Source organism: Mirounga leonina, unplaced genomic scaffold (assembly GCF_011800145.1).
Source record: "Mirounga leonina isolate KUSES-001 unplaced genomic scaffold, KU_Mleo_1.0 Mir_166, whole genome shotgun sequence".
Taxonomy (NCBI): Eukaryota; Metazoa; Chordata; class Mammalia; order Carnivora; family Phocidae; genus Mirounga; species Mirounga leonina.
This window is the reverse complement of record NW_023270418.1, coordinates 25,299,093-25,371,181: the sequence shown is the minus strand read 5'-3', so window position 1 is coordinate 25,371,181 and position 72,089 is coordinate 25,299,093. Positions and strand designations below refer to the sequence as shown.

Genomic DNA, 72,089 nt, shown 5'->3' with positions numbered 1-72,089 from the left:
GGAATCAAACCTTTATTGTTTCTTAAAATAAAATAGTAATATAATAGTAGAAAAATAATGAACAAGGGTATACCATTACATTATAATTGGCAGTAAGAGCTTTACATGTATTCTAGGAGATTGATAACATATTTGATCATCTAATTCTCAAATCATACATATGCTAGTAGCTTTACATATATTAGTTCATTTACATATATTAGTTACATATATTAGTTTGAGGATTAAATAATCCTCAAAGCAAACCATGGTAATGGGAAATATCTTATTCTTGTCTTATCTCCATTTATAGGGTTACATCCAGTAAAAACTAATCCAGTCATTCATATTTTCATGCTTACTAGAAAATGCACAATATTATATATTCACAGGTACAAAATTTATTCCTTTAACTTTGTCAAGATAAAACAAAGGAAATGGAGACTGAAGGATCAAAATCAACTACAGAAAATGTCTGATAATTTAATCATCAAAAAGTGATCCCAGAGCCAGGAGTATTTATACTTCAGTTGGTTTGCATTGTCAATTTGCAGAATAAAATAATTAAAGCCATTGTTCACCTCTTCTTGAAGATAGGGACTCAAAGATTAATTCAGTAACATATGGTCAAATAATTAGTAATGAATACAGTTTATAATCTTGATGACCTTCACAAACTTGTTTGGTTTTCTCATGTACCCACTATGAATGGAACAGTAGAAGATCTCTTACACTAATCAATCTAGCCCAAAGAAAATCAGTGTGCTATAACTTCACTCTGTCCTAATATTAAAGAGACCATTGTTATGTGACTTCTATCTGATTTTCCAAGAACCAGTGAAACCACCATTGCTTATCATAAGTGATATTAAATGTCCCTGATGATAAATGTTCTGCAAGTGCAGAATCTAGACTCAGTTTCCCAAACAAAGAAAGCTACATTTAGTCACTCATCTTTCCATCCATTTATTCTACCTATTCATCCATTAAACACACATGTAATGAGAATATGCCATATGTCCAATACTATATAGGAGTTGGAACAATAAACCAAGACACATATTCCCTGCTGACAAGGAGTTTCTAATATGGGTGGGTTGACAGATAATTCAACATATATCTTTAATCTAACATGATAAAGAACATAATGAATCAATGCACAAAGTGTTTTGTGAACACTAATTGGAAAGCAATTATTATTACTTATTTTATTTTAAGTATATTTCACAGAGTAGAATAATTTTGGAGAGCACATTTCTGAATGAGAGGACAAAAGTATTTTAAGGTATTGAGGATGAAAAGTTATATTTATTTCTGAAAAACTGTAATAAATTTCAAAGAGTTGACATACAAGGTGTTTATGGCATGATGATATTGGAAGGGTAAGCTATATCTGGAATATTCTTAAATGTTTTAAATTCTTATTCATTTAAAAGTCCGGCTTTCTAATAGCTTTTTGAGGGCGTTCTTTACATGCTTATTTCTGAAGCTGTAGATTATTGGGTTAAACATGGGAAAGACAACAGTATAAAATACGGCAACTACCTTGTCAGTGTCTAGGGAATAGCTGGTGGTGGGACGTAAGTCCATAAACAGGAGCGTTCCGTAAAATAACGTGACCGCTATGAAATGGGAAGTACAGGTGGAGAATGTTTTGCTCCTGCCCCCTGAGGACTTAATGCTCAAAACAGTGATGAGGATACAGAAGTAAGAGATAAATATGACCACAAAAGTGCTGGTCTGAATGAAGCCACACAAGGCAAAGAGCAAAAGCTCATCTGCACATGATGAAGCCAGGAGAGGTGGGATATCACAGAAAAAATGATTAACAATACTGGAGCCACAAAATGGCAGCCTGAATGTGAGGCACACATGTACCAACGAAGTCATACTTCCACTGAAGTAGGCCAACACAATGGAGCAGATACAGACTCTCCTAGACATAAGTGTAGAATAGAGCAATGGGTTACAGATGGCTGCATAACGATCATATGCCATTACCGCTAGAATAAGGCCCTCAGCATCAGCAAAACAACCAAAGAAAAACATTTGTATTGCACAGCCATAGGAAGAGATGCTTTTCCAGGATGCTAAGAAATTCACCAACATTTTAGGGGCAATGGCTGAAGAATAGCAGATGTCTAAGAAAGACAAGTTGCTGAGAAAATAATACATGGGGGTTTGAAGGCTTAAACTGATATTAACTAGGATTATTAAACTCATATTTCCCACCAGAGTTAGTGTATAGACTATGAGAAATACCAAGAATAGTGTGACTCGGAGAGGAGATAATCTGTGAATCCAACAAGGAGAAACTCAGTTGGCATGGTATAATTGCTCCCCAACATCTTGGTTTTCTTGTTTTTCTTGTCCAAAATAGATGGTATCAGAATATGTGAGTTGACTTGAGTGATGTATGAAGCAAGAATATCTTTATTCTCCCTTTTAAGGAAGCAAATAGAAGGATAATAAAATCACAGCTATGACATTTTCTGTGATCTATTTGGTTTGTTTTCTTTTTTTGTCATTTTCTTTAAAAGAGGTAATTAAAAATCTTCACTGATACCAGAAGATGTATTCTGAGTTGGTGTTCTGAGATGCAGTAACTCTCCAAAAGCTGTGCATATTAAGAAATGAGATTAGTTCCTTTCAAGCTGAAAGGAAAGGAATGTGGTTTGGTCGATAAGATCTAGCAGAATTATGAAAGTTGGCAAAATCCTTAAAGCAAAGCTTTGTTTTTCCATCTTAAAATCACGTTCTTCCATGTAAAGGAAAGTTGAAAAAAATTCTAGGAAAAAATTGCCCACAGATAAACTAGATAATTCTACAGAAGAATATCTGTGATCTTGGGAAGTAATTTAACATAAAAGTTAAGACAGAGAAGTTACTGTAAGAGATGACTAGGTTCAAATCTTAGCTTTGCTACTTACTGGTTGTGTGAGCTTGATAAAGTTATTTAACCACTCTGTGATGGCTAGAGGAATAAATGAGTAGATATTTGTAAAACATTTATGTTACTGGCATATAATAAACACTAATATGAGCATTTATTAAATAAAATGAATTAAAACAAATAAATCGACCTTTTCGTTTCTTTTTAATTGCTTACTAAATACTGAATTTTATTATGTATGTATGTATGTATGTATTTATTTTTAAGTGGGCTCCCCACTGGGCATGGAGCCCAACGCAGGGCTTGAACTCACCACCTTGAGATCAAGACCTGAGTTGAAATCAAGAGTTGGATGTTTGGCTGACTGAGCCACCAAGGCACCCCTCAATTTTATTTTTAATAAAATATTCAAGTGTCTCAAAATTCATCGTATCTTTGGCATCCTGGATATATGATTTGTGCTCTCTTGTAGAGAAAAGGCATTGTGTGTGTGTGTGTGTGTGTGTTCTATGCAAATATATTGTTTGGCAGTAGTAAATCTTTTACATATGTCCTATAATTATTGCTTTTGTCTCCCTGGACTTATGTCTCTATCTCACCTCTGAGGTAAGACAATGTCTGATGTGAGGTCCCTGAAACATAAAACGTCTTGAAGAACAACTATATCTCTGCACTTACTAGTGGACTTCTAAACTGGTTATATGAGAAAATATATGTTATATAACTAGAAGGAAATTAATCAAGGGAAAAAAATAGGATGAGTGCAAAGAAAAAATAAATTATAGCATGATGGAAGATATTCAGCAAGCAGTTAAAGATTAGTAATATTAGAGTAGCACTACAGTGAGCAATAAGGCAAATGAATAATGGAGATCTATTCTGTCCACCATGCTTGCTAACTCAAAATTACCCCTCCCCCAACAAAATGACCTGCAATCTTCTAGAATCACTGAGAAGAGAGGTCAGTCTTCTTTGGGAACCAGATCCTACAGAGGAAGATGTAAGGTGAGTGTCTGAAACTATGGTGAAGCAATCCAAACTCTTAAAATAAAGGAGAAAAAAGTGTTTACTTGGTTATGCAGTGCAAATGTCATTTGTAAGCTTTATATAACATTCACATTCTCACTTAAATCTGTCTTTTATTTTTTCTCTGAAGTTGTGGTTAAAAAATCAACTCAGTGATTAAAGTGGTTAAAGAATCTGCAATTAATTACTTGCTGTATAAACTTTAAATAAGGAGTTTGCACAGATTTCGTGGTTAAAGAATCAATTCAAAAATCATAAAAAAGGTTTCCTCTAAGTCATCTTTGTGAAATTTCTAACTAAAGAACTCACATTAAAGAATCAATTAAATAACAAAAGTGTACCAAATTTAGGAGATTTTATGCCATTGGTTCTCAGCGATTGTATCAGATGAGATCTAACGATTAACATCAGCTCGATTATAAGAGTAACAACAGTCTACACCGAGACCTCCAGATCATCACATTTGCCTGCTTATTGGGACTTGATTTGCAATCACTAGTACAGAAGAGTCTGCAACAAGGAAGATTAGCAAATTGTCCTGGAAGGCAAATGAGTCAGCATATTCCAGAGCTTCATGATTACGTAGGAAATCTTCATCTTTGTTTGGAGATTAGTAATAGAAATTCTAAAATCAGGGAAGTTTATCCAAATATGTTTTATTTTCTCGCTGGCAACACCAAAACAAATGGCACTGTGCAGGACTGCTTAAACACACAGGATTCAGAGGGAGGCAAAATTGATGTTAACCTCAGATGCGGCATCTAAGTTTCTGTAAGTCATTCAAGTTCAGTATCCCTAAATTTCTTGATTTTGTTTATTAGCATAATAATATTCCATAAGGTTGAAACCAGGATGAAACTGGATAATTTATAGCACCATTTGCAGAGCTTATTATATTATAGATACATAAAATGGAACCATTATTGTCTATAATTACTATTAAGGGCAGTACGATTGTTCAATAATTCAATATCTGACTTCAAAGTCATAAGTTCCCTGAATTGATGATTAGAGGAACGAACACAGAGTAGTCATACTATAGATGAACATATGTATGTGCTCATAGCAAGTGAGATTTGGCTTACTGATGAGGGTTATTTAAGCTTACTCAGTTAATTAGACCATTGGATTTCCCCAAATTCCAAAATAGGCACAGTTAGCTTTTGCCTCCTGGCAGTAAGGGGCTCAATGAATCAGGCAAGGCTTTTGGAAAATGCCAGGGGTAAGGTAAGGTCAGATTTATGCCTTCACCATCCTCCATCCACTCCCCCAGTCCACACATACACACAAACTAAGAAAACACCATAGAGAATCAGTGAACAAACCTTTTATCTAAGACAACATTATCTTTGTTACATTGTTGCATTCACAGCAGACAGTCACCTACCTTAGCACCATCCAGAATTTTGAATCAGAGAATTTATTTTGTACAAGAGGTTGACAACCCTTCTCTCCAAATTTTACAAAAGGGTCTTATATTGGATGACTATTTAACTTCTAGGCGGTGACAAGTGGGACATGACCCGAAGATAATCCCCACCCCCAGGAGGACTTTGGATACACAGCTACTTCCTTTCCAGTGGTGTGGCTTGAATGGTTTATTTTAAATGAAAAAGATGAAAAATGGTAACAGAATGGACTATAATGTAGCCAGTCGCAACAAAACACATGTGTCCATCACTGGGAGATGTTTGATTAAAAAAAGAACAACAACAAAGACATTTTAGCAATACCAAACAATAAAAAAAATGCCTTCTCCTATAAATGCTATGATTTCTATCAGATACTGAAAGGTGCTTTAAAGCACAATCTCAATGTTATCGAGAAGAATCCCAAGCACCCTTTTTGTTTGGTTTTCAGTTATCTGAGTACAAGGAAATATGCCTTAAAAGATAAGCTGCAGGAGTGAGAGTTTATGTCTCGGGCAACCTCGATCTGAATGTTAGTTTTTCCATGTAACAACTGTGAGACACTAAGCTGCTTATTTAACCTGATTTTTGTTAATTTTTAAACTGTGCATAATAATTGCCCATCTCATCAGATTCTTGTTGGGATTGGGATAATGCACGTAAAACCTTGCCTCTTGTGCAGAAGGTTGTATTCATTTAATAACTGTTAGCTTTCTTTAACAATTATAGCAGCATTTACAGCAGCATTTCTTAGTACTTAAAATTCAGTTTCTGGGTTTTAACTTGTGAACATTGGTATAGAGTCTGTACCTTAAGGTAGACAGAAAGGAGAATGGGTAAGTCTGAGATGCCAGACATTGCAAACAACTGGCTTTCTTCTTATATCTAGTGGGAAAATTAAAATCATTTTTGTTGCTACTAGAGGGTTTCTTATTTAATAGGCAAAAGATCAATGTATTTAGAAAAAAGAAAAAGGTCATCTTTTGTTAACCAAAACAGCAATGTGTGTGAAGAATTAAGAGCCAGAAAAATACAGCTTAAAAATTTCTGAGAGGGGCAGCTGGGTGGCTCAGTCGTTAAGCGTCTGCCTTCTGCTCAGGTCATGATCCCAGGGTCTTGGGATCGAGCCCCGCATCAGGCTCCCTGATCCGCAGGAAGCCTGCTTCTCCCTCTCCCACTCCCCTGCTTGTGTTCCCTCTCTCGCTGTCTCTCTCTCTGTCAAATAAATAAATAAAATCTTTAAAAAAATTTCTGGGAGAGAAGATGCCAGAATCATTGTTCTTTCTTTTTACTCCCTATTTCATTTAATAAACTTATGCATCTCATGAGAAAAAATAGAAAAATAGTTTAAAAAATAGTAATCTCTTAGTTGTATTTTTAAAAGATGCGATTATAAAGACAAACTCCTTTTCTATAAGGAGTGTATGTTTGTTATTAAACACAAAGGTGGGGTGCCTGGGTGGCTCAGTTGGTTAAACGTCTGCCTTCGGCTCAGGTTATGATCTCCTGGTCCTGGAATCCAGCCTGCATCAGGCTCCCTGCTCAGTGGGAGTCTGTCTCTCTCTCTCCCTCCCTCTGCCCCTTCCCACCACTCATTCTCTCTCTCTTTCTCTCTCTCATAAATAAATAAAATCTTAAAAAACAAACAAAAAAACCCCTTCACTCTAAAGAGTACTCTCCCCTCTTACAGTGATATGGGAACCAACAACAGTAAAACAGCTCTGCTCATTGAAAGCAGAAAATAGATTGGCACATGTTGAGATGAGCCCTGGGTGTTATATGCAACTACTGAATCATGGAACACTACATCAAAAACTAATGATGGACTGTATGGTGGCTAACTGAATATAATAATAAAATAAATAAATAAAAGAAAATGGATTGTCTAACTCCTTCAAGGTATAAGGACGGTGGAGGACGAGTTGAGAAACTTGGCAGAAACCAAAGGAAATAGACGATGAGGACAGCAGCATAGAACAGTCTGCTTTGTATCCGACAGCTGCCAGATCCTTCCATTGTCAGCTGCTGTGAATAATCCCTCATCTTGCTTTACATTCAAAAGACTCAAAAGTTAGGAATGGAATTTTCGATTAGCCAAGAGTAGTGCACATACATACTCAAGCTTTAGTTTCTAGGGAGCTAGAGATGAAATCTCTCTCTCCTTAGCCTGTTATGGGGCTGAAAAGGCATTGTGGCAACCCTGCCTTCCCATTCGGTGCAACCACTACGCTATCCCTTAGAGGAAGGGTTGCTTTCCTGCACACAAGCAGTTGAACCAGAGTAAGGAAGAATCATTTTCAGGAGTGTGTTATTAATTGTACACAACCCATACCAAAAAGCGCATCCACATATAACTTCCCTGAGCTTCCCCTTCACTACCAATTGTATTCCTTCATGCTCCTGATTGACCAAACTGAAATAGATTTCTTCTACAAGCAATGTAGATAAAAATGTTTATTTCTGGAAGCTCTACTTAATGGATAAATTATCCAATATTTTCCAATATTCTTCAGGAATTCCTTAGCCTGGAGTAATAATACTGTGGTAATGCATTCTTTGCAGTAATCACTACAGTATGTAGAGCCTGCCAGCAACCAGGCTGAGGTTTTTTTTTTTTATTTTTGTTTTGTTTTGTTTTTGTTTTAACTCTTCCATTAATTAGCCACAGAGAAGTCCCTTGGTGCCATGCTGTGCTGTGAAAGTAAATGAGGGTCTCCTGAAAGTTACTTGGACCCTTAGGATTTGTTCAAGCCCACCTTCACATATGCAAATTCCATGAAATAATAATGTTCTTCATGGAGCAATAAGAGATCTTATAACTCCATGTTCATAATAGTAAATTTAGGACTCAGGATAACCTGGTGCTCCATGGTCAGGTATTCTATTTCAACAAGAATCCAGTAGCAAGATAATGCTTATTTTTCAAACTGAGAAAAGTAAATTTGCTGAAGCAAAAAAAAAAAAAAAAATTCATCTTCTTAAAATCTCTAAAGGCTTCTGTTATTGCATATAACATTTTGATATGCCAGGGTCAATTTGGGGAATGTTATAGAAAAAAGACTGAGGTATAGAACTGTTTGCATTGCAGTCCAAAGAGCCCTTTCAGCTATGCATCCTTCACAAAGTTGTCAACCCTTAAGAGAATCCACTGACGGGGGTCAAAAGTGGGCTCACCCATATAGAAAATGTAGCCTCCAGAATTGAAAGCGGGTTATCAATATGTTGCATCTTTTATGTGGTAGGAAACCCAAGGTTTAGAAAAGTGTGCTTCCATTTAGGAAAGATGTGATCTTGTGATTTATAATAAGAAATACATATTTGGTTTTTGTCCCAGTTTCTGGCACAAGGCTTCCAAAACCCTTGGAATTTTCCTAAGTGTTGAGAGAGATAAAAATGTCTTCTGCCATGGTACTGATGAGGTGACTCTTGGAATGTCCCTATATCACCTAAGGTTGGGAAGGGGGAAGGGGAACACTGGAGGCTGAATCCATTGCCAATGGCCAGTGATTTAATCAGCCGTGCCTATGTAATAAATCTTCCATAAAAACTGAAAGGTATAGGATTTGGGAAGCTTCCAGATTGGTGGGCACTTAGAGATTCAGTGACAGTGGTGCCCTCTGAGAAGGCATGGAGGCTCCATATCATTTCCCCATACCTCACCCTATGCATCACTTTCATCTGGGTGTTCCTGAGTTATGTCCTTTTATAGTAAACTGGTTATTGAGTAAGTGAAATGTGTCTCTGAGCTCCGTGAGCCACTGTAGCAGTTCAATCAAACCCAAGGAAAGGGTCCTGGGAACCTCTGATTTATAGTCATTTCAGTCAAATGTGTAGGTGAAAACCTGGACTTGCGATGAGCATCTGAAGGGGGTGGGAAATTTATAGGATAGAGATCTTAAATTATAACCCAAGGAGGGGGTCACTGGAAGCTCCAGTCAATAGCCAATTCTGTCAGAAACATGGGTAACAACCCAGGGTTGTGACTGGCATTTGAGGGGACAGTCTTGTGGGACTGATTCCTTAACCTGTGGAATCTGATGCTATCTCTAGGTGGATAGTGTCATAATTGAGTTAAATTGTAGGATACCTTCCTATACCCTGTTGGTGTCCATAGTAGTGCTTGCTTGGTGGTATGGGGGAACCCCCCTCCACATGTTGATAATTGAGGGCAGAACTCAAAATGGAAGATGTACCAACATTCCCTAAATGTCTGGACCCACAGAAACAAGGCTTCTAGATTGCTGATATGTGCAGATGCCATATAATATTCTGGTCTTCAATATTGTGGATACTTGTATATTTTCATGGGATAGTGATAGGCAAACTAATTTTTATTTTTCAAGAACCTGGGATTTACACATTTAGAGACAAAATGTTTAAAAGTTCTTTGTTTCCCCTGTCAAGAAAAACAAAACAATTCAGGATGTTTGTTTTTCCTGTGTGGGGTAGGGAAGTAGAGAAAGCATTGTATTATTGGAAAGCTACATATAGGGTATCATGGACTGTGTTGTAGGAGTACCATAGTAGGAATAGTAGTTATAAATGGAAGTCATCATCTGATTACATTCATACAGAATAAATAACTAATATTTTAAAAATTCATTCATTTTCTATACTGGCAAAACTAAAAAGCCAAGTTACAATTCTGTAAGAATCACTGTCTCTGTTTTTCATGGAACTGAGCAATAATGGGCTAACTCAGTCAGTCTGGATTGCCCGAACTCTGCATATTCGTAGGTATTCAAAGACTGACCTTCCACTAGCCCTGAGAGATAATTTCTGAAACCTTGGAATATCCTACCTGATAAGAGCACCTTTGTATCCTGGGGTCCCACACCAGTTTAAGCTAATGATGTGATTTAAGATAAATGCCTGTTTTTATACACCTGGGGTTTCTAGGAACAACTTGGGCTTGGCTGGATCAGTTTGAATTCTGGGGTGAGCTGCTGAAGACTAAGTAACTGAGGACAGTTATGTGGACTCTCCAAACCTATGTACTGCCCTCCAATAAAACACTCTACACTGGCGCGCCTGGGTGGCTCAGTCAGTTAAGCATCTGACTCTTGATCTCAGCTCAAGTCTTGCTTTGAGTGTTGTGAGTTCAATACCCACATTGGGTTCCACGCTGGGTGCGGAGCCTACTTAAAAAACAAAAACAAATTCCTGTACACTAAGATTTGGTTGAGCTTTTTTGGTTGGCAAGAATTCCTAAGGGCAATTGGGCAGTGTGCTTCCATTTAGGAAGGATGTGATCTTGTGATTTATAATAAGAAATACATATTTGGTTTTTGTCCCAGTTTCTGGCACAAGGCTTCCAAAACCCTTGGGCAACACTGCCAGGAGAACCAAGTGCTCTGTGTGACCTCACCAGAAGAGGACAAGTGGAAGCCTTGCCTGGTTTCCCCTGGACACTGACCTATATATACACCTTTCTCCTTTGCCAGTTTTAATCTAACTCTGTAGCTGTAATGAACCATAACCATAATAGTGATTCTGAGTTTTGTGAGTCCTTCCAGGAAATCACCGAGCGTGCTGGCAGTCTTGGGCACCTCTGACATAAGTACTAAATTCAAAAATTTTCCTCAAGTGCTTTTTTTTCTTTTAAGATTTCAAACTTCTTTATTCGTTAGTATATAAAATATGAAATTTAACCTATTTCAAAAATATAAAATAGATATTAGAAACCCAAATTAAATGAAGATATATAAACTCACCTCCCAAGTTAAATAAAAATGAAGAATTTTGAGTGTTGTCCAAATTGGATATTCTTTGTGATCACCCCTATTATCCTGCTTCCTTGACAGTGACAACCATTTTTCTGTATTTTTTGTTCCTTAGCTTTTACTTTTAAGAATCAATTCATCCATGCTTTTACATATATTCTTCATAAATCTACGGTTTTTTTGCTTTTTAATATTACAAATGTGATGGCATCCAGTTTGTCCTTTATATTCCTTGCGCTTTTCTTCAGTGTTATGTTTCTAACCTTATCTTATGTTCCTACTCATTCCTGCACTCCTTAATTTTACAGTTTTGTAGTACTATTTTTCCTTAACATGTCATAATTGCCTGCTACTTTTTTTTTCTTTTTTTTTTTTTAAAGATTTTATTTATTTGACAGAGAAAGACACAGCGAGAGAGGGAACACAAACGGGGAGTGGGAGAGGGAGAAGCAGGCTCCCTGCCAAGCAGGGAGCCCGATGCGGGACTCGATCCCGGGACTCCAGGATCATGACCTGAGCCGAAGGCAGTCGCTTAACCAACTGAGCCACCCAGGCGCCCTACCTGCTACTTTCTATCATGACTAATGCTTCTATGAATGCTACTCTACAGATCACTTGGTGCACAAGTACAAGTCTGTCTGGGGACATCCCTGGATGTAGCATTGATTGGATACAGAGTATGCCTATGTTCAGCTTTAAAATATAACAAAATGTTTTCTAAATTTCTTGCTCATATTTATGCTCTCAACAATAGCTCATAATAGCTCAGGTTCCATACACTTACTAGCACTTATTATGGTCAGACATTTAACATTTTTTTTTTACCAACATAGTGGGGGTGTCAGATATTTAAATCTTTAACACATCTGGAATTATTATTATTATTTTTTGCCTATTGTATTAAGTAGGGATCTTTTCTTTTTTGAATGCAGACAGTATATTTTCTTCACTTTTTTTTTTTTTTTTTTTTTAAATACGTGCTCTCGAGGCACCTTGGTGGCTCAATCGGTTAAGCTTTGGACTCTTGGTTTCAGCTCAGGTCATGATCTCAGGGTCCTGAGATCAAGCCTTGCACTGGGCTCTGTGCTCTGTAGGGAGTCTGCTTAAGATTCTTTCCCCCTCTCCCTGCCCCTCCTCTCTCTCTTTCCCTCTCTCTCTCTCTCTCTTTCTCAAATAAATAAATAAATAAATCTTTAAATATATATATATATTCTCCATTCACCCTTGGTGACATCCTGTAATGTATTAAATTTTCATTTACATGTGTATTTGTTTCTGGATTCTGTTCTGATTATCAGCCTATGTTAAACTTTCTTCATTGCTAAGTTTTCCTTCATATAATGACATTAATATCTGTTAGATCCCTCTTTAGGATTGGCTTAACCTTTTAGTTTTGGGTTATTCAATAAATATTTAAATTAGTTGTTACTTTCAGAACAGTTCTAAAAATTTTTTTGGAACTGTGCTGTATTTAAAATCAATTTTTAAAAACATATCTTTAAAATACTGAGCCATTTTTGTAAACATGGTGTCACTATTCTTATTTATTTAAAATCTTTTAATGATGTTTTATAATTTTCTTTACAAATGTTTTGAGTACCTATTTTGGGTTATTTTTTCTAAGGTCCTTTAATATTACAGATGTTAGACTTTAAAAAATTACATTGAAATCTTTTCTGCAGTGATAAGGATATAAACTCATTTTCAGATCAGATATGGATCCTAAATTTAGCAACTCAGACAAACGTTTTCATCAATCCTCATAATTTGCTTTTTCACTCCTTTCCATGAACCTATTCCATATACCCTTTAAAGTTGCTTTTTTTTTTCTGTAGCCGTACCTTCCATTGAATTGTTACCTAGAACTGACAACATTGAACATCATTGTTTTTCATATAATTTTAAAGTAATATCACTAACCTTGTTTATTGGTTTTGATCATAGGATGCCAATTTAATCGTTTAACCTTTGGTCTTAATTGAAATTATGTCTGAACCTCCAAATGCAATTTACCAGGTTTGTCCTGCACCATTATTAACATAAAGGAAGATGTAAAAACAAAACAAAACAAAACCATTGCAATGACAAATCTTTTGGAACAAAACTTCAAGCAACTAAATCCTAAACTTTTAACCATTAAATTGCAAAAGAAGACATGCCATTAAAGGTGATTCTCCACTATTTTGGAAAGCATCATTATTTCACCTTTCTAAGCCACAAATTTGCAATGCTGATGCTACTACATTTTGAGATAGATCAACCATTCAAAGTGAATGCCTCGTGGGTCTTATCAACAATAATCTTTGGTGCATTTTTTTAGCTTAAATTCAAAGAATGTACAGTGCAATTATTACTGAAGGGATAAGTACCATGGTGATGATTATCCTTAGAGAAAAATAATCACTATATGATAAGGAAATGAAGACTCCTTGCTGTTTTTACTTTAATGTAATAAGTCCCTTTGAAAATTGTGAATTATTGCTTTTTGCATTGGAGAAAATATAGGGCTCAGCATCAGAATGCTTCCTAATTATGTTATTTCTTATTGAATCTCAAGAGAAATCAATAGACATTACAGCTATGTAATGAATCAACATATTTTTCATTTTTCTAAGTATAAAGAAATCCACACATCCATTTCAGTGATAAAAATGAATAAATTAAAAACCTATTTTTCCTACAATATCAATTTACAATTTATTACACATATTTGCTTTATTAATTTGAATAAAATTCTTAGAATAAAATATTAGAATTTTGAGACTGATCCTTAAATAAATTACATAGATAAAAATTTTACAATTTAAGACGTGATGAATTATGAATCTAATTATTTATAAAAATAACCTAAAAATTTTAAATTTACCATTTAAAATATAATCAAGTCTATTCACTCTTTTATTTATTTATCCCCAAGTATTTGTTGATTATCTACTATATGACAAACACTGTCCTATTAACCTGGTTAATAATTATAAAGCTTTGTGCTCCAAAAAATTTGTTAGAAAACTAAAAAGAAAAAATATAAACAAGTAACTGAAAATGATAAATTTTTTTATTAATATGTCCTGAGAATATAATTGAATAACTTTTTCTAGTTAAGGGCTTTTTTCTACCTTTGGTATTGAAGTTTTTATAAAGTATTTAAAGTATACAACAATCATATGTAATATCAAGATATGTAGGAATCTTAATCAATAAAAATGAGTATCCTTTCTATGATACAACTCAACAATTAAAAATATTTAGCTTGGGCGCCTGGGTGGCTCAGTTGGTTGAGCGACTGCCTTTGGCTCAGGTCATGGTCCTGGAGTCCCGGGATCAAGTCCCGCATCGGGCTCCCTGCTCAGCGGGGAGTCTGCTTCTCCCTCTGACCCTCTTCCCTCTCGTGCTCTCTGTCTCTCATTCTCTCTCTCTCAAATAAATAAATAAAATCTTTAAAAAAAAATATTTAGCTTATTTAAAATTATCCTTTCAAATTCCTTTTTTACGTAGACGTTTTTGTTTGTTTGGTAATAACTGAATAAGTAACATGTGAAAATATAGAGCTTACCCCACATCTCATAAACTGTAATGTCCCTTTGATGAGTAAATTTATACCAAGTCAAGAGACTGAAATTATCAGAACACTAGAGATTATTTCTCATGTACCTTCTGTGAAAGTCCATAAGATAATCCAAAGGAATCGATACGTTGAAAGAAGGTTTCAAAGATGTGTAAAATTCTTCAGAGACATTGTTAAGTTAAATAATAAAATAAGTCCATTGGATTTAGCATAAACAAGTCACTGATGGCATTAAAAGGAAGGCCACCAGTAGCAAAGATAAAATACAGAATGTAAGCGTCTCAAATTTTATGATGTCTCTACTCAAAGATATATTTCCTAATCCTCTGCTCTGTGGAAAATAATTCTAATAAACTCAACATGTTAGCCCTTAAATACTTATATTTAAATAATGGAAATGAGTACATTATAGAAGAAATACCAAGAACAGTATCAGGATTCTAAGTCGCCTGAGCAGCTATATTGTTTTCTATTTTTCCTGTATTACCGCAAGAGGAATCATCAACATTATACCCCGTTAAGAAAATGGTACCATAAGAATGTTCCTTTAGTCTGACCAGGTCAGAGAAGTCATGGTTACTTTGATTAGTTACTGTGATTAGGAAGGTGAAGGCAAACACCACGCCACTTATTTGGGGTTAAAGACCAGGATTTTGGTGAAGTTTATAATCAGAGGTCTTCAAAAGAGGAGACCTATCCCTGTCACCTTCTTATTATTCTATAAGGACACAGAAACCCTCCGAGGTATGTAGTGAGCTTGTATTCCAGGAGACAGCCCTATCCTTGTTGTTTACTCTTTTAATGGAGTCAGTGTGTGTGTGCGTGTGTGTGTGTGGCCTGACTAGTGAATGACAAATATTGTCAACTCAGGGGCCAGAGCCTGGATTTGGGTCAGCTGTTTAGGGGAGTGCTGAGAAATTCCAGTTTCCCAGAACTTGAAGGCCTTGGAACCCAGGGAAGGACTCAACCCACTGGTTGGTCAACTGGGCATTAATTGGCAGAAAACAAAAAACAAGAAGAAAAGAAAGAGAGAAAGCAAAAAAGGAGAGGAAATGAGAGAGAGAAGGAAGGAAGAAAGGAGGGAGGGAGAAAGGAAACTTACATCCAACCATACACCAAAATCAAGGGAAAAGTAAGAGACCTGAAGTAGAAAATTTAAAAATTCTTGAATAAAATGGGTGCCTGGGTGGCTCTGTCCATTAAGCATCTGACTCTTGATTTCAGCTCAGGTCATGATCTCAGAGTTGTGAGATAAAGCCCCACGTTGGGCTCTGTATAGGGAGTGGAACCATTCCCTCTGCCCTGCCCTCCCCCGCCCCACCCCCCATGGCTTGCTTGCTTGTGTAAGTGCTCTCTTAAAAAAACAAAAACAAAAAACCCACAAAATTCTTGAGTCAAATACAGGAGAAAATAATTTCACCTTGGGTTAAGAACTTTTCTCTTAAATATTACACAGAAAGCACAAACACATAAGTAAAAATTAATAAACTATTTAATTAAAAGTATAATCTGATTTTAAAAAGATACTATAAAAATATAAAGAGTCAAGCTACAAACCAGAAAAAATATTGGTAAAGTGCATATATTTTAAAGGACTTGTATCCAGAAAATACAAGGAATTCTTATAACTCCATGACAATAAAACAAAACAAAACAAAACAAAAAAACAAATAACAAAATAGGCAAGAGATTTTCGCAGATATTTCACCAAAGAAAAAATAAAGGCAGAAATGAGCACATGAAAAATGTTCAAAATGATTAGTCACAAGGGGAACTTAAATTAAAATCATGATGAGAAATACATCCATAACTATTAAAATAGCTATAACTTTAAAAAAGAAAGAAAAAAACAGAAAGAAAATGCCAAATGTTGGTGATTATTTAAAGCAACAGGAGGGGTGCCTGGGTGGCTCAGTGGGTTGAGCATCCGACTCTTGATTTCAGCTCAGGTCATGATCTCAGGGTTGTGAGATTGAGCCCCCGAGTGGGGCCCAGTGCTGGGCGTGGAGCCTGCTGAAGATTCTCTCTCCTTCTCCCTCTTGCTCTGCCCCTCCCCACCACTCCCACACAAGTGTGCTCTCTCTCTCTTGCTCACTCTCTCTAAAAGAAAAAAAAAAAAAATTAAAAGCAAAACAACCCCCCCCAAAAAAACAAAAACAGGAATTCTCAAATATTGTTGGCAATAAAAAGCAACACTATAATTTTGTTAAAGTTTGTCAGTCTTTTAAACAGCTTACACTTATTATAGGATCCAACAATTTTACTCCTATTTACTTAAGATAAATAGAAACACAGATGAACAGGAGCTTTATACATAATTGCTCTAAATTGGAAACAGACTCAGTTGCCATCAACTAATGACACATCTATAGAATGGACTACTGCTTAGTAATACAAGGGGGGAAAATGGATAAAAAGTAACAGCATCATTGAATCTCAAAAGTTACAATGAGGGACAGAAGCCAGACTCAAAAGGCTGCACACTATGGTTAGTTTGCAAACTGGCCCCAAACACAGATGACAAGGAGAGAACTAAGCAAGAGGCAGAACATTCCAGATTGGTGGCAGGTTTAATAAGCAAGGGACTTACATACAACACTTGTCTTGAGAGACAACAAAACAAGTAGACTGCTACACCTGCTCACCAGAATCTTAAAAGTTTATCTAGAGGACTTACCTGGATTCAGTCCTGTTTTCAGTTCATGTGGTCTCAACACCTTACTCTCTCAAGGCTATGTCCTTAATGGCTGTTAACACCGGAATAATGGGCAGAATGTGCAATTCAAGGACAGGGGAGGAGTAAGGAGCATCTGATTGCCTAGGTTCAGCTCACAAGTCAACTGGAGGTCACATCCTCTCCATGACCTCCTCCAGCAACTGTATGATTCCATTTAGATCACATCCTGGGAAGGGCAAAAGCATGACCTAAATTGCATCAGTGGTTTCCCAGTGGTTGTCAGAGGCTGGAGAAAGGGATAGAATCGTCTATAAAGGGGCATAATGGGATTTATTAGGCTGCCAGCAATATTCTGTCTTGATTGTGGTGGCGCAAGACTGTCTGTGTCAAAACTCACCAACTGTGCACCTAAACATGGTGATAATTTACTGTAAGAAAACTATGGCACGTTAAGCCTGACTTTAAAAAACTGACCGCTTCCAACTCAATATTTTACCATTTTAACCATATTTTAAATTGAAAGATTTTTTTATTTGTTGTTCTTTCTTCCTCAATGAAACGCCTTTCAAGATTTTTAATTATAATCTCTTGTTCAATTAATTTAATCTCCTTTTTTCAATCTTTGTCTTTATTTTGGTGTAAGAATATTGATTTCTCCTTTGTTTATAACATTCTGTCTTTCCCTTGCTTCCATGATGACTCACTATGCTGATTCCCCTCCTGTCTCTCTTAATTCATTTCTGGTTGTTTAATTACAAATATTTTGAAGGACTCCATTTCTTAAGTTGTTAAATAGATTTCATACATTTTAAACAAATATTATGTACTTTTTTATTTAAAGACTTTTTTTATTATGTTATGTTAATCACCATACATCATTAGTTTTTTTTAATTTTTTTATTCTTATGTTAATCACCATACATTACATCATTAGTTTTAGATGAAGTGTTCCATGATTCATTGTTTGCATATAACACCCAGTGCTCCATTCAGTACGTGCCCTCTTTAATACCCATCACTAGGCTAACCCATCCCCCCACCCCATCCCCTCTAGAACCCTCAGTTTGTTTTTCAGAGTCCATAGTCTTTCATGGTTCATCTCCCCCTCCGATATCCCCCCCTTAATTTTCCCTTCTTGCTATCTTCTTCCTTTTTTTTTTTTTAACGTATAATGTATTGGGCGCCTGGGTGGCTCAGTCGTTAAGCGTCTGCCTTTGGCTCAGGTCGTGATCCCAGGACCCTGGGATCGAGTCCCACATTGGGCTCCCTGCTGGTGGGAAGCCTGCTTCTCCCTCTCCCACTCCCCCTGCTTGTGTTCCTGCTCTCGCTATCTCTCTCTCTGTCAAATAAATAAATAAAATCTTAAAAAAAAACCCATATAATGTATTATTTGTTTCAGGGGTACAGGTCTGTGATTCAACAGTCTTGCACAATTCACAGCACTCACCATAGCACATACCCTCCCCAATGTCTATCACCCAGCCACCCCATCCCTCCCACCCTCCACCACTCTAGCAACCCTCAGTTTGTTTCCTGAGATGAAGAATTCCTCTTATAAGTGAGGTCATATGATACATGTCTTTCTAAGAAGATGTGGTGTATATTTACAATGGAATATTATGCAGCCATCAAAAGGAATGAAATCTTGCCATTTGCAATGACGTGGATGGAACTGGAGGGTGTTATGCTGAGCAAAATAAGTCAATATTATGTGTTTTTTAGAGATCAATTAGGAGGTGGTTTTTAATGGTATAAGGATGACATCTTTACAAGTCAAGTTTTTAAGCAATATATCAGTGAGGTTAAAAATCTTGCAGAAGTACTCTGCCTGCTCTGATGATGGGAAGATTGTATTTACTGGAAGATACATTCACATATGCACACATATGTATATATGTAACATGTGTGTTTATATATATTTGTAATCTTCTAAGAGACTATGATAAAATGAGATGGGACAAGAAAGTTAGTAGCTGGGTATTATTTCTTTCGGCTGAAAATTGTGCTCAAATTGATTCTTCCAATTCTTAACAGTTTGTCTATTGAAAAGTCATGTAATAGCTTGAAACCTCAGCTGTAAATTGTGTAAAATAATAATGTAACCTCAAAGGCTGGTGTGGAGGATTAATTGGGAATTTAAGTGGAAATTTTTTAATATGTTATGACTTCTCTATGGAAATAGACTCTGCATGTATAGATGCGCCATGTTTTTCATTTTTGTTTTGTTTTTATACTTTGCTTTACTTGTATTTAGATCTGGAAAATCTGTTGTTTCATTCCCTTATAGGATCAGAATTACAGACATTAATTGCAAAAGCCAACACAATTCTAAAATCATAAAAAAAGAAGTTAGGTTTTCTGATCCATTGTATTATTTGCTCAGGGCATGGTATTTCTTAACATTGTACAATGAATTTAATTTCTCATTGTCATTAATTCACTCAAGAAGAGAGTTGGATTAAAAGATATACTTGCCAAGACAAAGGGAAAGGTGCACACACACACACACTACAAACACACATACACACAAAGGGAATGGAAAAGAAAAATAATTCTTTCAATTATTGAAAAGGGAAGGGAAGAATAATATATTGGTATTGGGCCATGTACCCATTTGGAATAAGCGGCAAAGAGAGAGAAAACATAAATAGCCAATTAACATTATTAACATTAATTTTTTGCTTTGACAAAAGACTATTTTTAATTTTTTTTACATTCTAATGTAGTTAATATATAGTATATAATATAGTGATTCATCAGTTATTTGGGCAAGACTTTAAAGTAACACAGAGATCAGGAACGCCTTTTATGATACAAGGTCTGCATAATGTTTGATTCCATATATATGCATGTGATCATAATATGTTCTCATTTGAGACTGGAGTTTCTGCCTTTAGAGGATTGACTCACAATTAAAATCCATAATCTTGTTCCCATGGTTACCCGTTTCTTTTTATAAAAGTCACATTAATGCATGGCAATGTGTATTTATTAAGGTTTCTAGAATTCAAATGGTTAACAAATAGTTAATTTGAATTTTCATTGCATTTCATTTCATTTAAAAAATAAAAATTTTCTACTTTTGATTTTTGAGCTTCAAATGAGAACTCCGAATAAAAAGGAAAATAGTAGACTACACAGGTAAGACACTAGGAAGGAATTTAGCAGGATTTGATGCCGTTATTCATGGAGGTGGGCAACTAGCATGTCTGCTACTACATGATGTTACTTGAGAGTGTATTTGTAACAAGAAAAATTGCTTCATTCCCTTCCCTTTTAAAACACTACAAAATCATTAATAAGACTATGAGAGGTGTCAAAGTATTGGTTATTTGAAATGGTCATTATATTTGCTACTTGGGGTAGACAAGAACGATTTCTGGGAGTTTTGGTGTTGAAGAATATTCAGAGTGGTCTTGAGCGAAAAAAATAGATTTCAATTAAACACACATATCTGTTCAGAGAATGAGAGAATTTGAAGCAAGAATATTTTTATCATTTGCATATGGATGTTGGCTGGAATGAAAGAACAGAACAACACATATTACTTTTGCAGAAACTGAATGGGAGTGTGTGGTCTTGCACTAGTGAGTTGAGAGACCCCTAACCCTGATTCAATACAGACACTTGTTCATTACATTCAAAGCCTGATCTATCTGTCCCCCAATTTCCTCTTACTCGATTTACTGTGTTGTGTTATCCTAGGTTGTGTTTTTCCCCCATGTGTAGATGACCTCATTAACATTTCTATTTCTTATAAACTTAGGAGAGGAAAATATTTAGACCTAATGGAAATTTAAGCAAACTATATACATGTAACAAATGACCAGGAGAAACCACACTTCACTGACTGAGTTCATCCTGTTGGGATTAGCAGATGTGATGGAGCTACAGATTGTCCTCTTTTTGCTTTTTCTGGTGATTTACACACTTACAGTTTTGGGGAATGTTGGGATGATCCTCCTAATCAGGACTGATTCCCGACTTCACACACCCATGTATTTCTTCCTGGCTAACCTGTCCTTTGTGGATGTTTGTTACTCTTCCACCATCACCCCAAAGATGCTCGTAGACATATTATCAGAGAAGAAAACCATCTCCTTTGCTGGCTGCTTCCTGCAACTGTACTTCTTCATCGCCTTGGCCACAACTGAATGCATCCTCTTTGGGTTAATGGCCTATGACCGTTATGTGGCCATATGCAACCCACTACTTTACCCCTTGGTCATGTCCAGGACAGTCTGCCTCAAAATGGCAGCAGGGGCTTTTACAGCAGGATTCTTGAACTCCATGGTTAACACAAGTTACGTGAGCAGCTTGCCATTCTGCAGTTCTAATGTCATTCATCATTTCTTCTGTGACAGCCCTCCACTTTTTAGGCTCTCATGTTCTGACACACACCTGAATGAAAGCATCTTTTCCACATTTGCTGGTGTGAATATTGTTGGGGCTTTGCTGGTCATCCTGACCTCCTACTCCTATGTTCTCTTCTCCATCTTCCATATGCATTCAGGGGAGGGGAAGCGCAAAGCCTTCTCAACCTGTGGTTCTCACCTGACAGCTATAACTCTGTTCTATGCCACCGCCATCTATACCTATCTGAGACCTAGTTCCAGCTATTCCCTCGATCAGGACAAAGTGGCTTCTGTGTTCTACACAATGGTGATCCCCATGTTGAATCCTCTGATCTACAGCCTCAGGAACAAGGAAGTAAAGAAAGCTTTATGGAATGTAGCTACCAGAACAAGGATCCCTTCCTTTCTCTGATTTGCTTGGTAAATTTTCTGAACTAGGTATTAAATGAACTTTCTAGGTTGATTGAATCCTACATTTTTCATTAGGATATTTCTAAGTAATTGCGTTTTGTTAATACTCAAGTGTGTGGACCCATTTATGTACAAAGTAAATCACCAGTCTTATATATGGACTCTGGGCTTTCATGTAATTGTTGTTTATTTTTGCTGGGTTTTCACAAATAGGGCTTATTTCTAAGTCTTGGTTAGAAAAGGAAAGGAATTCAATATTTAGAATCAAAAGTGACAATATCACATAAAACTAACCATATAGAATATTTGTAATTGTTCACTTTTTTTCCCATGCATTTTTATTTCAGTATTTGTGATCTGTAAGAGACTGTTATGTATCACTTATGTGTAAAATGATTTAAATTTAAAACAGATTTACATTTTAATTTATTGAATTATCTTCTGGAGGGAGGCTTAAATCAAATTTTAGGGCTACAGGTTTAATTGCAGATATAAACTTACCATCTTTTTTTCCCCATATCCTTCTCCCCATACACATAAATATTTACTAATGAAAAGTGTGAGCTTGTCCAAAACGTGGTATCAGGAGAAGTACCATCTCATTAGAATGCATCAATTACAACTCTCATATTCCCTTCTCTGGTTTTCAAAATTTTCAACCTTTCTTTCCCTTCCTGTCTCTTGGACTGACACATAGGACAAAGTTACATACATACACATTCAGCTGCTGTGGAGTTTAATCAGTGCATATCTCCAAAGGATGTAATCAATGTTCAGTGGATGAGTCTGGCACAATCCTTTACAATAAGCTCATGAATTTCCTGCTCATAGATATTTTTCAATTGCCAATAAAAATTAATTTAACTTAATATTAAAACCATGCTTTGCTAATATGGAGGTAAATTGGGAGTAGGCTTAATAGAACTTTGCAGAGACTGAGTAGGGGCTAGCACTTTCTGAAGAAACAACTACACTTCAAGTTTTTGGAGACAAATTCCCCATGGCCCTTGCCCTTTGTCACTGATGTTGCACCAGATAGAAGTGATGTCCATGTCATCTGGGATGTAGACACTGCATACACTGTGTCCCATCACAAAGAGGTCATCTAGCTCAAACATCCAATGTCCCTAATGACCTATGTAGGTGACCTTGCTCAGACAGGTGTTTGTGACATCATGGGTGTTGTCTATGCACCTGTGGGATTTACTCTCACTCCCCAGGTCCCAGGTGGTTACCTGGACTGAACACCCTGCAGCAGATTGATCAGTTTGTTCTCTGAGATAATTTGTCCTTTTGCTGAGTGGCTTGCCTACAGTCTTCTGCACCAGCTGGCTGCTCACTGGCTAGATTCTTTCTGTGTTCCCTGTCCCCAGTATTTAGTGGAATCATATATGGGACCAAGATATTTCACAAGTTAATGGCAATAATATATTCCTTCCACTAGGTGTTTTATTTTCTAGAAAAATTTTACAATAGAAAGAATGTTTGGGAGAAAAAAAATCAGTTAATTTGAGATTTGGTTTTTAGACATATCTTATTTTAGGTCAATTCTCTGCTCTCTAATTTAGCTTTTTTACATGTACTTAATCTTATTTACAGAGTCTACAAATACTTTCAATTTAGGGGCTATAATCAATTATATTGCCTGCTTTTTAATTACTTAAATATGTGTTTCTTATGTAAATTTTGATTATTTCTTTAACCCATAAACTTGTAAAAATATTTTTAAATTATCATAATTTCTTGTCTATTGTACAATGCATTTATGTGAAAAATATTCCAAATATTGTTTATTTTCTTTAACTCAAAATAAATTTAATCTGTGAAACCACTGAGACTTCTAGGTATTATACTGAGTGAACAGACAAGTTGGAAATAATGAAGAATCAATATTCAAGAATCACATAGCTCCAAATAAACAACCAAAAAAAGGAAATATTAATATTGAAATCCTGTATTTAGACAAAAAAATTGTACAGTTCTATATTATATATATATATAGATAATTTTGTATTTAGTTTGTTAAGCGTAAGTTAACATGGACAACATAATTTCCATTCTCCATTAAAAATGGCAGGTATACCTTTGTAAACAATAATTAAGTAAAAGCTAGATGCTGAAATAAGTGAAGTAATAACCCTATTTAATTTCATGCTGCTCAAATAAAATAAAAGATACTATGTTAACTCATAATAAGCATCTTTCAGAGGATAGAGATAAGTAATACTTTGTCAAGAAGATAATATCCAAGTGGTTGGGTGAACAGGAAAAAATTAAAGTAGTTGAGTTGATGTGAGAAGATGTAATCTATAGAAAAGGAATGTACAAAGAACCGTATTGAAAATGTATAGTTTGGGGCACCTGGGTGGCTCAGTCTGTTGAGCTTCTGACTCCTGATTTCAGCTCAGGTCGTGATCTCAGAGTCATGAGATCAAGCCCCATGTCTGGCTCCACACTCAGTGGGGAGTCTGCTTGAGATTCTCCCTCTCTCTCTCTCTGCCTCTCCCCCCAAACAAATAAATAAATCTTAAAAAAAGAAAATGTATAGCTTTATAGAAATATATAGCTTTATAGAACAATCTTAAACAAGTAGGTTTATTGAAAATGTGGAACACACATCAAAGAGAAAGTGCTACAACAGAAAGCAGAAATGTGGTCATTGTTGCTAAACTTAGGTATTATTTACCATTTTGGCTGGGAAATTGATGTGTACTATCTTTAAGGTTCTCTTTAAATTTTGTGATTTTAATCTTAATGTGAAAACATTGCATATGTCCATGTACCATCCCAAAGTTTCAGAAGAATTCTTGGTATATTTCAGCCACTTAACAAAAATTATTACATCCAGATCTTCCCTAAAGAAGAAGGTAGTAAATATTGACCAAGTAATGTTGAGGTTTTGCAAACAGGAGATCAACTGGATGAAGATCTATGTCAAAAGCTGAGTTTCCAAATTGGGCTCCAAACCCTCAACCTCTTGAAGTTTTATGATCACTTTAACTATGTGTTGTAAAGTGAAATTAATAAAATATAACTTATTAGCTAAGGTTGTGTTGAGGGTGTGTCAGATTCATTTATACACTGATGGGAGAAGCAGTGAGATAAAAAGAAGTTACAGATTTGGAGAGGATAAGGAAACAGAAGGTTTATTTACCTTGGAAACAGAATAAGCAGCATTAAAAACATGTGAGATAAAGAATGAGGTTTGATTTTACAAATCATAACATTATCATGCCCAAATCATGTATCACAGAAGAGAATTGTGTGTCAGAATTATCCTAGATGCTAAATTTGGTGAGAGTGGGCAAAAGGAACCACAGATTTAAGAAGCAAATGCTACAGATAGAACCATGGCTGATTGCAGAGACTTAGCTGTACCTCCACTGGTGGGGTCCAAAAGGACAACAATGGCTCATAAGATGGTGCCAACAGAGATTAGAAGCACAGTGACAAGAAACAAGTTTTATTTTTAAGTGGCTATTGTCAGTGATTTTTTCTATCATGTAAACAAAATCGCAACATACACTCTTTTCTTATTTCTTAATTTTTTTCCCTTTAAAAATTGCATGTGTGTTGAATTTATCCCCTAAGGATATGCTGATAACTTTGTGTGAGACCCATACGAAGTAGCTATCTACTATTGATCAGTTCAGATGCACAGATCATAATGTATTTGATGTGAAAAAAATCCCTAATTCCTACAATGATTCTTCAATGGTGAAAATTGACATTCCACCACAAAAAAAGCAACGTTTTACATTTTCCCACCAATTCGACTTATAGAAAATCTTACATACCAATAATACAAATATGAAGATGTTTCTAGTGATGATTACTAAATTTTCTTTATGTCCATAGCATCAAAAATATATGGATCCACGTAATGATAAATGATATTAATAAGTGATACCATTCTTTTCAATGAAAAAAAAAGAAGAGATAAAAGAAATGTAGAGGACTTCTATAATGGGGGACCAAAGACCTTTGTGAATCACTATGTCTTTAATAAAGCAAAGAATATACTAAAAAATGTTAAATCAATTTTTTCAATTGCTCTGGATATCAACCAAAGGTTAGAAATAATGTGAGGAGAATTTACTCAGTAAAAACTGATGAATTTTGGTAGGAATAACAAGGTTTGTGGCATTGTAACTTGACCTAATACCATCACAGTTCTCATAGTTGTGCAATAGTCATGAAAACTAGCAGCTTGACAACAATTTTAACTGCTGTATCAACACTGGATTGTGTAGGCTGAGTTTGGACTCCTAAGGATGTCCCATCCCCAGAGCAATCAATACATCCTATAAAACATAAGGAAATACAGGTTTTTATATGGTATCAAAAATAAAAAGACATTAATAACATTGAAAAATCCCATCTACGTGGGTATTAAAAAGTTATCAAATAATACACTCCAAATGACAATACAAATTGTAAATACTGGATAATGTAAACTAAAAAAAATAAATTACAAAATTGCATATTAAAAGTGATGCAATTTGAAGACATGAACAGACATTTCTGCAAAGAAGACATCCAAATGGCCAACAGACACATGAAAAAGTGCTCAATATCGCTCGGCATCAGGGAAATCCAAATCAAAACCTCAGTGAGATACCACCTCACACCAGCCACAATGGCTAAAATTAACAAGTCAGGAAATGACAGATGTTGGCGGGGATGCAGAGAAAGGGGAACCCTCCTACACTGTTGGTGGGAATGCAAGCTGGTGCAGCCACTCTGGAAAACAGCAGGGAGGTTCCTCAAAAAGTTGAAAATAGAGCTACCATATGATCCAGCAACTGTACTACTGGGTATTTACCCTAAAGATACAAATGTGGGGATCCAAAGGGGTACATGCACCCCAATGTTTATAGCAACAATGTCCACAATAGCCAAACTGTGGAAAGAGCCTAGATGTCCATCAACAGATGAATGGATAAAGAAGATGTGATGTGTATACACACACATACACACACACATTTATTTATTTATACAATGGAATATTATGCAGCCATCAAAAAAATGAAATCTTGCCATTTGCAATGATGTGGATGGAACTAGAGGGTATTATGCTAAGTGAAATAAGTCAATCAGAGAAAGATAAGTATCATTTGATCTCACTGATATGAAGAATTTGAGAAGCAAGACATAGGATCATAGGGGAAGGGAGGGAAAAATGAAACAAGATGAAACCAGAGAGGGAGACAAACCATAAGAGGCTCTTAATCTCAGGAAACAAACTGAGGGTTGTGGGAGTGGAGGGGTGTGGGAGGGATGGGATGACTGGGCGATGGACATTGGGGAAGGTATGTACTCTGGTGAGCATTGTGAATTGTGTAAGACTGATGAATCACAGACCTGTACCCCTGAAACAAATAATACATTATATGTTAATAAAAATAATTTTTAAAAAGTGATGCAAAAATTTATGCAAGTCCTTAAAGAAGTTTAAGTGCTATGAATACTAGCCAAGACATAATTAAAATAAATTACAAATAATTTGTCTTAAATACTTGAGAAAGTATGAACAGGAAGCTATATGCAAAGCAGCATAAGTGAATTATGAAGAGAAAGCCAGAGAAATGGATGAGATTTTTAAGATGATCTGTTTTCTTTTATTCCATGCATAGAGAATGTGTTGATAGACTTTGATTCAGCTAGGGACTTCTAAATGTTTCAAGAGGAATTGATGTACCAGATAAACAGCACAAGAAGGGATGAGGTAAGCAGACTAAATCATATGTGCTCATAAACCATCTGACTTATATTCTCTCTGCTCTAGCCTCCTCATTCCACTTCCCTGTCACTATCCCTTGGTTACTTTTCTCAAGGATAATGTAACTGTCATTGTCACCTGTGTCACCTCACTGTGAGGAAGAGCCTAGGATGACCCCGACATTTCAGGGTCCAGGTGACAAGAGTTTCACAAATCATTTTGAACATAGAGTTAATGTTAGCATCTAATTGTATGCCTCTCTTCTCGGAGGCTGGGCATGGGAAAAAACATTTGGTAGCTAGATTTCCAACTACAAACTGCAGAAAATCAAAATAAATTCACCAAATGGAGATAGTAGGATATGTTCATGATTAATGGTGTGTCTCATAGTACCCATAGAAGCTGCAAGGGCCTGAGCTCAGTATCTGGGTCTGGCAAATAACTTGAAACAAGGACTCGTATCTCTTTATGTCACGTTTGCTGATGTTTGTACATCTATTTAATTCTCCTCTGTGTACCTGATATCTGAGTTCTGACTTTTCTCCAATCAGTGTGTAGGGAGATATGTCCAACAATTTCCAAATTCAAAAAAATTACGTCTAGAGGCACAGAGGGAAAATGACTTTCTCTTGGTTCTTATTCACACAGTTGAAGGAAATGGTTCTGGTTGAACCATGTTTGGTATATCACCTACTGTTGAACCAATCAACTGGGGCCAGGTGTGTACAGTCAGATGGTATATAATGACCATGTAAAATGAGGGGGTGAGAGTGAAGAAATTTTTAGATAATTCATGTAGACAAGTAGAGAAAACAAGACATCTATGTTAATTTGGTTAAACTAAGTGGAAAAATAGAAAGCCTGAATGATTCTGAGGTCTTTAAAGAAGAATAATACAGGACAGGATCCCAGGTTTAGTGTGAAATAATCATTCCGTGACAGGGGGCTTTGACATTTTTCACTGGCTGGTCCCATGGTTGCTGTGGTCATTCCCAGGGAAGCCAGCCAAAGTGGGGAGAAGTGGAATTCCAACAAACATCCTCTCAAGCAAGTGAGTAAACCTGCACACAGTGTTTTTACCTATTTCATTGCCAAGAATTAAGTCAGACAAGGTGCAAGAGACACTGGAAACACATCCTAGCTTCTATGGAAATAAAAAGAAAGAAATGAAGGAAAATTTAATTACATAGACACAATGAGTTTCTAGCATGGTGCACAATACAATCATGAAGACCAAGGAAAGCCAATAAAGGAAATTAAGGGGGAAAATGGCATGGTTTAATTTAGATCATAGAAACATGTTATCCTTGAAATAATAAAGAAAAAATTGATGGATGTGAGATAGTACTGAAAAGAAAGAATACATTTTAAAAAAGTATTTTAGCTAAAAAAGATTGCAAGGATATGAACTAAGGAAGTGTCCACGAGATTAGGGGGATATGAGTGGAATTAACTGATACTTAGAAGATGAAGTCAACATAATTTGGAGACTGACTAGACAATGTGGGCAAAGTGATGAAGAATGATAAATATGTCATATTTTCTAATTTAGCTGATTTTATGTATGATAAAATTGTGAATCAAAACAGAAGAAAGTGCTTAGGCATAATCTATGTAAATCCTATTACCATATCTCACAATGGATACACAACCTCAGCCTTGATCTTGGCCACCATCAGCTCCCACATAGATTACTGAAATCCACCCTCCTCCTACTTGAGCGTCTCCTGGCTTCCACTCTTGTCCATGCCAGAGTATGCTGGGTTCTTATATCATCCCATTTTCAGACATTTTAGTCTCTGTTAACGATGGAAGAGAACACAATACAGATGATTAGTGACTTAGAAAGATTAAATGGTACAGGTGTGAATTATTGAGTCTCTAACAAGCCCCAGAGTGTTCTATGTAGCTGGCTCCATACTTGGAACTGGATGGGCATCAGTAAACAACACAAATGCCCTGGAATCAAGGAACTAATGACAAGATGAGAAGGTCAAATTCAGGAATAAAAATTAAAGCATAATATCATAAGCGTCATATACTAGTTGTATAGGAGGGATATGAAAGCATTAGAGTAGAAATATTTAACCTTGCCTGCAGTAATAATGGGTCACTTGTCCTGGGATATGACACACTAGCTCAGTTTTACATAGGAACACATGTTTGGCAGTCTAGAGAGCACAAAGTTTTCTGCGTCTCATGTAGTGTATAGCACAACACCTTATGTAGTTAGATACTTCTTGAATGTTTCAATAAATAGAAAAAAGCTGAATGCATTAGCTAATTATTTTGATACCTTACAAAAGATTTATAGCAACAATAAAAATCATTCTACCTTTCTCCCCTAATAGTTTTAAAGCCCTCATAATGTCGTTTTCCCATCTTCAGCTTCATGATACAGAAAACTTGGAATCCAGTGTACTGTGTCTCCTTGTCAAAATTCATTTTTTTCTTATGTAAGTATATGTAACTAAAAAATTCCACCCACGACATGAACAGAGGACCTTAACACATGAACAACTCCGATGATGCATGAACTCTAGATAATTTCAAAATTGCATTATTTGAGTTTAAGGAATGGCATTTTAATAATTTCAAATTTAGTATCCTCAGATTTCATACATAAATATAGACCAACTTTAAGTCTGTGAATGTCCTGGTAGGGGAATTGCTGTATTCTCCAAAGATGGAGAGGAAGGGGAGAAAGGTAGAGAGGACTGGCCAGGAAGCTACTGTTCCTCAGACCATACCCCATAGGCGGAGCATCTTCAAGGTAGCACTGGGTCAACCAGAGACAGCCTTGGTTACCCTCTAAGTTACCACTTGATAAACAGATTATTGAGTTTAAAGATGCACCATGTCATGGAAAGAAGATAACCCTGCAATGAATAAGGAGCTATTTTCTACCAAAGTTCCACTGACCGATTTAAGTAAAGTATGAGTTTCACAGAAAAATAAGAATGGCTGGAATTTGTTCCTTGAATAATTCAAAACCAAAATTTATATTACCTAAGACCATTGTCTTTATACAAAAATGACACAGTGATTTCTCCATAATATAAAAAAAGCAAGCAGGAATTATTTTACCCTGCTCATTTTATTGCACTGTATTTTTTTAATTTAAGAATCAAAAGTTAGAAAACACTTTCTTCTAATCAGATTCCTTTATGAGATAAATCTTCTAAACTTCTAAACAATATACACAATAGCTACAAGTAATCAATCTTTCACTTTTATAAGAGTAAATGAGATATAAAATGGACATGAAATCCTTTTGTGATTATGAAAAGTTTTATATTTAGTTGTATTGATATTACTAAAAATATTAAATTCAAAGTTGTATTTCCTATTGAATATTCTATGAAGCCTATTGAGGTGTTTTTTGAGTATAGTTGACACACAAACACACATTACATTAGTTTCAAATGTACAACACAGTGATTCAACAACTCTATACATTGTTCTATGCTCACCATGAGTGTAGCTACAATCTGTCCCCATACAATTCTATGAAGCCCAATCGCTTCTCGGCCTTTTGGCTAAGATCAAGTGTAGTATCTGTTCTTATCAGTTTAACACTTCTATGAAGCCCACTGAGTTTTGATTGAGAAAATGGACCTGGCGTTACATGGCAGAGTTTGAAGTCAGGTCACATGACAGCTTCCTGATATTGGGCAAGTTACTTAATCCCTGTATGCCTCTGGCTCTTTATGCAAAATGTGAGTAGTAACAGTTCCTACTTCATTCAGAATACAATAAATGAGATAACAGAGGGAAAGTCATTAACAGGGTGGTTAGCACATAATAAATGTTCAAAACCTAACAATAATAAAAAGAGTTTCAAATAATCAGGCCTCTCTACTGTCCACAGCTATGCCCATTCTTGCTAACATAGAAATATTGGTAAATAAAGAACTCAAGTTCTCATGTTAAAACTGAAAAATACCATTCATTGTTAATAAAGAGAATAGACCAATTTCAGAAAATAGTTGAAGAAAGTTATCTCTGAGGATGCTTTCACGTATTAAATAGGATTTGGGTTAGACTTAGAAAGTTAATTTTGCTAATATATCTATAACAAAGCCTACTTCTCTTATTTGCTCAAAGTACAGGAGACTGGCAGAGATGAGAGAAAAAAAACCTGAAAATAAAAGTCCAGTAAATTAGGGTGGTTTTTCCCCAGGTATTGCTGCTGGTTAGTATCTATCTAGCATAGAAGAGTCTACTGATATTAATCTGAGTTTTCCTGCTAAAACACTACCCCATACATTCTCTCCTCTCCTAGATTTAGAAAACACTACTCCAGGGGAGGATAAAAGATGAGCAAAATTCAAAAGAAAAAAAAATGTAAGTTAAAATCATAATGATAAATACAGTAAGGATGATAATTATCATAATAGTGTCTATTAGAACTACAACTTATTTTAAGTGAAGTGATTAATGCAATCTATGTTACTTAGTCCACAAGACAACTCCCTGAGTTACATGTTACCATTATGGCATATACTTTCAAACAAGGAAAATTGAGCTCTGATCATTTAAATAAGGACACACTGCCAGAATATACATAATTTCCATTGTAAGTCACTCAATATGAAATTTTTTGGTCAGCGAATTTGAATCTAGTTGAATGCAGCATGATTGCTGAGATCAATAGGAAATCTTCATTTGTGCCATTACCTGTGAGGAAATATTTAAAAACCATTCAGCAACGTAAGCACTTGACTAGCCACTGGAATATGAAACTGAATGAGCACATGAGGGCATTTTGTTCCTGGAATATGCTTTACTATTTTTACTTAAGAGTAAAAATCACAGAATGATTTTTGTGATACCTTAACATCTGATGAAGTCCCAGATTAGACATGGCCATAAGGAATTGTCTGGTGTTCCCACAACACCTTGTAATTCTCTCTACATAGACTGTGCACATTCCCAGTAACAGCTGGCTACTGACTTCTGTAAACTCTGTGAAGATGGAAACTGAGCTCACGTTATTTGCCATTAGTATCCTTGGTCTACTTTGTAGTGAAGACACTCAGTGTTTATCCATAATAAACCACACATTTAGGATTGGTGAGAACAAAGAAACACAAAGTAGAAATTGTAAATTGTCAGTCATTTGGGATCTGTCAGAGGTGAGAGGAACCGGGTATTAAAAGAAGAAAGGGGGGCTGTATGGTAGAGGAAGGAAGGCAAATTTGGAGCCTGGGAAATTGAGGAAGAGACTTTAAAACCCACGGCAATCTGGGTTTCGGAGCATGTGACAATCTGTGAAAAAGGTCACAGGTTAGCATTAAGGAAGTCTAGATGGAGATCACAAAAACGCATGGGTGTCTAGAGGGCAGTGCCGCGGCGGAGAGACCTAACTCAGGGGGTCGAAAAATGCTTAATTCTTGAAAGAGCTGGGTAGACTCTGTCTACACTGCATTTAGCACTGTGCTTTCTGGTGGTTAGTCAGCTGTAGATATTTAGAATACATTTGGCCCTTGAACAACACAGGTGTGAACCTCATGGGTCCACTCTACACAGATCTTTACACACTGCAAATGTGTTTTCTCTCCCTTATGATCTTCTTAGCAACATTTTCTTTTCTTTGTCTTACTTTATCGTGTGAATACAGTATATAATACATATAACATACAAAACATGAGTTAATCCATTATTTATGTTAGTAATTAAGTTTTGAGGGAGTCAAAAGTTATATGCAGAATTTTGACTGCCTGGAGTGGGATTGGTGCATACCTTGTTCAAGGGTCAACTGCATTTATTATCTTCGTAATACACGGCATTTATTCAAAATAAGCTGTAATATATACTATAAAATATATATCGATTGATATGTTCATATGTTTAAATGAATATGTTGTATATTAATAATATATATTATATATTCAAAAACTCAAACTTAGAGGCCAAAAAAGGTATATAAAAACAAATTTCATATTTTGTCTGGCATCAGGTGTGTCAACCCTAAGATCAAAGTCTTTTGCACATTTTATTTTCCCTTTTCCTTATTTAATTATCTGGTAAAGGCCCTAAACTTATCTAATGATTCCTAAAGTCGTAACATTTAGAATATAAGCAACATTACTAAGATTTTGGGGGGCCATGGTAGGGTTAAGGACATAGCATAATCAAATCTTATATAATTAATTTTACATTCTAAACATATGACTTGCTATGATGCATGATTTCTAATATAACTTTGTATGATATCTTTTTTTTAAAGTTCCTATTATTTAATGTATGTAAAAACACAGGATCTATAACTATACATATACTATGATTGCTGTTGTATAAAAATTACACACAAAAAAATAGGAAACATGACAAAATCTTATCCAAAGATATCTCCCTGAGTGATGAGGCCATGAGGGGCTTTCCTTCTTTTCATTCTTCTGAATGCTATACAATTAACATGAATACTGTTAAAGTCAGGAATATATAAAAGTGGAGTGGGCATCTGTTGTTTTGCTACATACATCTATTTATGTTTCTTCAGACTGCTGAAACTTCATCTCCCTATGAGGAACCAGATCTTCCTCATCCAGCCACAACATTCCTTTAAGCCAAAGCCTAATCCAGAGCAAGGCCCTGACGCCCTTTAATTCCATGAAGGCTGAGAGAGGTGAAGATGCAGAAGAAAAGTCTGAAGCAAGGAGAGGTTGGCTCATGAGATTTAAGAAAGAAGATGTCTCCATAACATCAAAGTGCAGGGTGAAGCAGCAAGTGCTGAGAGAGAATCTGCAGCAAGTTATCCACAAGATCTAGCTACGATGTTAATGGCAGTGGCCTCACTAAACAACAGATTTTCAATGTATATGAAACAGCCTTCTGTTGAAAGAAGATGCCATCTAGGACTTTCATTTCTAGAGAGAAGTCAATGCCTGGCTTCAAAGCTTTAAAGAACAGACTGACTCTCCCATCAGGGGCTAATACAGCTGCTGACTTTAAGTTGAAGTCAACCCTCATTTACCATTCTGAAAATCTTAGGACCCTTAAGAATTATGCTAAATCTACTCTGCCTCTCTTTGAATGGAACAACACAGCCTGGATGACAGCACATCTGTTTACAACACGGTTTACTGAATACTTTAAGTCCTCAGTTGAGACCTACTGCTCAGAAAGAAGATTCCTTTCAAAATACTACTGCTCATTGACAATGCATCTGATCACCCAAGAGCTCTGATGGAGATGGACAAGATTAATGTTTTCATGCCTGTTAATACAACATCCATTCTGCAGCCCATGGATCAGGTAGGAATTAAAACTTCCAAGTTTTATTATTTAAGAAATGCATTTTGTCGGGGCGCCTGGGTGGCTCAGTTGGTTAAGCGACTGCCTTCGGCTCAGGTCATGATCCTGGAGTCCCTGGATCGAGTCCCACATCGGGCTCCCTGCTCAGCGGGGAGTCTGCTTCTCCCTCTGACCCTCCCCCATCTCATGTGCTCGCTCTCTCTCATTCTCTCTCTCTCAAATAAATAAATAATATCTTTAAAAAAAAAAAGAAAAAAAAGAAATGCATTTTGTAAGACTATAGTTGCCATGCATAGTGATTCCTCTGATTGATCTGGGCAAAATAAACTGAAAAACCCTCTGGAAAGGATTTACCATTCCAAATGCCTCTAGTGGAGGAAGCAGCAGGATTCAAGACTTTAGTGAAGGAAGGAACTGCAGCTGTGGTGGAAATAGCAAGAGAGCCAGAATTAGAAGGGGAGTCTGAACATGTGATTGAATTGCTGCAATCTCAAGACCAGACTAACGAATGAAGAGATGCTTTATATGGATGAACAAAGAAAGTGGTCTTTGGAAATGGAAACTACTCTTGGTGAAGCTGTAAAGATTGTTGAATTGACAACTTAGGTGATAAAGCAGCAGCAGGTTTTTGTGAGGATTAACTCCAATTTGGACACTTCTACTGTGGGTCAAATGCTATCAAACAGCATCACCTGCTACAGGGAAATCATTCATGAAAGGAAGAGTCGATAATGCAGCAAACTTCGCTGTTGTCTTATTTTAAGATGTTGCCACAGCCGCCCCCACCTTCATCAGCCACCAACCTGATCAGTGCGCAGCCATCAACCCTGAGGCAAGACCCTCCGCCAGCAAAAAGATTATAACTGTTGAAAGTTGAGATGATGGTTAGCATTTTTTAGCAATAAAGTATGTTTAACTTGAGGTATGAACATTTTTTTAGACATAATGCTATTGCACACTTAAGTTACAGTATAGTGTAAACATAACTCATATGCACTGAAAAACCAAGAAAAAAAAAAAACCTAAAACACTCATTTGACTCGCTTACTTGTGATATTCACTCCATTACAGTGGTCTGGAACTAAATCCGCAATGTCTCTGAGATAATTAACTTTGAAGGAGATCTATCCTTACAGTGCAAATAAGGCCTGTTGAAAGCAGGGCTAAAGGTGTGTATAGTAGAGACTCTCTTCTGTGCCTTGGTTCTCAGGTCTAGGCACTGAGGAGTGGTACCATGTGTAAGGGCATCACAGGGTGGTAGGAGACCAGAGCCAAAGCTGAGTCTGAACCAAGCAAGCCTGTAGAGAAACCCATCAAGATGGTTGGGGCTTAGTTGTGTCAACACCCAACTCTTCCAGCTGGTTTTTCCTTACCCTGAATTGTGCTTGTCTTTTGTTTTTCGTTAGTTTAAGGATAATTTAGATTAATGCTACAGCCTGGTCTCTGTGGTCTATGTGGAAGTAAAAGTGGATTTAATGTCCATGCTCTGTACGACACAATAAAAGGGGGAGAAATGCATCCTCACAAAGAGCAGAGTAATGACCCCAGGCACTTGAACACACTATCTGTGGTCCCAGAATCAGAGGCTGGGATTAGATTGCTACCAACGCACAGATTCAAGGTTAGACTGGAGTGTTTGATCTGGAGTTGGGTACGAGTGACTCCTTGAAAAGTGAATTGGGATTATGTGATCTGTGGTTTTGCTATGAATGAGGTGGTATTTGCTCAAGCTAGTCAGATGTAAGTATAATGTTTACTTAAAATTGCAACTATGGGTACCTATCCAATTTGAGTTATATGGAGATGGAAGATAATACTATACAATTTAACGTAAAGATTACATGCATATGTGACTCCACGAGTGTGTATGTGTGCGTGTAAATAAACCCAATATTTGTATGTTGAAATCGTATCCCCTAATACTTCAGAATATAACTGTATATGGAGATAGGGTCTTTGAGGAGTAACTAGCTTCAAATGATGTTGTATCCAATATGACTTAACCTCTTAAGAAGAAGAGATTGAGACATTGACATGAGAAAAAAAGATCACTTAAAGACAAAGGATGAAGACTACCATCTACAAATGTAGGAGGGAGGTCTTCAGAATATAACTGTATATGGAGATAGGGTCTTTGAGGAGTAACTAGCTTCAAATAATGTTGTATCCAATATGACTTAACCTCTTTTTATTAAATTCTTTTATTGTTATGTTAATCCCCATACATTACATCATTAGTTTTAGATGTAGTGTTCCATGATTCATTGTTTGTGCATAACACCCAGTGCTCCATGCAGAACGTGCCCTCCTCAATACCCATCACCAGGCTAACCCATCCTCCCACCACCCTCCCCTCTAGAACCCTCAGTTTGTTTTTCAGAATCCATCGTCTCTCATGGTTCGTCTACCCCTCTGATTTCCCCCCCTTCATTCTTCCCCTCCTGCTATCTTCTTCTTTTTTTTTTCTTAACATATATTGCATTATTTGTTTCAGAGGTACAGATCTGAGATTCAACAGTCTTGCACAATTCACAGCGCTTACCAGAGCACATACCCTCTCCAGTGTCTATCACCCAGTCACCCCATCCCCCACTCCAGCAACCCTCAGTTTGTTTCCTGAGATTAAGAATTCCTCATATCAGTGAGGCAATATGACTTAACCTCTTAAGAAGAAGAGATTAAGACACTGACATGAGTAAAAAAGATCACTTAAAGACAAAGGATGAAGACTACCATCTACAAATGTAGGAGGGAGGTCTCAGGAGAAATCAACCCTGGCATCCCCTTGAGCTTAGGCTTCTGGTATCCAGAACAGTGAGAAAATAAAATTTTTGTTGTTTAACCAACCTGGCTGTGGTACTTTGTGTGGCAGCCCTAGCAAACCAGTACAACAAGTATCAACATATATATTTTATAAGCATGTATGTTTATGCATATTTATGTGCATATAATTAAGGAGCACTAACCTTCAAAATAAAACAGCCGGTTATTTTAGTGGCAAAACGGGTTTATTCAAGAGCAGCAGAGAACTGCACTTTGGGCCATGCAGGCTAGGGTAAAAACATTGGCAAGTCCAGACAACAAAGGAGAGGAGCTGCTCTTTTATAGAGGAAGGGGGGAGCTGGGAAAGGCTATTGGATTAAATTGAGAGTTCCAAGTATAGGGGTTTTTCATTGGCTGAGTTGTGACAGTCTCTCATTGGCTGGGTTCTTGCAGGGGAGGAGGAAACCTTTCTTCCTCTTGCTGGGGTTAGTAAAGTATAGAATTTTTCCTGCTGGGAGTACAAGATACATCTCTCCCTGTTGGTTCTGTTGCTGACCACACGTGGTAGAGTGTAATGCTCCTCCTGCTGACCTCCTCACTCCATCTTAAATGGGTTTTCCTTTATTCGGTCCAGAGAAGCAAATGGATGACAGTTTCTGCTTGTGTAAAAACTCCATTGGCAGTGCGTTAACTCTGATCTTTATTTAAAAAATGTCCAAGAAGAATAGAAAGACACTAATAAATGAAAACAAAACAATTTAATCATAGTTTTTGATATGAAGACAATTACATCAGTCTTAATTTCTTTCAGTTTGATGTTTAGTGTGAAAAGTATACTTTATTGGCAAAGCAGTTTTTACCAAATACTCTTTTCATTGCGTCTTTCACATCTTTGTTCCTCAAACTATAGATGATGGGATTCAGCATGGGAATCACAATTGTGTAAAATACTGACACTATCATATCATGATCCAAAGCGTAGCTGGAATTAGGTCTCACATACATGAAGAGAGCCGTGCCATGAAAAATTGACAGTCCAGTTAGGTGTGAGCCACATGTAGAAAAGACTTTCCGCCTCCCTTCAGCAGAATGAATCCTCAGAATGGCCAACAGAATGAAACCATAAGAGACCAGGACTATCAGGATAGTGGATATCTCAATAGAGCAAGCAAAGTAGAAAACTAGCAGCTGGTTTGTGTGGGTGTCAGAACAAGAAATGGCGAGTAGTGGAAGGATGTCACAAAAGACATGCCTAATTTCATTGGATGCACAGAAGGATAGAGTAAAAGTAGCCACAGTGTGTAAAGTACCATGCAGGATGCCAGCAACATAGCAGGAAGTTATGAGTGGCACGTAGACTCTGGGTGACATTCTAACTGAATACAGGAGAGGGTTGTAGATTGCTTCGTAGCGATCATAAGCCATTGCAGCTAAAATAAAGCATTCTGTGGTCCCAAAGGTAATAAAGAGAAACATCTCTGCTGCACATCCAAGGAATGAAATGGTTTTACCCTCTGATAAGAAATTTACTAACATTTTTGGGGTGACAGCTGAAGAATAGCAGGCATCCAGGAATGATAACACGCTCAGAAAATAGTACATGGGGCTGTGGAGCCGAGAATCCCCAATGACCAATATAACCAGTCCCAAATTTCCTACCAGGGTAAAAAGATAGATTGCTAGAAATAGTAAAAATAGGAAAACTTGCAGTTTACAATCATCTGTGAAGCCCATCAATATAAACGTGGTGACTTCAGTTACATTTTCCATCCAAATCCTATATAAACCTAAATCTGATGGCACCGCTGACATTTCGGTTTTTATTTATAGATTTTAAAGACAATATTTTTTTTGAATATATAATTTACTCAATCATATCCTCATGTCTGTCTCTTACAAGGATGTATGGATACCTTTGGTCCTGAAGAGATAGGCAGCGACGAAAAGGTGGGGTCCAAGTGAACGCATTACCCTGTACAAACAGATTAAATTATTTCATTTCATTGTTGGCTAAATTTGCTGTGTGAAAAATAGTGATACTTTATGTGGTTGAACTTCCAGCTTATTTTCTGTTAAATTTAATGCCTCCTGTTTACATATTACATCATCTTAACATTCAGAAAGACACTTAAATATAGGAATTTTTGAATATAAAAATATGATAATAGAAAATAGGCATCTGAGTGCTAATCCTAGATATTTCATGGTGTGCATGGAATGCCTTTCCTTAGTGTTCACAACTGGTGAAATGGGAGCAAATACACTTACCTCACAAGATTGGATTGGGTTACATGACAAAATCAATGTGAAAATTATTTAATTTTTAAGTTTCCAGATTACTAGGAAAATAGACTTACTTTTCAAGTTGTCTTATGGGGCAGCCTTTTCCAACCAAACTGTTTTATGTCCTGTTTTCTGGTTATTATGTCATTTCATTAGTATTTCTAGAGAACAGTGATGGGCAGAACCAAAAACCTTAATGGAACTAGATGCACCTTGTTTGCAAACAAAAACAGCAATGTTTTCGTTTGTTTGTTTTCCAGTCTTGTTTCCTGAAACACATAACGGTAAGTTGCCCTGTTTCTTATTGCCCCTGTTTATTTTACTCTTGTTGTTTTTCAAATTTTAACTTAGTACCAATTCAAGATTTTTCTCTGCACATATAGTCATTATCCCTGCAAAGTCCTTGGGTGTATGTTGAGATACATTTCTTTGAAAAATAATTCACGGCCATTACTTTACTATGTTATAGAGTTTCTGTATTTACTATAAAATAAATATCACCTGATAATAGATAATAAAATTGCTTATAGAAGTGATTGCTAAATCAATAAAATCATTACATAAGCCACAACATCGTGTTTTATTATTGCTCCATCTTTCTGTGCTGTCAGACTGTTTCTTACTCAGTGGAGCATGTAGAAAAGAAAGTGCATAACAAACAGAATGTTGAGGAGTCACCAGTATCTGGACTGAAAGCCTCCATTCCTGGAACATAATTAAATATTGCACCTACCATATTTAGAAGCAAGACTTTAGCATGTTGGCTCGGCATGTCATAGACCAACATTTATAAAGGAGTGAAAAATCTGTGGTGCATAGGACTTGGTTAAATTCAGTGAGTAGCAATGATTTATATTCCTAACATTAAACACACTCTATTCTTGTTATATTGAGACACCCATACATCAAGGACAGAATGAGCAAATCAGCTTAAAACTACTATTAGAAGGAAAAGAAATCCACATTTCTTTATTTTCCCCCCAAAATTCCTCCCAGATTCATGTGGAAAATTTTCTTAATATGTAGAATAAATAGCTTTTTAAATGTGGGATTACCAAACCAAAAAAAAAAAAAAAATGTTTTTGTGACCCTTAGAGAATTACAAAGCAAAAAAAAAAAAAAGTAATTAAGCTAAATAGTGACTTCTGTGTTAATTCAGATAATTCATACATTTCTCAAGAAGAACACACACACACACAAATGCTTTATAAAAAATTTTAGCCTAGTTTGAATGGTTATGTGAATAAAATAACTTATAAAACCATCAGTTAGCAACATTAAAATGTATTAATGTATTGTTTGACCATCAAAAAATACATTTATGTTTAAAAAATTTTGTTTTCTCTCTCTTTCTCTCTTTTTTTCCAGAATCCATGTATTACATACAAAAATATTTACTAAGGAGAATCAGATACAAAATAGGAATTAAGCGGATAGAAAGAAGTAGAATGAAAAGAAATTGAAATATGCAAGCAAATTTTGAAAAATGGACTAATAAGTGGTCTACTAAAGGAATCCATTAAAAAATACATGTTGACTGACATACATATGAAAAATTCCAGCTTCAATACAATTCTAACCTTAACTGATGTGTCGGAGGTAGCACACCTGTGGAAGATAAAGAACATTATATTTGGACTCTAAAACCCTGGATTAAACTCCCAGATTTAGCACCTAGTATGACCTGGGAATAGTAACTTTATCTTCCAACCAAAGAATAATTAAGATTAACCAAAATTTTTGTGCATGTCTTGTTCAGCTACATGAACATCATATGACTGCAGAGTGCTTATGTATGAGATGCACTGAAATATGTCTTATATGTGTTTGTTACATGTGAGGGATGCATACATATGATATAGAACTTCCAGATTTTATTAAACTACAGCAAAATAAATAGGGAGTTATAAAATCAATTTTTCATCAAAGCATTGAGCAATGAAAGGATCCCGTGTTTCTTCTTTTATTATGCATATGTGTGTTATATGACACTTACATATTAAAATACCATTCTCATGAGACTAAACCCAATGATCCCCAATATTCTACGGTATCAGACATTTTAAAAATGCATCTGTCACTGCATTCTGGCTTTGGGCATGTCAATAAAATAATACTGTTTATTTAAATCCCCTCATAATTTTATCCATAATAATTTCTCATAACTCTTGATATGGTCTTCAGTTAGGAACAGACCGTATGGACACCCATGAGAACTCTACTACAAACACTAAGCTTGAGAAGAAAGCAAGCTATGATGGCAACTACTACAAATTATAAAGTGGCCATAAGAGTTTAGGAATTTTGTGTATTTCATCTTGTGCAACCTACAAACTAAATAATTTGGATCCTTTTATAGATGAGAACACTGAACCAACTAGAGCTGTAAATTAACTCACACAGTAAATTACTAACAGAGGCAGGATTAAAGTCCCGATGTCTCTGTCACACACTTTTTTTTTAAAATAAAAATGGTATTTATTCAGCTTTTTGGAAATATAAATAACCCAGTAGATGGCAAAGAGCAAAACAAAACAAACCCCTGACATGTTATATGATCGATCATTTCCAGGCACAACAGCATTTATTAATGAATATAAAAAAAATTTGATTTTATTTTTATCTGCTTTCCTCCTAGCTTTAACTACATGGGTGTTTTTGGAAGCTTGAGTTTCTTAGAAAATTCCACAGCTGTACCGGCCCCTACAATGTGACTGAGTGAGATTACGGTTCCACTCCCATAGGGAAATAAATGTCTATCATTGGGGGATTCTGAACATCTAAGACCTCCAGGAACTTAAAAAACAGCTCTTTTTGTTAGGATCTCTCTCACATGGGAAAATGCAGCCATTATCCATTAAAGCACAATCCAGTATGGGTACAGGTTTTCCAAGTTCTCCGCAGGACTACCAGACTAGGCCACTGAGCTTTCCTGGCAGCCTAGCCTGCAGCCTGCAGCCTCTCAAGTTGCACCAAAAGTGGGAGTCACAAAACCAAAGATAAGGCATTTCTGACCTTTCCTCCTAGAAGTCAGAGAGTTCTCTGGGTGGGGAGGGCAAGGAGGTTTTGCATCAAGCCTGCCTTCACACTCAGTACTGGGGGAAGGGCTGCTAAGTCTACCCAGTGCACACTTGCGTTGAGTGTATGGAGTGTGCTTACCCATCACCACACAAGGCAGTTAAGAGTAAATTAGCAAGTCACTCTGGACCACGCCCCTTCAAAACAGAGGCAAATTTGGTGAACCAAGGCCACTGCCTGTGGTAATAACCCCAGTTCACCTAGGTCTTTCCTGAAGAACAGTATTAATCTCCTGATTCAAGAGGCATCTCTGGCCGGGACAGAGCACGCAAGGAAAACGTAACTTCTGGGTAGGGCAATGCCACACGGAGTTTAGAGGTTGTGGTTTAGTCTACAGCACAAGAAGGTGGTGGCATCACTAGTATTTAGAGCTGGAAAGAGCCTTGGCCGGACCACACTCCTGGAGCATCTTTACTAATGCAGCTTAATGGCCGTTGCCCAGATGTCGTTGCTGGGGAGCGGGGGAAGGACCCATCCTTGGGGAACAGAGTTGCCTTTGGGATGATCAGATGGCACCAGGTACTGTCACACATTTTAAGCTACTTCCACTTGTCCATATTGCAGACTCGTTGTAACATGCCCTATTCTGGAAATGCTATCCCCTAGAATCAATACAATATAACATCTACGTATATTTGAATTTCTTTAAGAAGCCATCAGGCTTAAGTACACTACAATATTAAAACACACAAAATAAAAACCTGCAGTAGCTTGTAGATCAATTAACTAACTAGTAAAATAAATTTTAAGTTGATTTATGATCCCAAAATGACATATACTCAATGGCTGGTTGATAATTAATTTTTCTACTTAATAATTTTCCTAAATTTTAAATACAGCCATTTATTTCTACTATCCTCATTCTCACTGTTACTTTCCATCAAATAAATTAAAGCAATTTTCTAATTTATAGCTCTAGTGACCTAAATATAATGGAAGTGTTTCCTATTTCCCCTACTATGTTCCCTGGAATACACTCATTCAATTTTTTTTTCTTTTTTTTTTTAAATTATTTATTTGACAGAGAGAGACACAGCGAGAGAGGGAACACAAGCAGGGGGAGTGGGAGAGGGAGAAGCAGGCTTCCCGCGGAGCAGGGAGCCCAATGTGGGACTCGATCCCAGGACCCTGGGATCATGACCTGAGCCGAAGGCAGACGCTTAACGACTGAGCCACCCAGCTGCCCCACCCTCATTCAATTTTTAATTCAACAGTGAGTTGACTAGAAATTTCTATCTTAGATCTAAACTTAAAATGTAGAATCTAGTTTGAGATTTAAGGTCATAGCTTCTAAAATATTTTGTATGTAATGAAAATCCTTTCCTCTTACCTGTGGAAATGAACTGCTCACTCAGTTAAGGTACACTATAAATATTAAGCATTTGGACTTGTATGCCAGGTTATCAAGTTCTTCTCGAAGTCCACAACAATGCCCCGAGGACAAAACACAATAAATTCTTTTGGGACAGAAAAGTAACAAGATGACTTATTTTTTTTTTTTTTTCATAATGAACAAGTGACTAGTTCTGGAGTAATTAACTACATGAGAAAAATGATTATATGATGCACTTTGGCTTCTGGAATAACCTGATCCTCGGTGGGAAAAAAAATATGCATAGGGCTGGAAAAGAAATCTAATGCAACACGACATAATCCTGTTTCTGATACTAAATAATTATGTGCCATGGGGCTGATGACTTAAATTCTCTGAAAATCCAGCTTCCTCTTCCTGGGAATAACACTTTTTTACATCTTTCAAAATTCTGTACATAATGAAATAATATGAAAACATAACCTAGAACACACTTCAAAATCACTTAATAAATCTTACCATACTTATTTAACTTTTATTTATTTCTTTTTTCAAATTTTTATTTTATTTATTCATTTGAGAGAGAGTGAGTGAGAGAGAGCACACAAACAGAGAGGCAGAGGGAGAGGGAGAAGCAGGCTCCCCACTGTGCAGAGATCCTGATGCAGGGGCTCAATCCCAGGACCCAGAGATCATGACCTGAGCCGAAGGCAGACGCTCAACCATCTGAGCCACCCAGGCGCCTCCTTATTTAACTTTTAAAGAGCTATACATCTAAGTGGTACAAGAGATATATTTAAGTTCATTGGCAGTTTGAGGAGCTACGATAAAAATACATGAAAAGAAAGTATCGACAGGAGATGTAGTGCAGTGTACAGACGACTGTCATATTTTATATAGTACAACATTAGAATATTAGAGATCTGGCAGAAATAAATGTCAAACGGTTTGTATTGTGTATGGTCTTGTGTTATCTTGGGGATCCCATATACTAATCTATATATTAGTACCTAGATATGCACTTGAATTTTTAAAATTGTAAACAATACATAGATGCCTGAACTGTACACTCAGAGATTCTAATAGTAGTTAAAGAATGTTGACCATGGAATCCAGGTGAGAAAGAAGAAAGAAAGAGAGAAAGAGAGAAAGGGAAGAAGGGAGGAAGAGAGGAAGAAAGAGAGAGAGAAAGAAAAAGAAAGAAAGAGAAAGAAGAAAGAAAGAAAGAAAAAGAAAGAAAGAAAGAAGAAAGAAAGAAGAAGAAAGAAAGAAAGAAAAAGAAAGAAAGAAAGAAAGGAAGGAAGGAAGGAAGGAAGGAGGAGAGAGGGAGAAAGAAAAAAAAGAGACAAAGAAAGCAAAAACAAACAAAAGAGGGAGGGAGAGAGGAAGAGAGGAGGAAGATAGGGAGATAGGAAGGAAGAAAAAATTTGTAGACATCCCAGCTGAGAAGATGGTGTTTGTAGCCAGTCCAATTATGAACAAAGGATCTATTCATTAAATGCAATTCCAAATTATCCACACATTCAATGTAACTCTAAAATTAACAAGCATTTTTGCAGAAATTGACAGGTAGTCCTACAATTCATATGGAATGGCAAAGGAAATAGGGTAGTCAAAACAACTCTGAAAAAGAATAAAAGTGTTAGAAGGATTCACATGAGTTCATCAAGATTTACTACAAAGCTAAAATAATAAAGGGTGTGGCATTGGTGAAAAGATAGAGTGCAATAGTCTTCAGAACTTCATTCACATAATATAATCAATTTTTGACAGTTTCTAAGGAAAATTCATGGAGGAAAGATAGTCTTTAAAAAATGATGCTGAATATGAAGAATGGCCTTACACCAAAAAAAGGAGACAGTGACTCATTCTTTGCACCATATAAAAACCTTGTCTCAAAATGGATCTTAGACCTTAATATAAAACCTTATACTATAATGTTTGTAGGGAGAGGAAAACGTATTTGTGTGACTATGGGTTAGTCACAAATCTGCATATAAAACACAAAATTCATGAATCATAGGAAAGAAAAAGTGATAAACTGTCCATCATAATTAAAATCTTTGCTTAGTGGAAGACACTGTCGAGGGAATGAACCAGCCACTGACTTGTACAAAATATTTGCTAGACAGCTACCCAATAAAGAGTGTATATCCAGAATATGTAAAGACCCTAATACTCAATAATATGAAAATAAAATAAAATAAATAAAAATGGACGTAAACTTAAACACATCATCATAGAAGATACACAGATGTCAACTAAGTGCATGAAAAATTGTTCAATAGCATTTGAGATTAGGGAAATATAATTTATATATATATATATATTTTTTAAAGATTTTATTTATTTATTTTATTGTGTCGTACAGAGCATGGACATTAAATCCACTTTTACTTCCACATAGACCACAGAGACCAGGCTGTAGCATTAATCTAAATTATCCTTAAACTAACGAAAAACAAAAGACAAGCACAATTCAGGGTAAGGAAAAACCAGCTGGAAGAGTTGGGTGTTGACACAACTAAGCCCCAACCATCTTGATGGGTTTCTCTACAGGCTTGCTTGGTTCAGACTCAGCTTTGGCTCTGGTCTCCTACCACCCTGTGATGCCCTTACACATGGTACCACTCCTCAGTGCCTAGACCTGAGAACCAAGGCACAGAAGAGAGTCTCTACTATACACACCTTTAGCCCTGCTTTCAACAGGCCTTATTTGCACTGTAAGGATAGATCTCCTTCAAAGTTAATTATCTCAGAGACATTGCGGATTTAGTTCCAGACCACTGTAATGGAGTGAATATCACAAGTAAGCGAGTCAAATGAGTGTTTTAGGTTTTTTTTTTTCTTGGTTTTTCAGTGCATATGAGTTATGTTTACACTATACTGTAACTTAAGTGTGCAATAGCATTATGTCTAAAAAAAATGTTCATACCTCAAGTTAAACATACTTTATTGCTAAAAAATGCTAACCATCATCTCAACTTTCAACAGTTATAATCTTTTTGCTGGCGGAGGGTCTTGCCTCAGGGTTGATGGCTGCGCACTGATCAGGTTGGTGGCTGATGAAGGTGGGGGCGGCTGTGGCAACATCTTAAAATAAGACAACAGCGAAGTTTGCTGCATTATCGACTCTTCCTTTCATGAATGATTTCCCTGTAGCAGGTGATGCTGTTTGATAGCATTTGACCCACAGTAGAAGTGTCCAAATTGGAGTTAATCCTCACAAAAACCTGCTGCTGCTTTATCACCTAAGTTGTCAATTCAACAATCTTTACAGCTTCACCAAGAGTAGTTTCCATTTCCAAAGACCACTTTCTTTGTTCATCCATATAAAGCATCTCTTCATTCGTTAGTCTGGTCTTGAGATTGCAGCAATTCAATCACATGTTCAGACTCCCCTTCTAATTCTGGCTCTCTTGCTATTTCCACCACAGCTGCAGTTCCTTCCTTCACTAAAGTCTTGAATCCTGCTGCTTCCTCCACTAGAGGCATTTGGAATGGTAAATCCTTTCCAGAGGGTTTTTCAGTTTATTTTGCCCAGATCAATCAGAGGAATCACTATGCATGGCAACTATAGTCTTACAAAATGCATTTCTTTTTTTTCTTTTTTTTTTAAAGATTTTATTTATTTATTTGAGAGAGAGAGAATGAGAGAGAGCGAGCACATGAGATGGGGGAGGGTCAGAGGGAGAAGCAGACTCCCTGCAGAGCAGGGAGCCCGATGCGGGACTCGATCCCGGGACTCCAGGATCATGACCTGAGCCGAAGGCAGTCGCTTAACCAACTGAGCCACCCAGGCGCCCGGGAAATATAATTTAAAACCACAATACGACCTCACACACCTGTTAGAAGGACTAGAATATTTAAAGTATAATAGTAAATGACAATAGAAAGTACTCACAAGGATACAGAGCAAAGGGAGCCCTCATCCATTGATAGTAAGAAGCAAAATGGTGCAGCCACATTAAAAAAACAATCTAACGGTTTCCTACAAAGTGAAAATACACTTACCATATATCCTGGAAATCTCTCTCTGTGTTATTTACCCAAGACAAAAGAAAACATATGTTCATATGCTAGTCCTGGCCCCAGTGAAAGGGAAGAGTGGAAAAGAGTAATCACCGACAAGGGGATGCAATAACTCTATTACATGCAATTTTGCTAGGCAATGCACTATAACCCTGGAGAGTACAGTCAAAGAACAAAATATAATCATAATTGTAATTATTTAATCCCAACTAATAAGTAATCAGTTTAAATTTGATAGGTAATAATGTTATCAGTCGTCTCCCATTCATTTCTTGCAAATGAGGAAGCAAAAATTAGAAAGTTTAAATGATTGCTTAATATCACATGGTAAAAGGATTCAAAGATTTAAAAAAAAAGTTGCTAGCTTACAATTACGAACATGTGTGGAATTGGTCAACGATCCACCTTTCATGAGACTCAATATCCTTATCTCTAAAGAATGGCGAGTTTAGGGTGCCTGGGTGGCTCAGTTGGTTAAGCGACTGCCTTCGGCTCAGGTCATGATCCCAGGGTCCTGGGATCGAGTCCCACATCGGGCTCCCGGCTCAGCAGGGAGCCTGCTTCTCCCTCTGACCCTCTCCTCTCTCATGCTGTTTCTCTCTCTCTCGCTCTCTAATAAATAAATAAAATCTTAAAAAAAAAAAAAAAAAAGAACGGCGAGTTTAGAAATGGTGATGAGGGAGTATGTTTGGAGGACCAACAAAGACAATGGAGGGTGCACATGGCACAGGGTTAAACCAGACGCAGACACCTTTTCTCCCTGCACCCACACAAATACAGATCACAGGTAGTGAGCATATTCCTGGCTATCCCTGTTTTCCCAGGGTCGACTGCCTTTAATGTTTATCTGAATCAGTGTTCTCAAGTTAATTTTTCTGAATAAAATGCTCTTATGTTTTCCACCTAGAAGCCTTCTAAAAGATATTCTCATGAGCACAATAAGAGTTCTAGCCATTAAAAAAAAAATCTAATAATTTGGACTGAAAAACAGGGACATTTCTGCTCAACATCAACAAGTGAGGACAGAGGAATGAAGGCCTGAAATAGGTAGCTGAAAATAATTGTGAAAAGACACTTTAAGAAAAAGTGCTACTGGGGCACCTGGGTGGCTCAGTCGGTTGGGCGTCTGCCTTCGGCTCAGGTCATGATCCCAGGGTCCTGGGATCGAGCCCTGCATCGGGCTCCCTGCTCCGCGGGAAGCCTGCTTCTCCCTCTCCCACTCCCCCTACTTGTGTTCCCTCTCTCGCTGTGTCTCTCTCTGTCAAATAAATAAATAAAATCTTAAAAAAAAAAAAAGGGGGGCGCCTGGGTGGCTCAGTCGTTAAGCGTCTGCCTTCGGCTCAGGTCATGATCCCAGAGTCCTGGGATCGAGTCCCACATCAGGCTCCCTGCTCAGCGGGAGGCCTGCTTCTCCCTCTCCCACTCCCCCTGCTTGTGTTCCTGCTCTCGCTGTCTCTGTCAAATAAATAAATAAAATCTTTAAAAAAAAAAAAAGTGCTACTGAACAGAAAAATGCATGGGGAAGTACAATAGGATTGTCAAAAAGTGTAGCTAATTCAGTGTAAGGTCATATAGCAAAGTTCCGAGTCTGGCTCCACTGTAGCCAATGTTCCAGAGCCAGAGCCTCTGCTGAGTTGGGTGTAGTTTGTTTATCCTGGACTGTATTCAGAAAGTATAATGGAATGCCCCTAAAGGAATTTTCAGGGAAGCTTTTATAGTGATAATCCACAGGATTTAACCTGAACAGTGGGACACATATAAATAGTAACACCCTTAGATTTGTAACAATTGCAATGATCACAAAAGCCCATTTGGACACTGAGACAATCTGAAGAACTATCAATGTCAAGGGAGGTAAATTGAAAACCACATATTAAATTTCTCCCTCCACAGATAAAAAGCCAGAAAAAATGACCTGAAGAAAAATCTAACCAAATTCATGGAATTTGTTCTCTTAGACTTTGCTGATGTCCGCATCTTCAGTGGTTTCTACTTGGATTGTTCTTAGTTGTCTATATCCTTATGCTGATGGACAGTGGCACCATATTTCTACTTGTACCTACAGAAGGCTTCATGGAAGAATTGAGAAATTACAAAAAAATATAATGTGAAATTTGGTGGTAACATACCACTGAGGAAATGTAAAGGTTTCTGCCTCAGGATTCTGTTTGTTAATATGAAAAAAAAAATGGACTAATTTGGTCTGCATACATACAAAAATTCAAAATTAATAATTCTAGAACACATCACTTTCATTCAAATCCAAACCTAGTATTAAGTATTAAATATGTTGATATATTTAGAATTTAGCCTGTATTCTCCATTAGACCTCAGTTGTGTTCTTTGAGCCCAGGATATAAAAAGCTGGGAATTAGTAAACAATAGAAATTTTATGTGCTAATTCCCCCACATCCCTTTAGTCCGTTAGAAATTAGAAAACAAATTAGAAAACAGGCCTCAGAAGATAAATGGCTAATTTCACTGTTTTCACAGATGGAAAAAAACCCAACAGAAATAAATCTCACTTCAATGACAGAATTTACTCTTTGGGGATTTTCTGATTATCCCAATCTTCAAATTTTTCTTTTTGTAATATTCTTCTTTGTCTATGTGATAATTCTGATGGAAAATGGCATTATTGTTTTCATAACCAAGGTTGACCAGACTCTCCAGACTCCCATGTATTTTTTCCTTAGTAATTTTCCCTTCTTGGAAATCTGTTTTGTATCTGCCACTCTCCCCAGAATGCTCACAAATCTTTGGACTCAGAAAAGAAATATCTCTTTGTTTGCCTGCACAACGCAAATGGGTTTTGTGCTTATGCTTGGAAACATAGAGTGCCTCCTTCTGACTGTGATGGCCTATGACCGCTACATGGCCATTTGTAGCCCTCTGCACTACCCTCTAGTCATGAACCACAAGGTCTGTGTCCAGCCTGCTGGATCACTGGTGGCAGCCTGCTGGATCACTGGAGTTCCTGTCGAGATAGGGCAGACATGCCAGATTTTCTCTCTGCCATTTTGTGTGTCTAACCAAATCAATCACTTCTTCTGTGACATCCCCCCACTACTCAAGCTGGCCTGTGGGGACACTTTCCTGAATGAGATGTTAGTCTTTACAGTCGCTGTGCTTTTTGTTATGATCCCTTTTCTGTTGATACTTGGATCCTACAGTAAAATAATCTCTACCATCCTGAGGTTGCCATCAGCAACAGGACGAATCAAAGCTTTCTCCACCTGCTCATCTCATGTCATAGTTGTGGCCATGTTCTTTGGATCTGCAATTATTACATATTTACAACCCAAATCTAAACATTCTTCCAGAACAGACAAGTTTCTCTCTCTTTTCTATACCATAGTCACCCCAATGTTTAATCCCATGATATACACTCTGAGAAATAAGGATGCCATGATAGCCTTAAGAAAATTGTTGCCTTGATATTTAATGTATTAGCTGCCGATTTGAACTCATTGTCAGTTTTCTTATTTGATTCTGCAGTTGTGCAATCAAAAATTAATATTCAGGTTTTTTTCCTACCTTACTATACATTGATTACTTCTACTCATTGCTGAGCTTGTTGTTTTGTGCTGGACTCTGATATCAGGATTACATCTGCATGGTTGTCATGCAAATTAAGAAATTAAGACACTAAGTATCCAGCCAATCTCATATTCAGGCTAACACGCTACTTCTCCCTCAAAGTTACTAGTGATGGGTACTTTTTGCTGAAAAATGTAGTATCTCTTATCTAGTAATTGATGTCATATACTTTTTTCCACCTAAAAACTATAGTCATTTTTTTTTTTTATTTATAGCAAATAGGCTTTATTTCAGGAACTTGCAGTTAAGGATGGTTTAGTGAATGTTTTGATACTTTCCCCTTTATGTAACACTCTTTTTTACTTTTCATGAAATTATTAGATTGTAAAGGATATGTGTATGGTAAGCCTTTGAAAAATATTTGTTAAATGTCTATATGCTTATACTTTTAGGCATTTTACCATTCATCAAATGGAATTTTCCTTGTTATGATTTAGAGAACACCTAAGGAAAGACTAAAATATACAAAACCCCTCTGATGATTGATACTTAGAAATTGATAGGCTGGCAATTAATCTTTTATCACCTGCTTTTTTCCTACATGCCAGCCTGATTTTCTCCTTGACATATGCTTTTTCTATATGGCTGAATCACGACATTTTGGTAATTTTACCTTATATTTCACTAATGCAAAAAATATGAGTGCACTGTGCTTTTCAGAGATATAATATATATGGGATTGAACTATTTTGTCCTCAAATGGATTCACCCATTCTCTAAGATTACTTGATTTATTTATTTTTATTCTTTTGGTGGAGTACATAATAGAGATTAATATAGAAGCACTTCAGATATTTACTGCATTATTTTTCCAAGTTTTTCTGGATGAAAAGAGGGTAACTGAGAAGAGAGAATTATTATACTAAGCAAACAAAAGTTACCATTAAGAAGCAAAAGTCTTAGGGGCGCCTGGGTGGCTCAGATGGTTAAGCATCTGCCTTCGGCTCAGGTCATGATCCCAGGGTCCCGGGATCAAGCCCCAGGTCTGGCTCCTGACTCGGCGAGGAGCCTGCTTCTCCCTCGCCCTCTGCCTCTCCCCTGCTCATGCTCTCGCTCTCTCCCTGTATCTCTCTGTTTCAAATGAATAAATAAAATCTTTAAAAAAAAAAAGAAGCAAAAGTCTTGTATTTATTTAAGTTTTTCCCATTAAAATACAGGAAACCCATTTGGATCTATTTTCAATCAAACTTGGTTGGAAAATAATGCAGTGTGTATACAGTTTGTTTTTCTTAAATTTATTGTTTTAAACTCTGTATCTCTTTTTTATAATATATGTTTAAATAATATCCATAATTTATACAACAGTTAGTTCCCTTGTTTAAAGAGGTATCATGGCATCAATAAAGATCTAAAAACAGAACAATCAAGGCACTCCTTTCAGAGAAGAGAATGTTCAGACAGCAACTGTGACAATAACATATTACCCATCTAGAGAAAGAATGGAAGAAAAGGTAAGAATGTTGATTTTGTAACCATTTCGAAGTGCCCTGTTTCAGATTTCTATTGTTGCATAACAAGTCACACCCTAGGTTTGTAGCTTAACACATCACTTTATGGTACCTCATATGTGTATGGGTCAGGAATTGGGGTGGGATCCACTGAGTGATTATTCTGCTCCATGTGAACACTGACTGTGGTCACTAAGGAGTATTCAGATGGTAACTGGTCTGATCTGTAATGTCTAAAATAGTTTTGTATTACTATATATTACTATGTATTACCATATGATATGGTTACAATGGTGGATTTCAGAGAAAAAAAATCTAGTTGTTATGTAACTTATGTATACATGGGAAGAAACAGTTAAATACTTAGATAAATACATTAGTAAGAGAGGAACCTGGGTGGCTCAGTCAGCTGAGAGCATCCAACTTGGTTTCAGCTCAGGTCAAGATCTCATGGGTTGTGAGGTCGAACCCTGCTTAGGGCCCCACACGTGGCGGAGAGTCTGCTTGGGGATTCTCTCCTTCTGTCCTTCCCCCTCACTCATGTTCTCTCTCTCTCCAAAATAAATAAATAAATCTTTTAAAAAGTACATTAATAAGATACTCAAAAATTATGTACAGTAAAGTGATTGAGATTGCATTTGTGATAGAACACTTTTTAATTTAGTTTGGGTAATCAGAGGTTAAGGAATATTTTTCATCAGGACTGGCACTAAAGTATCTTTTTTTATCTCACCAGTAGGACTCACCTAGGGAAAAAATATTATTAAGTTAAAAATGATAAGTGAAGACAATGAAGAAATGATAAGAAAGAGGAGAGGAAGGGTCCCACACTCACTAGTTCATATAAGGTACAGCACATATACATGGCAATAAGAAAGAGACATGTGTTGGAATTTGAGCTGATAAACTTAATTATGTAAAAAAAATATTGAAATGTGTCTTTCTGCAATTGGGACCAAGAAAAAGATGCTTTTCCTTACAGTTTGTATTCATCATTTTACTGGCAATACTAGCTTCTGCAGTGAAAAAGAAATAATATAAGAATTGGAAAGATAGATATTAAACTAATTATTGGCAAATTATATAAATGTAGATACAGAAATATTCCAGAATCTACATTGAAATCATTAGAGTTAATAAATTAATTCAACATATGTCCTGATTGCATAATCAATAAGAAAAAATCAATTTATTTCCATATAAAAGAAGCAAAGATAAGTTAACATTAAAACACTATGTAAATAGGATCAAATATATCAAATACTTAAGAGAAATCTAATAAAAAAAAAAACCGGCAGGAAGTCTACCCACTAACCTATAAGATAATTCGAGGGAAGTTTTAGACAAAAAAGTAAATGATTGCGATGACATGTTCATGGATTAAAACTCAATATTGAAAAGATACCAGTTTTCCTCAGTATGAACCACAAATTCAATAAAATATAATAAATCCCATCTGTGTGTGCATGAGTGTGTGTGTAACTTAGCAAGCTGATTCTAAAACTGTTGTGGAAATGAAGACAGCCAGCAATAGCCAAACCACTGCTGAAGAGAAGTGAAGTGGGAGCACCTACTTTATTGGGCATCATGACACATTGTAAACTGAGAATTCAGACAAGAGGAAAGAATTCAACAATAAAGAGACCAGTGACACATAATAGAGAGCCCAACACATACCCAGCTCATGGACTCACTTGAATATGTAAAGATTGCAGAATAATGTAGAAAGGTAAGTTTTTTTTTTATAAATTGTGCTAATTTAATTAGAAGTGAATGTGTTTTAAAAAATCAACCCATACTTCACACTATTTATAAAAAAGAAAAACCCAAGTAGTTTGTAAACCTGAATATGAAATGCAACACAATAAAGCTTTAAAGAAAATAGGACTACCCTACGACCCAACAATTGCACTACTAGGTATTTATCCAAAAGATACAAAAATACTGATTTAAAGGGGCACATGCACCCCTATATTTTTGCAGTATTATTTACAATAGCTGAGTTATGGAAAGAGCCTAAATGTCCATTGACTGATGAATGGATAAAGAAGATGTGGTATAAATATACAATGGGATATTACTCAGCCATCAAAAAGAATGAAATATTGCCATTTGCAATGACGTGGATGGAACTGGAGTGTATTAAGCTAAGTAAAATAAGTCAGTCAGAGAAAGACAAATACCATATGATCTCACAATAGGTGGAATTTAATAAACAAAACAAATAAGCAAAGGAAAAATAGAGATAGAGACAAATTAAGAAACAGGCTTTCAACTAATAAAGTACAAATTGATGATTACCAGAGGGGAGGTAGGTGGGGGGATGGGTGAAATAGGGGACTTGTATGAAAGAGTGTACTTATCATGATGAAAAACATAAAATGAAATGATAAAAGAAAAACAAGAAAACATCATAGAATATGTATTAAAGATGTGGAGCCATGGAAACTCTCATCTGATGCTCGCATATGAATTGTTACCCCATTTAGAGTCTGCCTTCATCTAGAGAATCCTACTCTTAGGTATGTATCTGGCAGAATTGCATACACATGGATGCTGGGGACCCCTCTAAGAATGTTTATTTTAGGATCCTTCATAATAGCAAACACTTATCAAATCAAAGTTGTAACATAACTGTGTAAATTTCACACAAAGAAAAAGCAGAGATCTATCAAAATGAACAAAACACAATTATACACAACCCGAATGAAGTCTATTAGTGAACAAAAGAAACCATAAACATAAACATACTGTATATGTCCTTTTAGGTAATGTTAAAAGACAATATTTGGGGATGCCTACAGATTTAATGGCTCCCATTAGGAAGAGGAACATGAGGCAGCTACATCCTTTATATTTTTCTATAGCTGACTTGAGCAGTGGTTACAAGGATGTTTGCTTTATATAGATTCACATGGATGACAATTCATAAATTTTTCTGCAGCACATAAGATTTAAATCAAACAACTATGTATTAAAAAGATGGAAGAGATGCATCCAAATGTTCACACATGAGAGACAGTTTTGTTGTTTTAGTTTTCCCCCCTCTTGTCTTCATTTTCTTTAATGAACACATCTTGCTGGTAATGAAAACAAAAATCTAATGCTCTTTATTCTTTTAATGTCATGCTTTTGTTTTGGCCTGAAACCAAGTCAGTAAAATCAATTGCCCTTTTCCTCAAAAATCGTAATAACCAACCAAAAATCTCATGATCCAGCACTGGTGATACCACTGAATTGTGCTGGATAAAGGAATCAAATGTGTATAATGGACATAATTAAAACCAAGTCACATATAATTTCCAACATTTAAAACAAATAAAAAAATAACTTCCATTTCTGGTTGTGATGCATATGGTCACAGCAAGCTGATTTTTCTGCTGAAACCATTAGAAAAATTTAGATAACCTATAAAAGTTCTATTTGGAAGGTATCAGATTAGCTGTGGAAGAAAAAGAGAATAGATGACAATATCAAAATTAAGGCTCATTAAGTCAGAGAGTGATAACTGACATGATCATACTTAGTTGGCTTATCATCTTTTTTATAATTTTTTTATGTTATGTTATTCACCATACAGTACATCTTTTGCAGATACAATAGTGTTGCCAAATGCAAACCTGCTTAAACTCACAGGCATGCAAGTTGGTTTGATTCGGAGTGAACACATCAGGGTAAATAATGTGTTTTCCCAAGTGACTGCATAGAAATGTTTATTTTTTAATAAGCTGAATCTCCATGCAGTTTAAAATTTCTTTCCTTGGGGTGCCTGGGTGGCTCAGTCGTTAATCGTCTGCCTTCGGCTCAGGTCATGATCCCAGGGTCCTGGGATCCAGCTCCACATCGGACTCCCTGCTCCACAGGAAGCCTGCTTCTCCCTCTCCCACTCCCCCTGCTTGTGTTCCCTCTCTCACCGTGTCTCTCTCTGTCAAATAAATAAAATCTTTAAAAAATAATAATAATAAAATAAATAAATAAATAAATAAATAAATAAATAAATAAATAAATAAATAAAATTTCTTTACTTTTTCCTGAACGGATTTGACTGTCTTCTCATATAGTTAAAGGATGATTTCCCTCCCTTAGTTGTAAGCTGTTTTTTCATCTAGTCAGCCCTTTTCTTTTTCCTTTCCTTTCCTTTCCTTTCCTTTTCTTTTTTCTTTTCTTTTCTTTCCTTTCCTTTCCTTTTCTTTTTCTTTTCTTTTCTCTTTTCTTTCTAACTGATTATGAATGATCTAAAGTTACAGAAATCTGATCTGTGATTTCTTGGGGTTGGGCATAGAAGGGAAATAGATTGTGAGGTTGTACATTGGAATGTTTCACGATGATGTGAATATTCTGTATCTTGATTGTGGTGATAGCTTCACAAGTATACATATAATATATATATATATATTATATATGTATATATACTTGTTGGATTTCATCAAATTTTAAATTTCACTGAATGTATTTTAAAGGTTGTACTTTATTTTATGTAAACTATGTCTCAATAATGTTGTTAATTTAAGAATAAAAATAATATGACATTGCATTAGACATGAGCATATCTTTAAAAATGCTAAAATATAGATATGTACCACAAATAATTACTGTTAGGTAAATGCCATGTTAGAACTTCAATCGAAAGGTTTACATGCTATAGCACACTGCTAGTGATCGAAAGCGAACCCTGTGGCAGAGTCTGACTTGATGCTCTCCAAATATATTTCCATTTCTTTGACTTGCAGTAAACAATATTTCCTAGCCTTTTCATATTAACATTAGACCATGTGATTAGTTTCTACAATAGCACAAGATAGAAGTGATGTGTCTATTCTGTGTTGAGGCTCCTAAGACTGTATTGGTTTCCTTATCTTCTATCTTTAATCCTCAGCTGTCTGAATGCTGAAGGTCCAATAAGGAACTACAAAGATGAACAAACTAGGGGACAATGGGATCATTAGATGAAAGAAACCATAGTTTCTTAATTACTAATCGCAAAATTGTACTGTAGTAGAAGTGAAAGATGCTTCTTTATTTGTTAAGCCACTGATATATCTAAGGCATTCAGTTTTTATTTTAATTTAATTTAATTTTATTTTATTTTAAGATTTATTTACTTATTTATTTGACAGAGAGACACAGTGAGAGAGGGAACACAAGCAGGGGCAGTGGGAGAGGGAGAAGCAGGCTTCCCGCAGAGCAGGGAGCCCGATGTGGGGCTCGATCCCAGGACCCTGGCATCATGACCTGAGCCGAAGGCAGATGCCTAACAACTGAGCCACCCAGGCGCCCCTAAGGCATTCAGTTTTTAAATTATTATTATTTTTTTAGTGATAGTGAAACTTAATTGAATAAAGAAACGCTCAGTTTTCTGTCTTAAGGATAGGATAGGGATTAGCTCAGTCTACTCCAATAGGGGATGGACATTCAATATGCCTAGTCTGTAAGTAACTGACATCTTATTTGGGGCAAATCATGAATGAAGTTCCCATTTGGATATAAACATGAAGGAAGTTCCTCAGCAATATCAAATTAGTCACAATAAAGAGTACAGAGGGCCAATGTATAGGAAGCATGCTATAGTGAAGAGAAGCAGGTTTAAAATACGGAAAGGAAAGGCCGTTTTGGAAACATAATATCTAGACAAATAGAAAGCACTATTTTGACAAATGGAAGCACACAATTTTCACAGGCAGTCAAAGAACCCCAAGAAGGAAGAAACAAATATAATTGCAAGTAGAAGTAGATATTGAGTTTACAACTTTACGCATGATAATTCTATCTCCATACCTCCTGAAGTAGCTGAATTAGGAAAATAATTTTGACAGGAAAGTTTCTTTTTTATTTTCTCTCTCTTTCTTTCTTAAATAATTTTGTTTAAAATGCTTATTTTTGAGGTAGTTTACATTTTGAATCAGCTAGATACTTTCCCTGATGCCTGAGTAGATGCCATAACACAAAACCATCTCGATTTTTGTCAGCAGACACGACATGCTTCAATTTCCACAAAATTTAATCCAGAAACAGAGGTCTCTACTTCTGAAAATGGATCTCACCACCTAATATATTTAAGAACCAAGCATACCATGTTCATTTGATAAAACATGTGACACATTTTTTCCCAAGGTTGTGGATGATCTAGATCTGGATGAATTACAGAATGAAAGTAAGAAAAGCAAATCCACACCAATTATTAAGGATATGAAAACTAACAGATAGAAAGATTTTTAAACTTTTTTTTCCTGAAAGTAATACTAGAAAATGAAGTGGCATTTCTCCACCTAGGGACTCCCCCCATAGTGGGGAAGATTTTTGCCAAGAAGGGCCTGAAGAGAAGGGCAGGTCATCTACAGAGAAAGTTTTAAAAAATAAACTCAAATGATTGCTCAACAGAAGCAGTCTCTTGGAAATCAAAATGATACACGAGAGGAGATGTCCCCCAGGATGAGCATGACTTCCTATTTAAAAGCAACTAATGTTTGAAGCCAGCAAGAGTACTCTAGAATTACAGTGAATTACTGACACAAAAGAAGAACTTAAAAATTTACAGTTTACAAAACACCTACTTTCACATAGATAGCTTCATGCAAATCCATAACGGTAAGCTATAATTGTGTTGCTAGACTATTTTATTTAAGGATACTTCTAAATTTGAGGCTCAAAAGACAAAGAGCAAAATAGAAAAGCATAAAATTTTGAGATCTTTATCTGAAAATGAGTTAACTTACTCTTGGGGAGGAAATATTTTTCTCTATCCCTCAAGATTCTTCTGGCTGGCCTAAGAAAAACTGACATGAGACAGATTAAGAGGAGAGAAAATTTAATTCTGTGTGCACAGAACCCAATAAATAAATTGAGACCTAAAGAAGTGATCATTTTCCTTTATGCATTTTAGACAAAGGAATTCCAAACAGAATTTGGGCTGGGGTAGTAATTAGTAAAAGTAACAAGGTTTGTTTAAATAGGTTTCTTCCACCCTGAGTTCCCTATCTCTGAAGATAAGAATGTCTCTCTATATCCTACTACAGCTCCTTTCATATAGGAAATTTATTTCCTGCTTTCTGGAGACAAAAGGAGGGGGTATCAGAGTGTTCTTGCACTGGCTGTTTCTTAAGTAACTTTAATACAAAATAATCATTATGCCATTGTGGCATATTTTGGGGCAGCCTGCCCTGCACTCCCCACTACTTAACATAATCCATATAGTTCTTACCTTTCTTAATGATAAAGTAATATTAGATATATGTAAAATAACAATAATTATTATATTTATAATAAAAATTATTCACTTAAGATAATTTTGAAAACTAGTTCTAATGGAAATGGGAAGATATGAGAGAATTTGCTGTTTTATTTATTTTATTAAAAAATTTTTTTTGCTCAGTTTTATTTATCAAAGTATTATGGCAAAAACATCAGTTGACAGGGATATAAGGTGGAGATCGAAGTAGTGGATTTGATGAAGTAGGAAAACACATATTTGTTTTGGAAAGTTGGAGAACAAATATTAATAAAGTGTAATGGAATTGTTAAGCAGTATTGACTGTCTAATACTAGACGACAATATTAAGTGAAGTAAGACAGTGTGTGTGTGTTAGTCCCATCCTAATGCTCTGACCATTTGCATGTTCAGAATAAATAATAATTAGGTTTAATAAAAATTGCACTTTAATAGGTTAAATTAAAAAAAGGAATATAAAGAAAGGGAGTTGCATTTGGTTGCAATGGAATCTTACATAAGTAAGGAGCAATATATGGAAAAAGATTGTGATGAATGGGTCATTTTTCTTGATTGGATTAAAGCTTAATTGATATTTATCATGCATTGCACAGGGTGTGCTAATAGGGAAGGTTATTGAACAACATGATGAGATTAATGTTTTCAATATTTAGCAGAAGTGATGGGAGAGGTGCATAAAGTAGAACAATAATATTGCATATATTTATTCCCTCAGGAACAAAAGATTGGCTTAAGAAATTGAGTCTCTTTGGAATATAAATGGGAAAATTTAAAACTCATTTTGAATAAGAATTGAACAAAATTTTAAGGGAAAATATTTGAATTGAAAGAAGATGGAATAAGCCAACCAATACAGAAAAAAAATGATGAACCCAGACAAAAACAATAGAAAAACAATTCCACTTCTAATAGGCGTGAATAACTACACATTTTTCCTGCACAATATGCTGTAAATAACAATGCACACTTCTCATTATCTCTAGTATTATTACATGCAAGTATAAAACATATATATTAGGATTTTATTTCTTGAATTGATTTTAACTGCACATCAGTTCATTTCTGAGGTTTCACATATCATTTCCTAGAAACAGAGCAAAGTAATGGTGGAAATAATTTGAGATTACATAAATACATTCATGCATCTATTGTAGGTAATAGGAGAGAAAAATGTGGTTCAAAAATGTTAATGAATCAGGGCACCTGGGTGGCTCAGTTGGTTAAGCTTCCGACCCTTGATTTTGACTCTGGTCATGATCTCAGGGTCATGAGATTGAGCCATGTGTCAGCTCCACTCTGGTGCAGAGCTTGCTTGAGATTCTCTCTCTCTCTCTCTCTCTCTGCTCTCCCTCCCCTCCAACCCTGCTTGCACTCTCTCTCTAGAACAAACAAAAAATGTTAGTGTATTAACCATCTTGAATTTACCATATCTGCGGATGGAGAACAAATTAAAAACAGAAATTTTGAATATAACTACCATTGTGGAATTTTTTCTCTTGGGGTTTTCTGATATTCCCAATCTCCAGTGGATTCTTTTTGGGGTATTTTTAGTCATCTACCTAACTATCCTGATGTGCAATAGCATCATAATATTGATAATAAGAATTGACTCTGCTCTCCAGACCCCCATGTATTTTTTTCTTAGCAATTTTTCCTTCTTAGAAATCTGTTATGTAACAGTCACTATCCCAAGAATGCTCATGGACCTATTGACCCAGAAAGGAAATATTTCTTTCTTTGCCTGTGCTGCACAAATGTGTTTTGTCCTTATGTTTGGAGGCTCAGAGTGTCTTCTCCTGACAGTGATGGCCTATGACCGCTACGTGGCCATTTGTAACCCTCTGCACTATACTCTAGTCATGAACCAGAAGGTCTGTATCCAGCTGGTGACTGTGTCCTGGATCAGTGCATGTCCAGTTGTAATTGGACAAACATGCCAGATTTTCTCACTGCCTTTTTGTGGGTCTAACACAATTAATCATTTCTTCTGTGACATCCCCCCAGTACTCAAGCTTGCTTGTGGGGACACATTTGTGAATGAGATAGTAATCTATGTAGTTGCAGTGGTCTTCATCATGGTTCCATTTCTGTTGATTGTTTTCTCCTATGGCAAAATTATATACAGCATTCTGAAATTGTCATCAGCCAAAGGGAGAGCTAAAGCCTTCTCTACCTGTTCTTCTCACCTGATAGTTGTAGTTTTATTCTATGGAACGGCTACCATCACTTATTTACGACCCAAGCCAAATCAATCTGAAGGAGTTGGGAAGTTGATCTCTCTTTTCTACACCGTTTTGATCCCAACATTGAATCCCATTGTATATACTCTGAGGAACAAAGACATCATGGTAGCACTGAGAAAACTACTAACAAAGTTATTAACATGACTCAAATACTTGAATTTACAGAATTTGCTTATATGTTCCTCATGTAGTGGCAACAGAAAAAAATGTCTTCTAGTTTTATTCCTCAATAATGATTATTAATGCCATCATAGAAACTTCATATTATGTTAAGGAACCTTAGTTTCATAGGATTAAGTTAAGGGCTTCTGTATAATCAAAGCACAAATTATCTCAATTGCAACAATCTAATTTGAAGATCCATCTGTCCTCTACTGTGAACTAGTGAGTTAAGAGCTTGCATGAGCAATACAATGACAGTTAACTCAGTGTGTCTTATAACCAAGGATTAGGGTCATGTGCTGTGATCTTTTTTTTTTTTTAACCTTCCCATTCCTTCAGATATATTTGCTGCCATTCTTTGTACCTATGATTGAATTTAGCCAATAACAAAACCCAGCAACAGCCAAGATGGCGGAAGCAGGATAATCTTAGTATTTTCTTTACATTTGCCCTTCTTTCTATCTCTTGTCACTGTCCATGTTGCTTTAAGACTACAAATCCTGAAAATTTCCCCTTTACTCTGGTGACATCATTCCCTCTCCTTGTAGCTTCAGGTTTTGCTTTGATAATATCTATTTAGTATTATAAATTTCTGGAATTTTCACTATAAACTATCCAAATGAATGTGTAGCACATTGAAATGTTGGTCCCTCTGAAATAAATGTCCGTTTAGAATCTGCAAATGTGCCTTATTTGGAAAAAAAGAAAAAAGACTTTGTGGATGTAATCAAGTCAAGGAAATGAGATCATCCTGGTTTAAGGTGGGCACTATATCCCTTGACCAATGTCCTCAGACAGAAAGGTAGAGGAAGTTTAAAAAATAGAGTCACAGAGAAGAACGTCATGTGAAGGTGGAGGCAGAGATGGAAGTGATACAACCAAGAACCAAAAACAGATCAAGAGCCACCAAGAGCTGGAAGAAACAAAGGATGAGTCTCCCTTAGATCTTTTAGAGGAATGAAGAGAGACTACCAACACTGTGATTTTGGACTCTGGATTCTAGAACTGTGAGAGATCCAGTCTTTGTTGTTATAAGCCATTCAATTTGTGATATTTTGTTATTGTAGATCTAGGAAAGTTATACACCATGTAAATAGCCTTTTCATTGAAGTGCTTCTGTTTGAATCCTCTGGAATAAATTCTGTATCCTTACTGGGAAGTAATTTGGCATTTTTCTTTTGAATTAAAAATCAAAATACTTATCCTTTTATTTTAAAAACTGTATCAATGAGGGCGCCTGGGTGGCCCAGTCGTTAAGCGTCTGCCTTCGGCTCAGGTCATGATCCCAGAGTCCTGGGATCGAGTCCCACATCGGGCTCCCTGCTCGGTGGGAAGCCTGCTTCTCCCTCTCCCACTCCCCCTGCTTGTGTTCCCTCTCTCGCTGTGTCTCTCTCTGTCAAATAAATAAAATCTTTAAAAAAAAAAAAATCTAACTGAATTGATAGAATCTGTTCTCTTGGACTTTGCTGATGTTCCCCATCTCCAGTGGCTTCTATTTGGATTGTTCTTTGTCATCTATATCATTATTGTGATGAGTAATGGCATCATACTTCTAATAACAAAATTGGACCCTCCTCTCCAGATCCCTATGTACTTTTTCCTTGTCAATTTTTCCTTTTTGGAAATCTGCTATGTTTCGGTTACTCTCCCCAGAATGCTCATGAACTTTCGGACCCAGAGAAGAACAATTTCTTTAGTCGCCTGTGTTACACAAATGTCCTGCATTCTTGTGTTGGGAGCCACAGAGTGCCTCCTTCTGACAGTGATGGCCTATGACCACTACGTGGCCATTTGTAACCCTCTGCACTACCCTCTAGTCATGAACCACAAAGTCTGTATCCAGCTGGTGGCTGGCTCCTGGATCAGTGGAATTCCAGTCCAGATAGGGCAGACATTCCAGATTTTCTCTCTGCCCTTTTGTGGCTCTAATTAAATTGACCACTTCTTCTGTGACATCCCCCTAATACTCATGCTTGCTTGTGGGGAGATATTGGTGAATGAAATGATGGTCTACCCGATGGACTCTGAAAAACAAACTGAGGGTTCTAGAGGCGAGGGGGGTGGGAGGATGGGTTAGCCTGGTGGTGGGTATTGAGGAGGGCACGTTCTGCATGGAGCACTGGGTGTTATGCACAAACAATGAATCATGGAACACTACGTCTAAAACTAATGATGTAATGTATGGGGATTAACATAAGAATAAATAAATAAATAAATAAATAAATAAATAAATAAATAAATAAATAAAAGAAATGATGGTCTACCTAGTTGCTGTGTTGATTGTTACGGTTCCCTTTCTGTTGATACTTATTTCCTATGGCAAAATCATCTCCACAGTCCTTAAACTGCCATCAGCCACAAGTCAGGCCAGAGCTTTCTCTACCTTCTCATCTCATCTTATGGTTGTGGCATTGTTCTTTGGATCAGCCATTATTACCTATTTAAGACCCAAAACCAGTCACTCAGCAGGAACTGATAAAGTGCTTTCTCTTTTCTACACTATTGTGACTCCCTTGTTTAATCCCCCCATATACAGTCTAAGGAACAAGGAAGTAATAGAGGCATTGAGAAAATTGCTATGTAAATAATTCACTTCATTAAAAAAGTTATACTTGCTGGAACTGTAGCATTGGTGTTGAAATTTCAAGATATTTATATTAAACTCCAATATCTGTCTATACAATGGTAACTTTTGGATTTGGGTCTTAAATAAGTGATAATAATAGAACCAAAGAATAAAAGCACAACAATGAGGTGGGAAGAACAGGTAGAGAAGACTTTAGACCGGCCCCTGGCTGAGGGCAACTTTAGGATGGTGGAAATGATTTTCACATAAGAGCCAAGTGTAACTGGAAAAGGAATCATGACAAATACTGTAGCAACTACATAGACACACATCTCATTAAGTGAAGTGTCCCCACAGGCCAGCTTGATCAATGGGGGATGTCACAGAAGAAGGGGTTGATTTGATTAGAACCACAGAAAGGCAGAGAGAACACCTGACATGTTTGTCCTATCTGGACTGGGACTCCACCGAGCCAGGCACCAACAGCCAACTGGATGCACTTCTTGTGGTTCATGACTACTGGTTAGTGCAGAGGGTTACATATGGCCACGTAGCGGTTTCTATCTTGAGTAGAAAGGTTCACCAGAATCCTAGGGAGGGTGACAGACACGTAACCAATTTCCAGTGAGGAAAAATTTGCAAGAAAAAAAATACATGGGTGTCTGGAGAACAGAGTCCACCCTTGTAATTATTATGAGAAGACCATGTCCTGTTAAGATGAATAAGTAGATGAGAAAGAAAATTCCAGATAGAAGTCCCTGGAAGTTTGGAAGGTCAGAAAATCCCAGGAGGACAAATTCCACGACTGAAGATAAATTGCCTTCTCCTGCTTGGTCTCTGGGTAGTATCTGTGAAAATGAACTCAACATGTGAAGTCACTTTATCTGCCCAAGTTATAGTTTCCTCAACTATAAAATAAGTGCACTGTGGTTTTAAAATGACAAAGTCACTAGCAATGAGTCCTAAGGAAACATCTGTTTTTGATGTTAAGCGTGATTTAAAAAAAATGTTCATTCTTTCACTGAATACTATCCATCAGAAAACATTCTAGTCAGGAATTAGGTCTGCTGAAAAATGGTATATTTTCTTGTTACTGATAATGAGATGACTAATGCCGTGTTTTGTTATCAGCTTCAATGATAAGAATATCAAAGTCTAATTGGAATCACATTGATAAAAATAATAAAAATATTAATTATAACAAGCCATTTGACAAGTTTGTTTAATATGGCTTTTTCCATCAATTCTTCTCTCTCATGTTACTTCTTTTAAAATATTTGTATTTGGCGGAAGGGGAGATGAACCATGAGAGACGATGGACTCTGAAAAACAAACTGAGGGTTCTAGAGGGGAGGGGGGTGGGAGGATGGGTTAGCCTGGTGGTGGGTATTGAGGAGGGCACATTCTGCATGGAGCACTGGGTGTTATGCACAAACAATGAATCATGGAACACTTCATCTAAAACTAATGATGTAATGTATGGGGATTAACATAAGAATAAAAAAACCCCAATAATCTAGGCATTGTTCTGAAGATATTTTGTAGATGTGGTTAACATCTAAAATAAGTTGATTTTGGGCCTGGGTGGCTCAGTCAATTAAGCGTCTGCCTTTGGCTCAGGTCATGATCCTGGAGTCCCAAGATCGAATCCCTCATTGGGCTCCCCGATCAGTGGGGAGTCTGCTTCTCCCTCTCACCCTCCCCCCTCTCGTGCTTTCTCTCTCTCAAATAAATAAATAAAATCTTAAAAAAAAACACCCTGATTTTAAGAAGATCATGCTTGATAACATGGGCGTTATCCAATCAGTTGGAAGGCCTTAAAAGCAAGACTGAGGTTTCCCTGAGAAAGAAGAAATTCTTCCTCAAGACAGCTTCCTTCTGAGATTTTTAAGAGGCTAGCTTGCCCTATACAGTTTAGACTTTTCAGCCCCAACAATCTCATAGCCAATTTCCTGAAATAAATCTGTGTATGTGTGTGTGTGTGTGTGTGTATCCATGGGTTTGTGAGTGTCAGTGCTGGTCTCCTCCACTGGCGTTTGGACACGAATCAATGGCTGTAATCAGGTCAGGCTTGGTGAGTGGAAATCCATGTTGCTGAGTGTATGTATAACGCTGTCGGTCCCCCAAATCCACTCTGTTCATGAACCCATTATGCAATGACTGGTATAGTTGGCAAAGAAGCTGAATAGTAACCACAGAAAGGGTTACCCTGTTCACTTGATTATTAAAATTCTCCTCTGTCTGAAGTCACTCATTGGTAAACATTCAATGTGACACACAGATCTTCACTTTTTTTTTTTTGCATGTTCAAAGAAAACTATTCTTCTTCTGAGCTTCATTTTTGCCATTTTATGAATACTCCATAGTTAACATCACACTTAGTGATAGAAAACAGAATGATCTACACCTAAACCAAGAATAAGGCAAGGAGGCCCACGGTAACTATTTATATTTGACAATGTACAGGAAATTCTACACAGTGCAACCAGGACAGAAAAAGAAATAAAAGATATACAGATGGGAAAAGAAGAAGGGAAACAGTATATACTTTCAGAAGACATAGTCTTTTATAAATACATAATAAATATATGATATAAATTAACATATTACATAATAAAAGTAAACACAAACATATAATAAAGATATATAAAACCAGACTGAGCTACCCAGGCATCCCTTAGGAATACATTTTAAAAGAAAAGTACAATACTTATACACTGACAACTATAAAATACTGCTAAAAGAATTTAAAAATTTTAAAGATTGGAATATTTAATATCATTATGATGGTCATTATCCCCATGTGACCTTTAGAGTCAATCCAAATCTCCGATGGCATTTTTGCAGAAATGACAAGTTGATCCCATCATTCATACCTATGAATACCATCTATAAAAGACTATGTCTTCTGAAAGTATATACTATTTCCCTTCTTCTTTTCCCATCTGTATATCTTTTATTTCTTTTTCTGTCCTGGTTGCACTGTGTAGAATTTCCTGTACATTGTCAAATATAAATAGTTACCGTGGGCCTCCTTGCCTTATTCTTGGTTTAGGTGTAGATCATTCTGTTTTCTATCACTAAGTGTGATGTTAACTATAGAGTATTCATAAAATGGCAAAAATGAAGCTCAGAATGTTCCTTTCTTTCCTGATTTGTTGAGAGTTTTTATCATGAATAGATATTACATTTGGTCAAGTGCTTTTTCTGCATCTGTTGAGATATTCATGTATTTTTGTCCTTAGTTCAGTTTAAATGTTGTGTTACCTTGATTTCTAGATGTTAAACCAAATATGCAGTCCTGGGATAAATTTCATTTGGACAGTGTGTATTACCCTTTTTTATATGTGTTAGATTTTGTTTGTAATATTTCATTGCAAAATTTTCTTTTGTACTCATGAGGAATATTGATTTATAGTTTCCTACTCATGTTTAGTTTTGGTCTGGTTTTGGCAGTAGATAAAACTTTCCTCATAAAGTGATTTGAGATTTGTTGTCTCCTTTACCACTTTTTGGAAGAGTTTGTGAGGGACTGGTATGATGATGATGATAATGATGATGATGATGATGATGATGTAGAATTCACCAGTGGAGCCATCTGGTCTCCAGTAGTGTGTGTGTGTGTGTGTGTGTGTGTAGATATTCAAACTGCTAATCCAATTACTTTAATAATTATAGGTCTGTTTAAATATTATAAATATATATGTTTATTTATTTAAATTCAATTAGCCATCATATCATTAGTTTCAAGAATAGGTTCAATGATTCATCAGTTGTGTATAACACCTAATGCTCATCACATTTGTGTCTGTGTCATTTGGGATGTTGAGTCTTTCTAGAAATGCTTCCATTTGTCTCAGTTGTGTCTAATTGGTTGCCATAACTTGTTCATGCCATCCTTTGTAATAATGTTTCTTTTTTTAGGATGGCAGATATGCACAAAAATATGGTTTTTAATTATTATTTTTAAACTGCTGTCTTAAATATTTGTCTGTAAATGTCTAAAAGGAAAAATAGAAAGAATACGAATTTGTACTATATTTTATTATTATCTATGTAATTATATGCATCATATAATTATCTATGTAATTATATGTAACTAATGCACCCTTTTGATTTTTATGAATTTGAGTTACTTTATGGAAATCCAGGCAATCCAGATTTGATTTTTGACAAAAATGCAAACACCTTTCAGTGGAAAAAACTGTTCATTTTAATAAACAACACTAGAAAAATTGAATCCATCTGAAATACTTAAACCTCAATTCATGCCTTCTACTCTAATTAATTCAAAATGGATCATAAATTTAAACATAGAATGTTAAACTATATAATTAACTGAAGAAAACATAAGAGAAAATCTTTCTGACCTGGGATTAAGCAAGAGATCTTAAATATGTTATAAAAAAACACAATCCATTAAAAAAAGTTTTTAAATTGAACTTCTCAGAAATTGACATGTTCAGAATATTAAAACCCCAACCAAATGTGGAAATACTTGCCCATCATTCTTCCCCCCAAAAAATATATAGAATATACAAAGAACTCCCAAAACTCAATAGTAAGAACAACCTAATTAACAGATGTGCAAAAACCTGAATATGTATTTTGCTAACTAAAAGGGATATACCGAAATCAAACAATCATGTGAAAGATGCTCATCATTATTACCCATTATTAAAATGCAAACTAAAACCACAATGAGATTAAGCTGTGCATATATTTTAGTAGCTAAAATTAAAATAAAATAAATGACTCAAAATTGGTGAATAAATATATAACCCTTGAAAATGAGAGCTTTTCAAAACACAGGCCATGATGTTTCTGAAATCTGTTTTCTGTCTCTCTGTTCGTTAATCTTCATGGATATTTAAATCTCCTGCTCCCTTTAGCTAGACCTAATATTCCCTCTACTGTATTTTGTGAATGTGTGTCTATGTGTGTTTGTTTGTAAGGGGTGTTATAGAAAATTATTCTCTTATTTTATAATTACTACATTGCAAGAAGCCACAATTAACCTGAAGATATCTTTGGCTGGGAACTGGACACCATAACTCCTTAGCATTTTAGGTTTGGAAAACTGAGGTTCAGAATTAATGATAGTCATAGAGTCTTAGCTGGTCGCATGACAGTACCTAGAGAAATATTTTCTAGCTTCTTCCCAGCTCAGGGAGGGAAGGTCTTGTGACTAAATTTGACATAAGGGATTATGCCTGGAAATTCTGCATGCTGTTTCTTCCAGTTCGCACATTCTAAAAAGGAATAAGTGAGCACTCCCCTTCAGCCCTGTCCCCCCTTTCTGTCCTGTGGGAGATGATGATGCTACCTGGCTAACGTGGACATGAAGATGGCGAGTTCACATTGAAGGTGACATAACTGCCCCAACAACCCTAGACTTCTTACCTCTGAATTCTTAATGACAGAGAAATAAACTTCTCTTTAATGTAAGACACTGTGCACTTGCACCTTTATTATAACATCTTAGTTTACATTATGTCATATGTAATTATAAATTTCTGATTTAACAACACTTACATTTCTCAATGATCACAAAAAAAGTAAGAGAGTAAAAAATTTAGAGAAGGAGTGGCATGGCCAAATGTGGTTTTGGTTACTGTACCAAATTCCTTGACTGGCAGGCAGAATGGATTAGTTCAATTAGAAAGTGACACAGAAAAAGAGCTGATCCCAAGGGAAAAGAATATTTCCTTCTTAAAGAGCACTAGGTGTGACAGTAGAACATATTTTAGAAAGTGGTTAACTTCTGTTTCAAATAAAAGTAAATTACCTGTCAAAAATACAGTCCTCATGCTCTCTCTTTCAACCAATAAAGGTAAGCATTATATTTAACCTCAATCCAAACAGGTAAGCATGAATTTTTGGCTAATACCAAATTTAGTTTACTAACAACCATATTTTTTTGGCATCAGCAAAGAACACTTATTTACAGAAAATTTAAAAAGGAATCCTTTGTTGTTATTGTTACTCTGGTTTATTTCAAAACACTGATTCAGAAAGCCTGTTAATTTTTCTGACTCTCATTATTATAATGTAAAAGAAAATACAAAGTATTTTGTAATGTAATATATATAAATATATCAGAGATTACTGACATCTGCATTATCATCAAGATAATCATCACTGTCACCATCTTTGGTGCTAACATGGGTAACTACTATGTGTTAAGCATGTATTTAAGTAGTTTGCATGTATTAAATCTGGAGATCATGTCTCCTGAAAATTTAATTATATGTAACTATGGAACAAGATAGTGAATGGACCTTATTGAAATGGGTTTGCATCCTATTAATACCAAGGGTATTCTTTGCTTGTTAAATCTTAGGGTCCATGATAAAT

At 36.2% G+C, this 72,089-nt stretch overlaps 5 protein-coding genes and 2 pseudogenes across 5 annotated transcripts; 5 read left to right on the top strand and 2 right to left on the bottom strand.

Moving 5' to 3' along the window:
• Window positions 1-1,404: 1,404 nt before the first annotated feature.
• On the bottom strand, window positions 1,405-2,327 carry LOC118016285 (olfactory receptor 5AS1-like). Its single transcript, XM_035013725.1, is given in 2 exon segments — window positions 1,405-2,267; window positions 2,270-2,327. Coding segments are annotated over 2 exon segments (921 nt in total).
• Window positions 2,328-21,094: 18,767 nt separating this feature from the next.
• On the top strand, window positions 21,095-22,039 carry LOC118015589 (olfactory receptor 5F1). Its single transcript, XM_035012328.1, has one exon. The coding sequence runs from the start codon at window positions 21,095-21,097 to the stop codon at window positions 22,037-22,039; it is 945 nt and encodes a 314-aa protein (XP_034868219.1).
• A 9,240-nt stretch (window positions 22,040-31,279) lies between these two features.
• Window positions 31,280-31,383, top strand: LOC118016359 (annotated as a pseudogene).
• A 7,219-nt stretch (window positions 31,384-38,602) lies between these two features.
• On the bottom strand, window positions 38,603-39,610 carry LOC118016284 (olfactory receptor 5T1-like). Its single transcript, XM_035013724.1, has one exon. The coding sequence runs from the start codon at window positions 39,593-39,595 to the stop codon at window positions 38,603-38,605; it is 993 nt and encodes a 330-aa protein (XP_034869615.1). The 5' UTR covers window positions 39,596-39,610.
• A 5,951-nt stretch (window positions 39,611-45,561) lies between these two features.
• Window positions 45,562-51,944, top strand: LOC118016282 (olfactory receptor 10AG1-like). Its single transcript, XM_035013723.1, has 2 exons — window positions 45,562-45,572; window positions 50,909-51,944. Exons 1-2 carry the CDS (start codon window positions 45,562-45,564, stop codon window positions 51,924-51,926), a joined length of 1,029 nt encoding a protein of 342 aa, XP_034869614.1. The 3' UTR covers window positions 51,927-51,944.
• Window positions 51,945-62,179: 10,235 nt separating this feature from the next.
• Window positions 62,180-63,148, top strand: LOC118015587 (olfactory receptor 10AG1-like). Its single transcript, XM_035012327.1, has one exon. The coding sequence runs from the start codon at window positions 62,198-62,200 to the stop codon at window positions 63,146-63,148; it is 951 nt and encodes a 316-aa protein (XP_034868218.1). The 5' UTR covers window positions 62,180-62,197.
• A 1,432-nt stretch (window positions 63,149-64,580) lies between these two features.
• On the top strand, window positions 64,581-65,754 carry LOC118015588 (annotated as a pseudogene).
• Window positions 65,755-72,089: the final 6,335 nt, after the last annotated feature.

Excerpts from the sequence above, each read along its gene's own strand:
- LOC118015589 (XM_035012328.1), top strand. The coding sequence starts at position 21,095 with ATGACCAGGAGAAACCACACTTCACTGACTGAGTTCATCCTGTTGGGA.
- LOC118016284 (XM_035013724.1), bottom strand. The coding sequence starts at position 39,595 with ATGTCAGCGGTGCCATCAGATTTAGGTTTATATAGGATTTGGATGGAA.
- LOC118015587 (XM_035012327.1), top strand. The coding sequence starts at position 62,198 with ATGGAGAACAAATTAAAAACAGAAATTTTGAATATAACTACCATTGTG.